The sequence below is a fragment of the Coturnix japonica genome, chromosome 2, assembly GCF_001577835.2.
Source record: "Coturnix japonica isolate 7356 chromosome 2, Coturnix japonica 2.1, whole genome shotgun sequence".
Classification (NCBI taxonomy): domain Eukaryota; kingdom Metazoa; phylum Chordata; class Aves; order Galliformes; family Phasianidae; genus Coturnix; species Coturnix japonica.
This window is the reverse complement of record NC_029517.1, coordinates 9,209,650-9,281,738: the sequence shown is the minus strand read 5'-3', so window position 1 is coordinate 9,281,738 and position 72,089 is coordinate 9,209,650. Positions and strand designations below refer to the sequence as shown.

The 72,089-nt window shown below is 40.5% G+C and overlaps 1 protein-coding gene across 6 annotated transcripts; it reads left to right on the top strand.

Moving 5' to 3' along the window:
- Positions 1–18,838: 18,838 nt before the first annotated feature.
- Positions 18,839–69,111, top strand: LARP4B (La ribonucleoprotein 4B). 6 transcript variants are annotated; one of them, XM_032442987.1, is made up of 19 exons: positions 18,839–19,039; positions 33,580–34,484; positions 36,059–36,193; positions 44,358–45,950; positions 47,878–48,025; positions 48,243–48,404; positions 49,212–49,293; positions 49,768–49,904; positions 50,458–50,561; positions 52,224–52,334; positions 52,824–52,877; positions 53,217–53,426; positions 56,513–56,619; positions 57,137–57,391; positions 57,724–57,769; positions 60,601–60,765; positions 63,637–63,761; positions 64,375–64,486; positions 65,207–69,111. In XM_032442987.1, exons 3-19 carry the CDS (start codon positions 36,113–36,115, stop codon positions 65,495–65,497), a joined length of 3,783 nt encoding a protein of 1,260 aa, XP_032298878.1. In that variant the 5' UTR covers positions 18,839–19,039; positions 33,580–34,484; positions 36,059–36,112; the 3' UTR covers positions 65,498–69,111. The 6 variants fall into 6 exon arrangements, with proteins under 6 accessions (XP_032298878.1, XP_032298877.1, XP_015708568.1 ...); XM_032442986.1 differs by lacking the exon at positions 33,580–34,484; XM_015853082.2 differs by lacking the exons at positions 33,580–34,484; positions 44,358–45,950 and having other exon boundaries at positions 18,852–19,039.
- Positions 69,112–72,089: the final 2,978 nt, after the last annotated feature.

Genomic DNA, 72,089 nt, shown 5'->3' with positions numbered 1-72,089 from the left:
TAATTGGAGTGAGGAGTCAGCTTGTGGATTAAAACATTTTAATGTACATTTCTGCATGTGAGTTCTAGTCACTGGCAGTGCAGCTAGTACACTACAGGAGCCTGGGAGCTCTTCCCCCTGGTGTACACAGAATCACAGAATGGCGAGGGTTGTGAGGAACCTAAAGAGATCACTGAGTCCAACCCCCTGCCAAAACAGGTTCCCTACAGTAGATCACACAGGTAGGCATCCAGACAAATCGTTGATATCTCTATAGAAGGAGATTCCACAGCCTCTCTGGGCAGCCCGTTCCAGTGCTCCATCACCTTTACTGTAAAGAAGTTAAAAAACTCAGGAGGACAGTGTGAAGTTGCAGCTCTTCAGCAACTAAATCTCAAGAAACTTGTGGTCAAACCATACCACATTTGGATCCGTTTTTTCTACTTTCTAGACACACAACAGTTTTTAATGCAGTTCAAATTAGCCTGTGTATTTTTAAGTGCGTAGACACTTAAATAGGTATTCAAATCTGTTGCAGAATCACTCAGGTGAAAATTATTTGATGACTGCATCTGGAAAATGCATGTTTTTAGCATCTGATAACATCTGCAGTCACCTAGCAACATATTTGTGACAGTGACCAGGAAAGCTGCAGAAGGACATTTTTAACTGTTTAGAGACAGTGCAGGGTAGTTAGTTTTTCCATTTCAACCCAACCAAATTTGACTGAAAAAAAAAAAAGGATTTTGGCATCTAAGTGCACTGAAAGTGAACACTATCACAGTAGAAAGGCCGTTGTGACTTTGGAGAAGCATTCCTGTGATTTCAAGGAAGTAATGTTAAAAAGTTTTTCCTGCCTTCCTGTTTTTTTTCTCATTCACATCATATGGATGATTACTGCGATGGTTCTGCAATCAGCTCACCGCAGAACAGCTTTCATTTGCCTTTGTGGCTTAAACTATGTCAGGCATATTGATTATCTGACTTCTGCACTATTAAGGACACAATAAATCTACTAAAGCATAGGCTTTAATTTTGCATGCATTTTCTGTATCTTAAAAAACAATATTTATTGCTCGTATTTTAGCTAAATAATATTGAAACAAGGCACATTAATACGAATGTGATATATTAATAGAGATCTCTCTATTAATATATATTAGTATGTAGCTCTTTCTGCGTGGTTCTACACTACATCACCTCAACCTTTCCATATTGCATATAAAATAAATTAAATGATGTGCTCATCCTGGAAGCAGGCCTATGAAAAATTCACAAGTTACCATAGCATCCAAGGCTTAGTTATAGCGGGTCTGTGCCTTTCAGCCTGAACACGGGGAAATGACCTTCCAGTTACACATACTACAGTGATCTCAGCAGCAGCACAAGCACTCCATTTCTCTGGCCTGGTAATAGAATAGAGAGTCAGACACAGTTTCCATTCAGCCCGTATACATCTGGCATCAGCAAACACTTGGCAGGTGGGGCAGGATTTGGGTTGCCCAAAACTAGACATCAATGTTGGTCAGCCAAGTAGCACTTTGTGATGTACTGCCTTTGGGTCTTTATAAAATGGCAAAGAACGATGAATGCTGAGTCATGCATGAATAATGAATTCATATCCCTCTCCTATTCTCTTTTAGGTTTTACATGACTTAAAAAACAAGCAAATACCCCTTCCAGGTCAATGTCTTAGGGGGATCATTGAACCACAAATCCCAAGTTGCCCACATTTCAACCCACTGCAATTTGTGCACGATCATTTGTTTCTTGTTGGAATTCACTCATGGAAAATAGTGAATGAACGTATAGAGATTGCAAGCTGAAAACGTACCCCCAAAATCTAGTTTGCTTTGTAGTGGCAGTTCATGTAAAGCAGAGGTGGATGTTCTTAAATCTCTTGAGAGAAATTTCAAAGGACCTTCCCAGAGAATCTCAGTGAGGATTTGGGTTTAAAAAAACAAATTTGGTAGTAAATGGCAGGTGATTCCATTGGCTAAAAGTCTCCCTTGACAATCTAATCGATCAAGTGCCTGCATTTTCTAGTCAGACAGAGTAGTTTTAATTTTGGTTCATTCTTGTACTGCATGTGAAGATCCATAAATTGAGATTAGTATTCTGAATCTGTGCGTCTGATCTGGAGCTCGTTAGGCATTAAGTGGACATTAGATGCAAGATCACAGCACTTATGGATAAACAAGCAGCATAAAATTTGGACATATCTCAATTAATTGCTGTAAATTCTATTTCATATGGACTAATCTAAGTATGTATTTAAGAGAGGAAAAGGTTTGTTCTGTAAGCTGTCACTACTTAATACCCCTGTTGTTTCTCTTTACAATCCAGTTGTGCTGCAAAGCCCATAAAACTACCTAACAGTGATTAGGGAGCTGGTGTCATCTGATTGATGCTCCTTATGCTAATTATAAGTGTCTCACCAATGCCTTCTGCTTCCCTCCCATTAGCTGTGCTAATCTGTCTTCTTTTCTCTCTGGAAGTTCTTTGGAGCAGGAACTAACTTCTGGGGAAACAGCTTGTCTTACACAATGGGACCTTGACCTTTGACTGGAATCTTGGACACAGCGGCTTAGTGTATAAGAATATGAACAGCCTGCACATGTCTGAACAAAGCCTTCTGGTAAGAGAGAAAGAAGAGCTCTTTCCTATGTGTGTGAAAGCACACACCTTAGGAACAGACCATAAAGGATTTATAAACACACAGGACTTGTGCTACTGCTATTCATTGATTTCTTTTTCCTGAATTTATCAAAAAGACAGGAAATCTTTAGCCAATAAAGTCAAAATTCGTCCAGAAGTAAGGTTTATTGCCATTCTCCAAGATGAAGAAGTAGATGAGGAAGATACTCCAGACAAATCCTCTTCACTTGGTGTTTCCTATCAATATATCTTGACCTTTCTAGCAGTAACTTTTTGCACTTGCTGAACCCACCCCTGTGAAGACTCCTAGAGGTCCCCCACCAAGCAGCACTAGGGCTTTCTGCATGCCCCCATCAGAAACAGGCTGATCCCACAGCCACAGCTCTCCACGAGAGTAACATTTGAGTATGATTCATAAAAGGATGCTTTGGTGTGTTGCTGTCATGTTGGAGGGGCACTGGGATGTCTCTGCAGTGGGTGGCTGTACTCAGGCCTGCCTGCATGCTATGCAGGAGGAACACAGCCTGCCTGCATGTCAGAGGGCTTGCAGTGACAGGTGTTGCCCCCAGGGTCATGACTCTACAAGGACATAGTACTAAGCAGTACCACAGCTATTAGGCACTAGTATGACCTGTAGCAATAGCAGTAGTACCTGTAATTCCAGTCATGTGCGCTATGCCACAGTGCCGCGTGGCACAGCTAGGCCCTGCTCTGAGTCGTCTTAATGGCACAGTTCCTCCCTTTTGTGCTTCTGTGTGGGGACACGCAAACTGTCTTTCCCTCCAACCTTCCTGCTTCCTTTCCAGCAGCAATCCTCTCTTATATGCTCTGGAGGAATCAGAGGGCCCAAAGATGGAACTGGGTCAGGATGACTGATGTCCTCCCATCCCTTGTGACTCCCAGTGCTATGGCTTCCTGTGATGAAGTCCCCAAGAAACAGATTATGTGACCCTGCAAGATGAAATTAGCTGATGAGTAGAGGGTTTAGTGATGAAAGAGAGCTTTCCATCTATGCTCCCAGCCCCAAAGGCATTTAGCATTATGAGCAGCCCTGTAATTAAAGATGCACAAAGATCCATCTATATGCAACAGCAGCAGCAACCATTTGGTGCTACTGATTACAACCAAAAAGCAGGATGAGCACAGACAGTGCCATGATGTTCCAGCTAGTGACGACTGCACAAAACTCACGTGTCGTAAGTTCTCTCCTGGTTCAGTACTGACAAGGATTCATACCTCAGATGATGTCTGAATCTAGATCTACAATCTAGACAATTGGCCATAATTATGGAAAAAAGAAACATTCCCGAAGTCTCAAATGCTTCTTCTTTAACATTTTGAATCTGGAGGTAAAGTTGGAGCTGCCCCTCATGGCTGGGTCCCCTCTTTGGAAAAAAAATATTGCCCCTTAGAGCAACTCTTTTTCTCTTGCATGACTTCCTTTGTGATTTCAGGACTTCAGTGATGACTAAAAGCATGGCTGTTCCTGATGTGACCTCTCCCAGTGGAGGCATCTTCTTACATACATGCTTCTTTGGGAGGCAATTATTTTCTTCCTCTTTCTGAGGTTTGCAATTTGGGAGCTACTGCTTTCTTTCAAGCTCCCACAACACTTGCAGGAACTCCCCAGGTAAAAGCAAATGCTATCCCAAAGGGTTACTGAAGCTTTTAATACATTCTGACTTCACTTTCATCATTTGTTATTTGCTGATCTGCCCGTCATTTCCCTGAAGTATTGTAAGCTGGCATTGAGCTTCACTGTCTAAACTTGGGATTTCTCAGCATTTTGCTTCTTTCCTGAGATAACTTCTCTGACTTCATCCTGGTTTCAGTGGTTTCAATCTGAAATTATTTTTCCATGTGTCAGCTTTCAATGGATCATTTCCAGTTCTCATCATTATTCCCCATTACTTCAGTTGTATCACATCTACTCCTGATGACAGCCATTGTCTTCTGGGTTGCCTTTTCTCTTTCTCCTTTCACAGTCAGGTTTACTGATGACCACATGGAAAGCCCCTAAGCCCTATACTGCAGTTACACCCCATAGTGACTAACTGCCTTTACTCACCACCTCACATCACCCAACACAGAGCTTGGTATAGAGGGGATTGACTAGGACTCTCTTCTTCAGTTTTGCTGGTAGTTTCTTGCCTTTTCCCTCCTTTCTTTATATAGTGAACCTCACACCTGTACAAAACCTGAGTATGTGAATTATTTGCCACAGAGCTGGACAATTTCTTCTCTGCTTCCCTCCAAAGGCACATCCAGGGGTCTTCCCCTCTTTCAAGCAGGGAGATCACCACGGGCTTGGGGGCTGGAAGTGGAGCCAGTGGGACCACGCACTGGTATGTCTCCAGCATCACGTCCCGGTAGAGCGCTCGTTGCACAGGGTCCAGCAGCGCCCACTCCTCCCTGCTGAAATACACGGCCACCTCCTCAAAGCTCACGGGCTCCTCAGCTGGATGTGCTGCAGCCATAACAGACTTCAAAGGACATAAATGCAGTGTTCATCGTATGCATTCTGTAGTTATAGTTGGAGAACCTAAGAAGCCTCATTTGGGATGTCAGTATTTGGTTAAGAACATCTGTTCTGTTGTACACTGACATCTGCTACAAGCTAGTGAGCAAAGTTTAGAAATCCATGTGAAAGGCTGCAGTGAAAGCTACGTGCCTAAGGTCAACACCTGCCCTTCATTCTACCTCCTTTGTATGGTTCCTCTCCAACTGCAAAGGAACAATAGAATTTATTTTGGCTTGTGTGGGGTAATAGGTTGCATAAAACAGGTGTTGTCCACCAATGTACACCTCAGCCACACTGGGAATGTGGGTAACCCTTTCCTATGCCATCCTAGTGGCCTGTGACCAAGGCTGCTCTGAAACTTCCCACACTCTGCTTCCAGGGGTGGGAAATCAGCTATGCTCTACTTCTTGGGCACGATGACTTCTCTTCAGCAGTGCTTATGGATGACTTGGTTTCTGGAAGGCATCCAAGTAACTCAGATATGGCTGCTTTCCCACATCTTTACCTGAGAAGCAAAGCAATGCAGCTGGCCTGCAGCCAGGCTCGCACCACCCCAATTGGGCAGCTCAGGGTATCTGAGTTGGCCCAGCGTGACCCAGTGGGGTGTCCCCAACCTGCTGCACTGTGGCTGGGGACACATTCCTGTGTGCTGAGAGTGGTACAAAACCCAGGGGGAGGCAGCAAAGGGAGTGGGAGATGCCAGGATGCCATTCCTTAAGCAGGCATATCCGCACTGCTGTGCAGAGGCCTTAAGGATTTCTAGCTGCTGCCCAGAAATGGGGCCCAGGGTAGTCAGACCTGCCATCTGCTCCAACTTGCTAGAATGCTAAATATGAGCATTTGGAAGCCACAACGCTCTGCTTCTTGCTGCACAGGCATCTGCTTCCTAAGCACAGATCAAAACCACCCAGGCCGCTGATTGTGCCTCCCAAGTGCAAACTGATTCTGCTCCTTCTTCACGCTTGGTTGTGCCTTCATGCGTGCAAACGCCCACATCCTCCCTCAGGACTGCACAAACATCTACCTATGCTTGGTTTGCTTTGCCTCCCCCTCCTGATAGATCTTGCCCACACTTCTTCCTCTCTAGTTCCTCGCAGAATCCCAGTCACGTGAATTTATTCCACCTATCTTGTCCTTGTTGCAAGACCAGCTGAATTCTGCCTTCTTACATACTAGCAGGGCAGCCTGGTGATGGAGGCTGTCCTCAGGATATCTCCAAATCACAGACACGAAGGGGCCCTTCTGATGCTCCCTAAGGAAAGTGCAGACCACAACATGCCACAAGCATCCACTCCAACATGCCCTGACAGCCAAACAGGGAAGGAAGCAGCGTGAGACGATCATTCTGCACCAGGGGATTGGCAGGCTTCCTGAGCACTATTTCCAGCTTTTGTAATGCTCAGATGGATTTACTGAAGACAGTGATAGTCTGATTCAAAAATCTGGCTGGATTCCCCAGGAAAACACTTGAAAACTCAGCTCTTTTTTAACTGCACTTTCACATTTCAGTAGCTGCTGTACCATTAACAGCTGGGCTTAGCACCTACCTCCTGAGCTGGATTGAATGAGAAGGGTGTTTACAGATCAGACTGCTTTCAGTCTTCATGTGCAAGCAGAATATAATGACGAATATATAATGAATATATATATATATGTGTGTGTGTGTGTGCATACACAAAATTTTGGGGGCTTTACCTTGATGGCAGAATCCATTTTTTCAAATATTTTCATGTTTTACCACCTTGGCAGAACATTTTATAACAGCATGTAGGTTAGAGCTGGTTCTCACTTCAAGTCAGGAGCAGCTTATCTACTTGTTTCAATGGAATCAAAGTTCAATGCATTCTCACTGGTGTTTCAAGTATCTTCCACCTTGCATCCAGCAATGGCAATGCTAATAATTTTACGGTGAACGTTAGGATCTATAAAAGAAGATTTACATTCTACTTACTACCAGAATATGACATTTTAAATTTTTACTAGCTGATATATGTACATATAAAATCTCAGAAGTGTGAAGCTCAGTATTTTAATGCAAAATATAAATAACAACTTGAAGGTAATATCCTCATATTTCACTCTCAAGCCAGTCACGGCCTATTTGGGGGTTCCACACATAATTTTTTAGAACCTGTATTTGGCAGAACAGCTAATCTTTGTTGAGAGCAAGTTGTGCCGTTATTCCAACACCAGGCAGCCATCATTCATTACTTCAGACTTCTTCAGTGGGCTGTCAATTTTATTTCACTGATTCTGGATATAAACAACCTTGATGATATAGCCAACAATATCCTACATTTTCAGCATGTCTACTGTTCTCCACAGAATACATGCAGTTCAGGAAGGCTGGCAGACTTACTCCAGCCTGTTTTTTCAATCACAGTCCAGCCACCCATCAGCCGCCTGCAGCGGGCACTTGTACTGCTGGCTCACCTGCATGTAGCATGGGGGCAAACTGCTAACCCCATCTGCCAACAAAGAGAGAAGAAAGAAAGCAGCCTAGGAAGGAAGTCCATGTTAGGTTGCAGTTTTCACATCTACTTATATACCTTCTGTTAGTCAGTGTTGTGCTTCCAAATACAGATTGGCATTTCATCTGAATGGGCTTGGAAAAGCAGAGGGATGGACAACACGAGCATCATTTTTTTTTGCAGTATGTTGTAACACAGACTTAGTATCTCACTGCATTTATTCATTCATCCATTCACTCATTGTAAGGGGAATTTTTAAGGCCTCTTTTCCTTCCTGTCTGCAGTGTAAACCACCACACAGTTCTGCAGCCGTCTAACGAAAGCGATGCAGATCTCACCATGGATACCCATTTAAATAGAGAAGTCACAGGACAGTTGCTATTTGTGTGCCTGAATGGAAGTCTATTGTGTTATTTTTTTTTGCTCCAGTGAAGCAGAACAAACCCTTCTTTTTCTTTGTTTATAGGAGGTGAAAAAACATACTGGTACTGACTTTCAGATAAAAACTCTTAGTGGTGTCCAGTTTCTGCTCACTTTGAGAACATCTGGGAATACAGAGACAGTCAGTCTATCTGTCTATCCTGCTCCTACTCCAGGTAGCACAACTGTGGTGTTAAATACTCTCATTTCCTTTGTTTGACCTTATGCTGTAACTCATTGTGATCACAGACACAAGGAATGTGTTATAAAAAAGATCTGGAGATGTATAATGCAATTTCAGTAACATCTGAGAATGTGTATTTTTTTGCACAGCCTTCTGCACAAGTCAGTGTACAGTGCAAAGAGTAAGGCCAGTGGGTCCCTGTGTGAGCTTATTCTATGCTGGTTATTCTGGCTGGTATCACCGTACCATGAGCAGAGTGTTCCTGGTCCTTAGCCAGCTCGGGTGTCCTTGTACAGCGTGTGTGAGCTTTATTCTGTTCACAGGGGGCACACCTGGAGCAGATCTGAAGTCTATGTTCTCATACACAATTTCAGCTTATTCTAAGACTTCTGATTTTAAAATGGAGGTTAAAACACTTCATTAGCATTAATTATTTTTAAGTGTTATCTTGAAGGACACTAAGATAAGTCTTATCTTAGAGCATACCTTAAAGGACACTAGGATTTACCTTGCAGATAGATTAAAACACCTGGTAAGTATCTGCATGTGAGCTGGACATCCCAGCTTTCATTACACTCAGGGTAATACAGAGATCTGCCCACCTCATCAAAATAGACCTCTAAGGACACAGCCCAGTTGGCTAAACTTAGACGTTTAATGCCAGCTTTGCCTGTGGTATCCAAAACGTTTATGTGGAATTGCCAACATTAAATATGACCTTTCTCCTTTTGAAGGGGCAGCCAGAAGTTATGGCGTATCATGGCTTTGCAAAATATATGTGGGCATTGCAAATGTCATTAGAGAAATATACGTGGGTAACTGAATACTAGTCAGCTGAATAGCTCTCTAGGTTTCACTAACTATAGTGGGAGCTGGGATATATCTCATGCACAGACATTGAATCTATGAGCTAAATGCCATCCTGAATGTCACATAAGAAGACTCAGGTTGTTGGCTTTTTTTTCCTTCCCAAAGTGTGGGAAATTCTGGCTCCAAGTTCCCAACCAACTTCTCCCCAGAGCATCTTCACACCCAGCTGACTTTGTGGGGCTATCTCAGCTCTTCACAAGTTTCCATAGCTGTAAGGGGTACTCAGGCTGCCTTCAGCCAATGCACCAACAGGACTTTGTATACTGTTAGAATTAATTTAACTATATCATAAGCTGTTGGAAAGGAACAGTGTTTACCCAGGACTCAGTACCTCTCAGGCTTTCTTTCTCATTATTTACATAGTGTTTATATTGCTCAGTGGTGCCAATCAGAGTAAGTATTTATTGCTGCCGGGTGTTTACTGCTCCATATCTGAATATAGCTTCTGCCCTGAAGAGTTACTATTTAATTAAAAAACAAGATGCCAGGAGTTTAAAAGAAAAGGGAAAAGTTGATGGGCAAAAGAAGTAACAGTACTAGTCACAAAGTCAGGAGAAGCAAAATACTTCTTTTTAACCCCTGTGCTTTGTTTATTTTTTTAAATAATATGCTTTTCAATTAAAGCAAAAGAAATCAACTGCACACATCTCTCCATTTTTCCTTTCCCCCTTCCTGGTTCTCAGTGTGATTTATCTTTCACAGTAGAAATATTATACCTTAAATAATATTTGTAGATTTCCATTTAATCCTGTTTAAGATTTTTTTCATGTTCATAACTCCCACCTGCTTACAGGGAGACGTTGGTGCACATCTGTCTCCCACAAGCATGGGCCTGGATTATCAGCAGGGACATACCGGGCTTTTCTCTCCCCAGTGTCTATGAAACAATGCAGGTCACATTCATCCATTTCCCCCAGTTTCCCCTGAGTTTATTTGTGTGCCTGTGATCCAGCCTCCAGGCTGGGCTGTGTCTCCTCTCAGCAAGGCCTCCTCTGGGCTTCCTGGAACCACCAGCCCTGTTGTGCCATCCTTGAGCATCACTCACCAATGTCCCACCTGCTCCACACCTCTGAATTCCAGCTCACCGCTGCCTGCCAGGCAGCCACCTTCCTTAGAGACAAGACCACTTTCACAGTTAATTTCAAAAGCTAATTTGTATTCTCTCTGTGGGATATCCCTCACATATTACTCAATTTGGTGAAGAATCAGAAACATATGGCTACAAATACTACCCATAGCAGGCATAAAAATGTGCTACTATTGTGCCAACATAGGAAAAGAGAAGCTGGAAAGCAAAAGATACCGAGTGAATCCCCATCTTATAGAAAAGGGCTCTGTAATAGGGAAAAGAGGTCACAGGGCTGTATGAACAGATCATCTTGACAACTAGCATTCAGCACATGAAGTGATTCTTCTACTGCTCTCAGCAGTGCAGCTCTCTGACTGAGGTGGAAGAGGTGTAAAGAACAATCAGACACGACTGTCCAGATAGAACATGCCAGAGAATTCAGCATATGATGCAGTGTATCTGTAAATAATGGGCATAAAATATCCAAAGACAGGACAGCAGAGTTTTCTTTAGCATAGATAAATCCTAAGCAACTCTAATGTATGGCAATTTAGAAGTATTTGAAGGCAAAGCTAGCAGTTCTGCCCCCCAAACACCAAGTGGGAAGGGTAAAGATAGCCTTATAAAATGAGCTAAGAAACAGTCTGCTATGTTGCCTCTCTCATTAGAGCAGCAGGGAACATGTTTTGGGCTTATCAGAGAGCAGGCAGGGGCTAGTGGAAATCTCTGACAATATAATTTGTAATACACATGCAACTGAAGGTGCAACTAACACAGCAATCAATTAAATCATTGCTATTCAAGCATAATCTTGAAGGCTGGATATGGCTCAGGGCAGCCTGGTCTAGAGGTTGGCAACCCAACCCTGCCCACAGCACAGGGCTTGAAACTAGAACATCTTTAAGGTTTTTTTTTTTCCTTTAAGAGGAAAAAAAAAATACACAATGAAATCTAATTCCTATTGCTAACCTTGCGGTGATGGGTAACAATCTTGACTGTTCGAAAATAAAAACATCACAAGTTGAAGTACTCTTACAACCATTCTTTGACTCTATGATCAGACGATTTTCAGGACTTGGTGTTACAGATTCCCATTGATTGCATACTCTGCTTTGATGTGACTCATATTTGTGATTCACAAGCTGCCATTATTATTTTTTTATATATAAAGCAGAGTATAGGTGATAGACAACAGAATCAGCTTTTAGACATTTCGGTATGTGAAGGATGACATGGTTTTTTTACTTGTGTAATAGTCACCTTGAGCTCTGAAGCTTCAGGAGCAGTAAGTCCGTAATTCAAAAGGGTAAGTGTAAAGAAATAAGTGAAAAATATCTTGCCATCCTGACTGATGAATACAGCTGGGGTTTCCCTGCCACCTTTGATGCTATCCTCCCTAATCACCTCATCCAGCAAAATATCACAGAGAAATATGTCACCTCATAATCATGAGGTGTAAATCTCCTAAAACAACCCCTTTACTGGAGCTGTTTTAATTATGAACGCGAGGGAAGATCAGTTCTTGAAGCTGTGAAAAGAACTGCAAGACCAGAAACTGTCAGTTTAGTGAATGCTGAAATGAAGTGTCAGGCGTTGTACATCCAGTACTTTGAAGAAGTCATTCTATGGTTCTGTGATTCGACAATACTGTGAAAAGGGAGACGTGGTCTCATTCAGACTGTGCTGTTTTTTGTATCTCAAGGACAAAGCACAGTTGCCTTGACCCAGTTTTGCAGTTGCACTGCTCCTGATGTGGCTGAAGCAGTCCCTTCCCAACCACATCAGCAGCTGGTGGTCTCAAAGGACAGTGGCAGCAGCTGGGAATCACTAGCACAGAAAGGATGCATTGGACACACTCCTTTGGAGCCTGAGCTACAATGACCCTAAGAAGCAGTAATCTCAAAGAGATACTGCAACTCACTGTGACCTTAGCATCTCTGGACAAAAAGCTCTATCCAGCATTAAAGCATCTCTCAGAGCTCACAGCGAACCCACAGGATTTTAACTGGTAAAAATAATAATTGTTTCATAGCTGCATCTGAATTTCCTGTATATTTACCGCAGACTTTATCAAGTGCTCCTTATTTTGAACCTGAAGTCATCAGATACTTTACTGATAACCTTTCCTGTATACAATATACAAGGTAAAGAAGTTTGCAAGTTTTCTTCTGTAGCGTTAGGGTAAACTTACACTCTCAGCATCCTGCTGTTGTATGTATTTGATGGGGAAGGAGAGTTTGAAGCTGCCCAGTCAAAGCAAAATCACTCAGACCATGCAGGTTACACAGGAAGTGCTGTCTCTGAAGAGCGAAGGATGGCATGTCTTCCCTTCCTTAGTTACACCTGATAATCTGAGTCCAAACTCTGTGCTAGGGTTCTTGACCACACTTTAAGATGTCATCAAGCTGCAAATAAGACCTCTTAGAAATACTCAAGTCCAGCTTTTCCAACAAAAATCCCATAAGCCACCTTCACAATCCATCCACAGCATGGTTTGATGTGAAAAAACACAACTCCTCTTGTTCTACTGTAATTCAGACACGTGTGTGTAATTCAGGCACATTAGGACTGCACACCCAGCAAAGATTTAACTACACTCTGATCATTTGAAACATCAATTTCTGTAAAAGACAAGGTGAGGACTCTAATTTCCTTGTCCTTCAATGCTGTACAGTCATTTACTCTGTTCTCTTTGCCATTCTGTATCTTTATAACCAATTAGCACTACAATTCCAAGTTCAAATGAACGTTCAAGTAAGGTGAGCTGAGAACCTGCTAACACTTCATTACTGAATTTTACCACTTTTCAGATGTGCTCCTTTATCCACTGAGGAATATATGCCTATGAATTAGAACTAGAGGATCCTCATTATGGCTATAATTGAACAGATACACTTCTGATGAATTGCTTTTTAGGAACTTCTTCTGCTCTTCTGTGCCACAGAGGGGTATTTGATGCTGAGTTAAAGCGGAATGCCACGTTCCTCAATGTAAATTGAAAGCTTTAGGAGAACTCTGTGACTTAAATTATGCTCCATGCTAATAACACACACCATAATATGTAACGATACAACCAATGAGAGATTCGGGGAAACTGTTACTTTATAACCATATTTTTTATAAATACGGTCACATCAAAAAGTGGTGCTAAATGGATTAATGGCCAAACAAACTGTTCATTTCGGTTAATGAGCACATTTTGTTTTTTGAATGGCTGGAAACAAAGGTGCCACAAATCTGCTGCTATAGGAAGTATTTGCTTATTTTTCAAGTACACAATTTAAATTATCCAACTTTCAACATTCTATCCTTGTTCAATAATAAGCTTTTTAGAGCTTGTATTACTAGAAACCTGTGACGTTCATGGCTTTGCAAAACATTCAACCAAAGGGCTGAAATTTTTCATGCAGTTTTCTCCATAGACCTCCAATATAACCCAGAAGGGGAGAAATAAAAGTGCTGCAAAAGCAAACTCAAAACCAAAACAGGAACAAACAAAAAAGTTAATTTGGCATTTACGAGATCAAGAGCTGGAAAAATGATTCATGATCCTAAAGCCTGAAAAGGAAAGTTTAAGAAATAAAAGCGTATGCGTGTGTGGTTCTCACTGAGCCTCAGCATAAGGCTAAAGAGGATGGGAATACAAAATTACAATCATTTTGTAGAACAGATAGAACTTTTGCATGGGATTAGTTACAAGATTGAGCCCAAACATCTCCACGCCTCAGTTTGCCACCTGTTGACTGGGGATAAATACGTATAAACGTGTGAGCACACACCCCACATAGTGGCTGCAGTATTGAAAGGGAGTTGTGAAATGCTCAGAAGCAATAAAATAACAAAACTAAGTACAAAGAAGAAAATGGCTAACACGCTTATTTCTATTAAAACCTGAGCTGATGTCAGAGAGTTTCAAAGAATTCTTACTCAACCACAAAATATCTATTAAATGACATGATTATAGCATTAAGGTATAATTAGCTTTTAAAAATGAGTTGAAGAGCTAAAGTACCAAATATTCTCACAGATGAACAATAACTAAATGGAAATCAGTATGATCTGCTCAAACCTGGAACGTGAGAGATCTAGTTTCAAGTCCTGGCCCTGCTGCAGACCTGCTATGTACATAGATAGAATAAGACCTGCAGATTAGTTGGTTTGGTGGTAAACTCCAGTAAACGGGGTGGTAATATTCAGACTTGCAATTACATCCAATTAACAGTAATTATTATTGTTAAGCCATCTCTTCAAAATTTGTAACCAACTGCTGTTAACAATGGTTTTAATATGTATCATTATCGTGTAGAGCTTAGACCTTTTTACAGTGTATTAATGAAAAACACTGTTTAACAGTGGCTGGTACCTACACCACAACCTTATTTTAATGTTGCCTCCATGTGTTGTTAAAAAAATATAACTAAAATGCCAAAGGGACACGGCCAGAGGGAAAATGCTGTTAAATATGGTTTGTCTTATCTAGTTGTACAACACCATTTCACAAGGTTTGTTGCCAAACATAGCAGCTGATCAAAGAAGTCAGAAAGTGCATGTGTTCATGTTGTCAATCACAAGGCAATCACACAGCTTGGTGCTGCTCTCTGCGCGTTGGAGTATCACTGCGGCCAAGTTGAATTCCTACGGTTAGAGAGATGTAAGCAATAGGGAATCGTAGATCTGTGTAAGCAGTAATGCACTTTTGTCAACATACCCAGTAGTGAATATTCATTTAGCTATAAAGGAAGCCTGAATATTCACCAAACTATAGGATTCTGTGTAGAGCCATGACTCAGATGTGGATATTTTACATCATCTCTGGGCAGGTCATTCAATCTTTCTTACCTTCTCTTTCCACTGGAAGAACTATTTCGTTTCTTCTCACCTATGTCTGCTCTGACTGTTTAGGCCACAGTCTACTTGAAACAGGGACTGCCTTTCATAGAATCATAGAATTACCCAGGTTGGAAAAGACCTCGAAGATCATCACGTCCAATCGCACCCTAACCATAGTACCCTAACTCTAACAACCCTCCACTAAATCATATCCCTGAGCACCACATCCAAATGGCTCTTAAACCTCCCTGGGGAGCCTATTCCAGTACTTATCTACCCTTTATGTAAAGAAGTGTTTCTTAACATCCAACCTAAACTTGCCCTGGTGCAACTTGAGGCCATTTCCCCTCGTCCTGTCACTTGTCACCAGTGAGAAGAGACTTGCCCCGCTCTCACTGTAAGAACATTTCAGGTACTGGAAGAGGGCGACAAGATCTCCCCTCAGCCTCCTTTTCCCCAGACTAAACAGCTGCAGCTCTCTCAGCCTCTCCTTGTAGGGCTGATTCTCCAAGCCCTTCACGAGCCTCGTTGCCCTTCTCTGGACCTGCTCCAGTACCTTTTACACAGTCAACCATTTACTTGTTACCTATGAAAGGTACTGACACAGAGATACTGTATATTTAAAATACGAAGCATAACTCAATGCCATGCAGCATTGTCTCGCTGCAATTTAGGAGTGAGGCAAAGGTTCTTTTGATATGTTATGCCCGGCGTGAGATTAAGAAGAACATTCAAATGTTGATCCGACCAGTTTATTGGAAGTAATAGACAATTGAGGGGATGGGGAAGGGGGAGCGGCGAATGCCAAAATTAGGGTGATGGGGAAGGGAAAGTAGGCGATAGAAAAAAGGTAGAAAAGGAGCAAGAATTACGTTAAAAGCGGGAGCAACGTCACCTACCTGATGGCAGCAGCGTCCGTAGCACCGTTGTTAACGTTGGTCCGGGGACAAAATAATGCCGTTAGGGAGAGCACCGATAAAGGAAAGCAGGAAAAAGCAGCAAACGAGAGTAGCAGGCCACAGATCGATGAAACGCAGAGAAGATGGTCAGCAGTAGCACGGTCTCAGGAAGTGGAGTCTCGGGCAGCGAGGTCCCTCGGAGCAGAATCTCGAGCAGCAATCCCAGAAGAGAGAGTCGGCAGCCAGCTAGACAACGGTGAGACAATCTGAGGCAGATACCTAGATGCCCACAAAGGTTCTTCAGCATGCAGGCATCTTCTTCAGCATGCAGGCACTCGCGTAAGAAGAGCGATCTGATGACAAGAAAACCTCCTTTTTCCTAGTGAGGCATCTGGTGTCAGAAAACCCCTAAATTCGGGGTTTGTTCTGTGCCCTATTTTTAATCCTTCTTTCCAGCCTTCGAGACATTTCGCGGAAGGCTTCGGGTCAGAGTCCTGTGATTTCCTCAGAGATGTCAATCACCGATCTGAGAAGCCCAACACGAGAGAAAGACCACTTAAGGGCATTCAGTCCTTCAGGATGCCAACTTTCCTTGAGATAGGCCAACACAAAGACCACTTAAGGGCCATTGATCAGTTTATCTTATCTCCCTTTCGTAGCTCCCGGACTTGTCCATCTCCTAAACAAAGGGATTTCTCGAACCTTGGTTCCTGTGGTGTCTCAGACAAACGGCAGTCCTGTAACCTTGGCCAGGACTTGCCTGAACTTATCCATTTCTAGCAAACTTTGAGACAGTAATGTAAAAAGCATGGCCTTCTTACACATGCAGCATAATTACTGGATTTAAATTTTAGTATCCTGACAGAGACAGCTCATTGTATGCAATCAATTAGTACTGTATGCTTGAAAAGATCTTTCTCCCTGCAAAGCTGCGTAGTAGAATCAGGAATTATGAAATATTATTCTTTGATTGGTAAGATCTCACCATCTCCACAGCACTTTGTGCTTTGTGGGTTTAAGTGACTGTTCCAGGTCAGCGGTTCTTAAATCACAGAATCACAGAATTGTAGGGGTTGGAAGGGACCTCTAGAGATCATCGAGTCCAACCCCCCTGCCAAAGCAGGCTCCCTACATCATGTCACACAGGTAGGCGTCCAGGTGGGTCTTGAGTATCTCCAGAGAAGGAGACTCCACCACCTCCCTGGGCAGCCTGTTCCAGTGCTTCCTATGCTGTACTTTCATCCCATTACCCCTAGTCCTATCCCCACGCACCTACTGAAAAGAGACCAGCCTCACCACTGTGGCTCCCACACCTCAGGTATTTATAACCTGGATCAGGTCCCCTCTCAGCCTTCTTTTTTGAAGGCTAAACAGACCCAGTTCCTAATGTCTCTCCTCATAGGGGGATGCTCCAGGCCCTTCACCATCTTTGTGCCCTCCGCCTGGACTCTTTCCAAGAGATTCGTGGTCTTTTTTTGTACTGGGGAGCCCAGAACTGACCACCCCAACAATATCACCGGACCGCCGATAAGAGCCAAGCGTCAGTAAAGAACACTCTCACCACGGGCAGACGACCGCGAAAAACCAGTTAGAGACAGCGTGGAGGATCGCGCGTCTGCCACCCGTACGACACCCGTCGCGATGTGTCACCGAGCACAGAAAGTGAGTACTGTAGTTTAATAACACGAACAAACCCAACAGATACGTAGCATCCGACAAGGTCATGGCCCACACCCACCACACAGCACAGTCTAATCCACACCAGAAGCAACGGCGCTACGTGACAACACGACGGCAAGCGATAGACTACCATGGGGAAAGCCTCGGCTATTCCAGCTAATCTAACGAGAAAGCTCAGAGAATAGAAAAGAACGATAGATCACTTTGCACGCACACAATCGCCCACACCGCATCATGGACAGGATCAAGTTCTAATACAGAATATAAGATCAGAATGCGCGATATGAACCTTGAAAGAGAGAGAGAAGGTGTCTAAAGTAGATCGCGTGAACACCTCGCGTCGCGCACTCTCACTCGCACCGTGAGAGGTCACAGAAAATACCACAGAACCAAAATAGACCCGGACTGAGGCGCGAAAGGATCATGTTAGTTCCAACCCCCCTGCCTGGCAGGGCCACCCAAAGCATATACACCTTTACACTGTGGTTAGCATACAAGGGCACCCGTCCAACCTGGCCTTGACAACACCTCCAAGGACGGGGGCATCCACAACCTCCCGGGTGGGCAGCCTGTTCCACGAAGGCCTAAACCCACCTCCCCTAGTGAAGAACTTCCCCCTGACATCCAACCATAAATCTTTCCCCTCTTTTAACTCTTAAAACCGATTATTCCCCGGTCCTGCTGATTGTCAGCCCTTTTCAAGAAGTTTTACTCCCCTCTTGCGGCTTGAAGTAAGTTCCCTTCAGGTATTGAAAGGCTGCAATGAGGTCACCCCGCAACCTTCTCTTCTCCAGGCTGAACAAACCCAACTCCCTCAGCCTGTCCTCATAGGAGACATAGTGTCGGCGCTGCCGGGTCGTGCCCACGCGGTGTAGTGCCGCCCTGAGGCGCCATGTCCCGCCCTGTCCCGCTCCCATCCGCCCGTTATGTCCCAACCTCCCTCAGTCACCGCGCGGCCCCGCGCTCATTCACATCGGGTGACGTCAGACGCGTCACGTGCCTCCCGCCGTCACGCCGCGCGCGGGTCGCCGTTCCGCCCGGTGCCGCCGGCCAATCCCTTCCGCCGGCGGAGGAGGGACTTCCGCCGGGAGCCGGAAGCGGGTCTCTCATGCGAGCGGGTGGTTGATCCTCGGCTCGGAGACGTTTCGGGCCCCGCAGCCGCCGCCGCCGCCTCGTGCCCCGCGCCCCGTCCCGTCCCGTCCCGTCCCGCTGTGCTGCCGCTGCCGCCGCCTGCGCCTCGGCCCGGCCCCGCCCCGCCCCCCCCCGCTCCACTCTCTTCCTCCCGGCATCCGGCGGCGGCGGCGGCGCGGCGAGAGGCCCCGGCGCCAGCGGAAAGCTCGGCGGCGGAGACAGGCCCCGGCGCCCGGCGGAACATCCACCCGCGTCCGACCCCCCCCGTCTCCTTCTCCTCCTTCTCCCCGTCGAGGCTCGGCCCGAGGGCGGCGGCGGCTGTGACAGGTGAGCGCGAGGAGCCGCGGCGGGAGGGGAATGGAGGGGAATGGCGGAGCCGGGGGCCGCGGGCTCCTCCCGGGCCGCCCCTCGCGCTCCGGGGAGGCGGCAGGAGCCGCCATCTTCAGAGCCGAGGCGGTTCCCGGGGGAGCGGGAGGAGGAGGAGGAGGAAGAGAAGGAGGAGGAGGAGGCGGCAGCCGGCTCGGGGCCTGGCTGGCGGCGGGACGGGGCGAGGCGCCGGGCACGGCCTCCTCGGCAACGGAGCGTCGCTGTGAGCACGGCGGGGGGAGCCGAGCGAGGGCAGGAGCAGGGAACCGCCACGCGGCCCAGAGCCCTTCCGAACTGCGGGCACGGGCGGTGCCGGGCCCAGGCTGGAATCTGCGGCCTGAAGACGCAAAGGGGCCGCGCCGGAGCCCGGCAGGTGACGGAAACGGAGCGTGTGTTGCCCCCGGTATCGTGTTGTTGTCGGGCCTTATGTGGTTCCTGCCGCCGAGTTGTTTTCACTCTCAGTTTCAGTTTGTGCAGATGCTCGAAATTGCTACGTAGCTTTGCCCACGGTTTAAACAGATGCGTGCCTGCCAAACAATGTTGTACGAGATTTCTCCGTGGCAGATAAGTATAATTATTTACGTTCTGCAGGTAATGGAATTGAGGTGAAGCGGTTAAGGGCTCGCCTATGGCCACAGAAAGGCTCGGTTTCCAAACCACTATTTAAACTTGAGTCACAGTTGGGGTAAAACTGTAGCAGTTTTGTTTTCCAGCATCGTGCCCGGCTCTGGCCTGGTTTTGGTGGCCACATCAACCAAGTTCTTATGGCAGCGCCTCGGGATCATTACTGCAAAGCATTAACCTTTCACGTGGTTGAATTTTTATGTAAATCTTATCTGCTTTGAAAGGACTGGATAATTTTTAAAAGGTCAAAGTGTGTTTTGTTCTTTTTCCTGACTTGTTGGGATTTCACAACTCCACGATTTTGATTCGGATCTGGAACTTTTTATCAGTTGAACTTTCACTTGTTTCTTGCTGACTTGGAAGCCGTTCTTCTAGTTAATTCTTAAGATATGGAACTAATCGGCTTATTCATTCTGGAGATTAAAATGGCTTTAATGTTTTCTATTGGATACTATGTGTTGCGGGCAGACAACAGCAGAAGAAAACTGAGTTCTGGCCTGACATAGCAAATACAGAAAAACAGGGCTTCTTTTTATATGTAATATCTAAAGGAAATCTTATTCTGCTTGGTGTGTTGCTGTTGTTATAGGTATGCATTTTATATTGGTAGCCAATGTTGTGTTTAGTTGGTCTCATATCTGGAGAAGCAGAAATATTCCTTGTTGCCACTGAAATATGAAGTTTGTATAAATGAGTTTTTAGAAGACTTTTGACCTCTGATATTCCTAGACAAGCAATTGCAGATTCTCTTGGTAGAAAATCAGGTTCTTATTTGTAAATAGTGTTCTGGAATATATTTGTTTTTTCCCCCTGTGATTCTTTTTATTCTGTGTGTGTGTTTACACACGTGTGCCTTAAAGGAACAGAGAGATCAGCACAAGTGTGTTCTGCGTTGGTTGCTTCTTATGGCTTGCCCTAATACAAACACACATGTGGAAAGGCATGTGTGATTTGTATGTAATACGTGCATTTGAGTTTGTAGCTGGAACTCCAATCTAGTTCGGTGCAGAGCAAGATGGAGGGCAGTTGTGGGGACCTTGGGATTTTGATTTCTTTTGAGATATGCTGTAAGTGACACAGGCAATCTCCAGCTTTGATGTTGAGCTTCAAGTGAAGTTAAACTACTTTGTTTATTTTATTGAAGCGCAAAATAAATGACAGCTTACCTCTGTGTAATGTGTGTGTGCTGGGGAGACCTGCTGCTGGATTGCTGAATTCTCATATCTGGCAGTGGTTTTCTTTTAGATTAGCAGTGAGCTTAATTGGCTCAACAATATGAACTTCCTTAAATATTTAGTACGCTGCCGACCAAAATGAACCTAGGTGCAGAAGAGAGATTTCTCACCTTAGTGCGTGACAGATCTGAAGTGACAGGTAGTAATAAAGGAGTTGTAAAGAACAAAGTAATGGGGTGTAGAACTTCTGGTGGTATATATATATATATATATATATGTATGTATGTATGTGTATGTATATATATAAAAGCAGGTTGCTTTCTGGCTCTTCAGTGCTTACAATGTTTAATTCAGTGATTCCTGTATATATATTTGAGTTGTAAAGGTAACAGCTGAATGATGCGAGTGAGTGCATGGAGCATTTGATTCCTGTTTTTTGTTTGTGTTGGAAGGAGGGGGTTTATTCAAGGGCCGCAGCCTGATTGATTTGAAGAGCAGCATCCTTCTGTCAAGAAAGAAGATGCAGAGGTGGCTGTAAAGGTATCTAGGAAATGTGGTGTCAAGGAGGCACAGAAAAGGGCAGAAGAGGCGTGTGAAGAAAGCAAGGAAGCACAGTTTCAGGCCTGGGCAATAGCAGACTTTGGGAAGTGCAGTTTTTGCACGTGTGTACATGTGCATATGAGGGGCTGTTTTATGATGTAAGATGCTCATTCTGTTAAGAATGTGATCTCTATAGTCTTCTGTTTCTTCAAGCATTTCTACATAGTATGATATCTTTAGACAACTAATCTGTGTAACTCTTAGAAATGATTGCATTTATTCATGCATGTAACCATTAGTATTAAACTGAAATGAGTCTTAAAACTCTCCTGTAGTTTGCATTCAGAATGGGAGCACAGGTGCGAGTGGAAAGGAAGGATGTTACAAAATTGAACGTTGTAAGGAAGAAAATTAACCCCTCCCCCTGCAGTTTTGTAAGAGGAAACAGTATGTGGAGAGCTGTGTGGAAGATGAGTAAAAGCTGCTATTGTAGTAAAAGGCTCAGGAAAGGGATTTAAGCAATTGTGCTCCCTAAGCAGAGCATATATGTACTGAGTCTAATATATTTTATGACATATATCTGTTTTATATAAACTAGAGTGGTTTAGACAAGAGCTAGCCAGCTCACAAGGTACACCCAGTCATCAAATTAGTGAGGGGAAGGTGATATAAAACTTCAGGTTTAAAATAATACTTGTTTTATCTGATGTTCTTGAGATAGAAATTGCAAGCACACACAACATGCTCCTTTGAAGAAGCCTGTTATAAGTGTAAAGGCAACTTCTCCGAAGCATTCTCCAAAGCCTTTAGATTTTCTGTGCTAAATTTGAGGCAAGCCAGTAAGTCATAACAGTAGACTGAAAATACGGAGCTTCTGAAGCTCTTTATGTGAGTATGAAACTAGCAATAGCCATATTTTAGCTGGTCGATAGAAGTAATTTGATGCTGTACAGACTGGATAATTGAAGACCCATTTCTATGATAACAATGTGTATTTCTGAGGTTTCATCTGACAATAGAAACTAGAAGAGTAATTTTTGAAGAAGTTTGTAAAAACTAAAGTTGATGATTTTTGTGGTACCACCCATCCATTTACATTTTGCTTACTTTCTAAGAGCTGTAAGAGAGAAACATTCTCACATATCTTAACAGCTCACGTATCTTAAGTTTTTGTGAAGTGATGGAGCCAAGAATTGCTCATCTGCTTGTTTTTTCATTGGTCTTTCACGTTTGTTTGCTGTCCGTGTTGCTGCTACGTGCCCTTTCCAAGGGGAGAGTGGCTTCCCCCCATTAGGAAGCAGGTGCCACGGAGTAATAGCTGCAGAGAACAGAGGTACTTAAATGAGGTGTGACTGTAATATGGCATAATTTTGTGATTAGGATATAGCCGTGACGGCATTCTGTGATGTGTGCTGCTGCAGGTATTTTGTGTCTGGCTATGTGTTTCAGGAACAGCAATTAACTCCAAAATTGGAAGTCTGACGGAGTTACCAGTATGCGGCCAGCTATTTAGCCTAGAACATTGCAGAGAATTGGGGAAATGCTGTTTTGACGCCCTGATGAATCACCAATTTCTTTGAGCCTTAATCTTTTCTAACACTCATTTGCCATGGAGGGCTGGGCCGCGCGTATTCTGGATCCTGTCAGTCCAGCTCCTTAATGGGTAGCTGAATGATGTAATACAAAAGGAATCATTCGTTCATAAGCTGAATGGATTGCTGCCGCCTCTGTGCTTCCAGCAGCTCTGTTGTCCGCATAAGGCTATTGGCATGTAAGGAGCTGGTGTCCCCGAAAGTGTATCCTACAGAGAAGGTTTCTTCAGGATTGCCTTTATTTATCATAGACATCTCAAATTCAGTATACGTACGTACAGCTGCTATATCTTGGATGGATGGATGTGGAGACAGATACACGGATGTCTGCATATATCCACTATAGCTTATGATGTTGGCCTCAGAAATGCTTTGCTTCTCAGGGACTTCATGGAAGTCCTTATCGCTTGCACTGTTAAAACTGCACAGAAACTGATAGCAATGTAAAGACTTAAGAAATCAGTCCTTCAGATTCAGTCATGTGAAACTCCTTCAGGAACATACTGTATTTTGAGCGCAGTTGTGGAATGTAACGTTTTTGTCCAGATCTTCCTTGTCAAGCTGTGATGGGCTTTTTGCAAGTCAGTTTAAATACTGAGTCCCTTTATAGTTTGCAAGTCAGTTTAAATGGTACCCTAACCCTGTATAGTTTGCTGTCAGTTTAAATACTGAATCCCTATCTATTTAATTATTTTCAGACTCTCTTACCCAAGGTATTTTCTCTTTGCTTAAACCAATTCTCCTTCAGTTTAATACTGGTTCTTTCCTGCTAGACTCTGGAAATAAGTGACAGTGGAGAAGTATTAATACTTTATTGAGGACGTTTGGGAGACAAATTCCATCTGTCCTGGTAATGATGTTCCAGACTCACGTGACAAAATTGCAGACTTCTGTTATTCCATGAAAGATATTTCTCCGCAGATCGAAGCTTCTGCATCTATTTCCAAGTATTTTATTATTGTAGGATGTCAGCGAGGAGTCTCAAGAAATGAAATGTTACCTAAATAGCAGCTGTATCAGGGAGAAAATATTTAACCATTCGATACAGCTCACTTGTCAGAAACTTAGCAAAGTGCTTGAGAAACCTGATGGTGAAGTCTGTTGCTGGCTTTATGGGTTTGTTTGCTGTCAGTGTTGGTATGCATAAGAGTAGTTTTATAGGTTGTGATGCTGTCACAGGTTGCCCCACAACAGAGGCTTGCTCTGACTGTTGTTCAAATAAGGAACTGATGAATCAACAGGACAATGTCCAAAGTGGCTTGCTTTTTCACAGCCTGACGCTGGAGGTTTATGCTAAAATGTTCTGAAGTATTCAGCTGGTTTCTGACTTGTGTTCTAGGAATTAGAAAAGCAGCAAAGCTGGGCAGTGCATCAGGGCACAGCTACTTCAATCACTGAGTATCAAAGCTTAGGAAGTTGCCACCTGTACGTCAGAATTAGCAGACTTTTCTCCGAGTTTTATTCCCATTCAGTGTTGCTGCTGCCCGATGGATAGGGACAGAGAATGATCAACATGCTGCTGTTTGAAGCAGCAAGGCAAACAATTCCAGCAAAATATCACTGCCTCTATTGGAGCGTCTCCAGGATCTTAGGTCTGTATTACTGCTCCTGTTTAAAGCTTATTGTCCAATTATTTCAGTACCTGTCTAAAAGGCTTGGGCTGGGGGAATCCTATTTTTATGAGCCTGTTGCAATTTAGTTTATTAGGCATTTTGTTACAATTATAACCGTATTAATTAATGCTGGATTTTAATTGTTTGGATTCGAGGTATCAATGGAATTTTTAGGAGGGTCTGTTCTCTGTTATTTTGACTTGCAAGGAAGGATTATTGTGCTAAAATCTGAGCTCCAGTACTGGAACAGTCTATCCTTTAACAGTGAGTCAAAACCTGAATTACCTGTAGTTTTGATTACAGTGATACTCTGAGAAGGTGGGGTGCTCCAACTTGGAACAAATGTGCACCCAGTAGGTGACAGATTTTTGTACAGTGGTCCAAAAGTAAGCAAAAGTTACTTCTGATTTCAGTTCAGCTCGTAATGGATGATGGTGACATCTTTCAAAAGAAGAAGTAATATGAAAATCACTGGACTATTTGGGTTAAACTCTAATTTTGGCAAGAAGTTAATCATTGGCAAAAACATTGACTTCCTCTTATTATTACAGTCTCAAAGTTAAGTGATGCTTCTTCTGTAAGTAGTTTAATTTTGCTTTAGCTTTGGTCATGAACATGTTTCAGAACTTAAACCAACACATTTAATGTAAATGAATACCTTTCAAGGCATCTGAAGCAAACTCCAAAGCCTGCTGGATGTTCATCCTAGTTTGTAAGTTCTGCAGAATTGTTTATTAAAACAACCTTTGCATACACAATTCTATACATTCCTTTTGGAAGAGAACTTATCACACTCTTACTTATTATATTTGCTGTAGTTGTCCATGCCTTATTTGGTTCCACATATGCCTTCCTGGACCTCAGGTATTAACAGGTCCTTTTCTGTCATGGTTTCCAAGACCTTTTTTGACCAACAGTGTATTATAACAGCGCTGAAGCAGCAGTTCTGTTGGTATCCATTAATTCTTCCCTGGAGTTCTAGATGTACATGTATTTGCATCTGAGCTCCTTGGTTTCAGATCTCGGCTTCCCTGAATTAGGCATGTTTCAAAATTATGATGATAAAGAATTTAAACGTAGCTTCAAAGCTTGTTTGTGCTTTGAATTACTCTTTAAGTGTCCTGGAAGCTCTTAATACAGTGTTTGACCTCCAGTTCCTTAAGCACAGTGCTGACTGCAAACTTGAAATGTGAAATCTAAATAATAGCAATATGGTTGTTCTAAGATAAGCCTTTTAAAGGACGTCAGACTTCTAGCCTCACCTTTGGAACTGCCTTAAGAGCTGACCTTAGAGCTTCAAGTGATGTTTTTGAACATTCATAATGACAAACTGCATCTTCTGCTACCAAATTCCAGGTTTTCTGAAGAAGATGCTGTCTGTAAGATTGTGCCAGGCAGATCTGAAAGGAGCAGATACTTCCTTTGCCTTTGAGAACTGCACTGCTTCGAGTCACTAACAGATCTGTAGCATTGCATGATATTGGCCACTTTGCTTAGCAGCAAAAAGAAGTATGCGGAAAACTGAAAGATCATATTGGTAAATAAAGAGGAGGAACATCCAGTAATTGAAACAAGGAAGTTCATTGTTCCCAGCATTGCCAAACTGACATTCTTCATGCACAACCTTTAACTTGCTTCCTCTAAGCAAGTGCAGAAGCAGTTGGTACTCTGTCATGTGTCATCTCCTGAAGACTTAATTTATTGAAGAGCTGGAACAGGCTGACCAGCACATCAATTGCTGCACCTCAGCTTTAGAAATTGGAGTCTGCTGTTAAGATACTGTAGAGCTTTCATTTGTTTTATGAATTGCATCTATTCCCTAAAACCACAGGTCTGTTTATGGCGAGGCTGCCATCCACAGTTGCCGGGGGGTTCATTAGCCAGCAAAGTTTGGTATCTTTTCCATTTCCATCCTATTCCAGGATCAGTTTCAGTACCAGAATGAAAATTGCCCATCAGAGTGAAAGCGCAACAGTTTTTGTGAACTTTATTGCTGTGTATGAACTTGTAGCATAGCTAAATGTTGCTTCCTTCAGTTGTGGAATAGGAAGATTAATCTCTCCCACTTCCCTTCAACAGATACTTTAAAAGAAGAAACAACCCTCCACTAAATGAGAGCAAACCAGCTGCGCAGGGAGTGAAGATTAGCAAGGAAACATATCATTATGCATGATAGTATCCTTGCATAGTAATTTTTCATCTGTACATGAGAGAAGATAAGATAGAAAGATACAGACTTGGTATCCGGAGTGCCAGGGTAAGCTCGCTAGGTGGGAATAATATGGCAGAACAGGGAGCTATAGGTTAGAGGAGAAATATCTGAGAAGCCTTTTGTGTGGCTTTTTCTGGTAGTTGTGTTAATCTCTTCATTGAAGTGTTGGCTATGGGAAGGAGTAACATAGGCTGAAGATATTTGGAAGTATTTGTGAAGTTTATCTTATTTAAAATAGGTTGGAGTTCAAGTCGCCATCTGGTGTTCTGAATATGCCTATTTAAAAATAGTACAAAACTGAAAATAAGTGTTTTATGAAATCCATAGGCAGATACCAACTTCTGCCCTGTCCAGTCCAGGGGAAGCTTTAGCTTTGTTTCCAGCTCATTTTACGGCTCCTAGTCAGTTGTGCTGTTCTGCTTTCCTCATGCACAGAGGTGTTGTGCAATGGTTAATTTGTGTGACCTCAGTGTGGACGGGCAATGTGGATGATGGTGACTAGTGGTTAATTAGATGTGGTTTTCTGTTTGACGGTGCTAAACTTCAGAAATGTATTTTTGTGATGCTTTCCTGACGTGGGCATTAAATGAAAAAATATATAAAATTATAAATCAGTGCACAGTATTTGGTATTTAAAATCTTAGTGTTACATTAAAAGCCTGGAATTTGTATGCATAGACATATCTAAAGTTGTTGAGAAGCTCTGTCTTTCAGAGACGAATGCAGTTAGCCTACAGAAGATTGCAGCAAAGCACCTACAGTTAATATTTGTGTAGCAGGTAAACAACTTCAGCATTGAAGTTTCTGTATTAAACATACCAGCACATTTTATTTGCATGACCTCAGGTTGGACTTGCATTTGCAGATCAGGATCCCAGCACACTGGACGCTGTACAGGATAGGCTGTTGCTTCATAGCTCAGTTGTACGTAACAGGTAAATGTGAATGGGTGGGAGCATCACAAGAAATGAATGAGTAGTGTCTTAGGGTAATATATGATGCCTGTGCTTTGATGAAAGCCTCATTAGTGGGCTTCTTTGTCTGTAGTTCCATATATATTTAAAAATACTGTGGATGGAGGGAGCTTCTGTCTTGCTCTACAGCTTCTTTTAATCCATGTCAGCTATTAATTTGGTTATTTTTATATATACTTGGACACTATTTGGGTTGGCTGTTCTTAGAGAATTATGTGAAAATTTAGCTTTCCTCCACTGTTAGGCTCGTTTAACACTTCTGATGTTATACACTTTGGAAGCAGGATCAGGTATGGGGTGCTGTGGAGAATGAGGTGTATTTCGATCTTTTCTTGCTTTTTTTCTTCTCCTGTGGGAGGGGGAAGAAAAAGAGACGAGTGTTGGGAGTTGGGGTGGAGGTCAAAAGCTGACCAGGTGTAGTGAGGGAATATTTTATTGGAAGATCATGCTTTGACTTACGTAACGTAATTTGCTTGAGTGGCAAATTTCTGATCTCTTTCCTGAGGATGAAATGCAGGCCTTTGGTAGGCCTTGGGAATGAGTGTAGTATTTGGAATTCTTTAGTTGAAAGCATTCCCTAGATAAGAAGTACCAGCTTTACGGGAGCTTTGTGATCAGAGATCCTTTCTATTAAGGTGGCATCTCACCCTTCAAAATTATTGTGGCTTGGCTGAGCTACTAACAAGTACTAACAAGTTTAACCTTGTCAGTTGAGGGATTGATGAGATAATGCACAGTAGGAAGAGTGAAGAGTTTATTTTAATTAAGTTTGGTACTTGAAATCTGATTTAAAAGAAAAGCACTTACCAGACATACTGTAGTTATATTAGAAATAAAACGTGCAACTGTATGGATAACCTGTAGGGTGTGTGCTGTAAGTCACTTAAAGCAAAGAAAACAAGCTTGTGGCTTGGTGATGGATGTGCTGCGTGGAGCAACTCCACTTAATTAATGCTCTGGATTTTATAATGTTGTGTGCTTCGGTTTGCAGTCAGGAAAGTGCTGCTTCAGATGTGAAAATTGAGAACAAGCTATAAGCAAGCTTAAAACTGCTCGTGACACAGTGTCACTTCTCTTTAGGGCACATGGTACCCTTACAGGCACAAAAACTTCTCCCCAGTGATTATTCCTGATTTAGTGGGCACTCATAGTACTCTAAAAAGACAAAGTTTCTTAGATTATGTTCTATGAAAGAAGTGATGCGTTGCATTTCTGAGGAGGACATGCTCCATAGGCTCAGTGTTCAGTTCTTTGATTCTTATTCAGGAATACATGAGACAGTAGCACCTGCATGTCAAACCTGTCTTCTTGGTGTGCAAAAGGACTGCAGATATTAGGGTCCCCTTCAATAAAGGGATTTCCTTTTAAGTGCATTTAAAATACAGAGAATAAAGACTAGATTTAAATAGCAGAGTTGTTTGTTGGTAAGGGTTATCCCATCATCTTGTGTTTGTACCATCAGTCCTTTTTCTTTATGTTTTGTATTAGACGAGTGAACAAGGCTGAACACTTCCCTCTATTCTTGCTGTTAAATGAGACATTTTCATATACATTTATATAGAGCACTTATTTACTAGTATCAGGTTTCTTTAGCATTTTATCACCTTTGTTTAGTGACTTACTGCTTTTTGTCTCTTGGGCAACTAATTACTGCTAACGATCTGAATTTCTGCACTTGCAGAGTAATCAGTTCTAGTGTGCAGTTCCTGTGTTTGTGTTCGAGTTTGGATCAGAAAGCTTAGTTCAGGATGAGATTGCAAATCACTTCTGAAGCCTAGTGCAGAAATGCTTGATGAATCTTTAAAGGAGATCTAATGTTCCCTTTGCACAGCAAACCTAGCTGTTTTTCTTGAAATCTCAACCATCCTTTGAGGAGAGACTACGTTTGAGGTGAGAATGGAATTGCAGGATAGTTTTGGAAGATATCAGCTACATAAAGAACAGAAGGTTTTCTTAAAAAACAGCATGCGAAGCAGAGGAAACAGCTCTAAACTCCTCAAAGCAGTTGCTTTGTGTTGCAGAATGTTCAAAAAATACAGCATTAAGATTTAGGTGGGCTGTCTGGAGCTCTGTCTCTCGCTAAGAATGCATTTAAAGTGGGCTATAAAATACTTTGCGTGTGCTGGGTGTACTGGAATGGGTTCACCTGCTGTGGGGCTGTACGTGTTCTTCTGCAAACCCCACATTTCTGCACTGTTCTGGGTTCTTCCTGGGGAGTGCTCGGGCATAAGCCATTTTCTTGGCAGGAAGGAAGAAATGAAGAAACTCAGCACCTTCCAGTAGTCGTGTTGGCACTTGCACTGGATGTGCGCGTGTTCTGAAGCCTTCATCCGGCAAACTTCGATAGTGTCTGGGCATGTGGTCAAACAAGGCTCCAGAGGTGAAACTTTCAACTTTCCCCCTGCTGTTTGGTTAATTAGCAGTTAAACAAATGGAGAGCCCTGTGCTGACTTTTAGAATAGTAGCGTATTCAGTATTGAACTTCTGTAGCTGCATGCTGTGACTATTTATGTCACGTCAGCTTTTTAATTGCAGTTGTGTAATACAGAGTTTACATCTTACATAGTCAGGATGATGATTGCACAAATTGCCACCAACTGATGTGCTTCTTGTTGGATTTTTCTTGTATGGATATTTTGCCTGCTTTAGTCATATAACCACTTAATAGTATATTCTCTTTTAAATAATACTGTCCCGTGGAGCATCACTTGTTGCTTCTGATGATATATGAAAAGATTTCCAGTTTTGAAAGGAAAGATGGGAATCTGAAATCCATGTGGAGTCCTGTCCCAGGGTTTTTGTGAGGACCATGAAAACGATGATGCTTTGTATGGCCACGTCATCTGCAGAGCGGTGTCTTTTGTCCCATGCAGTGGGGTGATGGTGGAACTCTGACACTAACAGTTGAAATCTTTCTTGTTTAGCCTTCTAAAATGGCCACCTGAGGAAAAATGTGCAAACTCCAATGTTTAACACGCCTCAACACTGAAGAAAACCCGCAGCCATTAAGGACTAGGATTTGCTCATTTTTCTTGGTGTTTTATCAGCACTACTACCCCGTATATGGTAGCAGCTTTACAATTTACAATGTCATTAATTATTACCACATTATGTATAACTTTGGATATTCAAAATGCTTGTGAAACTAAAAAAAAACTTGAGTTTTTTAAAATGGGAGTTAATACATTAATTTAATAACATGCTTCTAGAAGGGAGTGTTGTTTCTCATATCATCAGTAATGCTGTTTTAAGTAACCTGCTAAAGCTAAATGCTGTTTCTCAATCTCTTAGGTCATAGTAGTTTAAGGCTGTTTTATGGCATATTAGGAAGGTGAGATTAGTGTTTCCGTTCTCCATTAAATACCTGGCTTCTGCTTCCAAGCTTACAATAGAGTCCATAGTGTATGTATCTACCTTAGTTATCAGTAGATATTAACCGTTTCTTACAGCAATAAATCAGCTATGTGTTAGGTTTGGTAGGTGCTGGAACTCTTTTCAAGGCTGAAGTCAGCAGCAGTTCTTGCTTCTCACAGTCCTCACCAACGCTACAAGTGTGTGAGAGATGGTGAGAAAGTATGTGAGCCCTGGCAGCGGGGAGAGGGCTTCTGGCCTGCAACAGAGTTTATTGTGAAGCTTATACTGAGAAGTGCACCTCTGTTTTGAAAATCGCTAAGGCTTTCTCGTGTTACTGGAAGCGTGTTTCTTCATTAGCCTTGCGAGGAGTTTCTCTTAATCTCTGTTTAAGGTTTCTAAAATATTTGAGAGGAAGAGTTGTCTGCGACGCCAAACTCAAATCTATTTTTGTTTTCGCTTGCTGGGAGAGCAATGAAAAGATCTTTTATCCTAGTGAGCTTTTTTGTTTTATGGTGTTGCTGTTTGCAATGTGAATGCTGGTTGTCAGCACTTGCATTTGTAAATCGCTTTTTAAGGGCTGATTACGCTGGGCTGAAAGTTGGCAGGCAAGATCTCAGCCCTAGAGCATTATTGTGAGTTTTGCATGTTTTTAAATAACAGATCTATCTGGCTGGCTTGATGGAGAGGACACATGCTGCTACTCATGCCTTTGTAACTGTGAGCAGCAACACAGACTATGTAAAAGCATGCTTAGAATATGAGTTTAAATAAAACAATGAAAGAGGTGTGAGCAGATCGGGGTGCACTTATGGGAGTTTGGGGGATTCTAAGAGGTGCTGTAGCAATTTTCGCTGTCTCTGTAACAACTGAATAGATGCCTTCCGAGATGTTCCCAGGGTTGTGGTGTATATGTGGAGGTGCTGTGTGTGCCTATAAATATCTTCATGTAGTTGAACATTAACTCTGCTGGTGCTACAGGATACCAGAAGCTGAGCTAACATGCAGTGTAAAGGTTAGCCTGATGTTGGCATCATAATGACACACACGTGTTGCCTTTGGATGAGAACAGTCCCAGCTGCAGATAGTGAGGCATGAATGGTCCTGTGGTTCTGTGCTTGTGTAGGCACCCCATGGACCATCCTCTGATATGTATCAGGGGATTCTTATAGCAAGGTGCACTTAAAGAATCAAGTTGATGGCTTTTGAAAAGTTCTTTTTGTTTGTAAAGATGATGGTGGATGTTGGAGTGAAACCAGCTCCACAGAAGCAGGAATGTGTGCTACTAGTGTTGCTCAGTCCCCTCCCTTTTGTAGCTGCCCAGATGTAGTGCTGCTGGCCAGGTGCCCACAGGGACAGATTCAGTATGTGGACCTGTACAGCTACTGCTCCTATCATCTTTGTTCAAATGAATAATCACCTGCTTTAATATACACTTTGCCCTTCCTGTTGCAATTAGCAGTTTAGCAGACTGAGTAGCGCGATAACTTGAGGAATAATAAGGGCTTCATGGCTGAATGTTTCTTTTTCAATTAAAAAAAACCCCACAAACATGTTTTCACTTGTCTTTTTGATCTTTGGAGGTTGTGTCTTGCCAATTTGGATTCCAAACTGCTTTTATAAGCTGCAGTAAAATCCATTCAGCTTCTCTAGAGCCAGGCAGCTGGAAGCGCGTGTGCCTTAAGAGGGAACTTTGCTCTTGACATAGCATAAGCAAGGTTGTTCAGGTTGACTAATTATTCTGAGGTGATCAAATAGCAACCCAGAAATAAAAGTAATGATTTACTCTGTGTACTTACAGAATTGAAGTTACAGTATGAGATCATAACAGTGTACTTGTAGATCAGATTTTAAGTGTAGCTGCTTTGTAGTCTGTGCAACTGACCATAATTTTGTGGAAGACGTGTTTTTTGTGAATCTGCTTCCAGTACATTAAGAATATTAAAGAACCCAGAACTGTGTATCTCTGCAGGTAAAACCAAAGCTTCTGGTCGCTCAGTGCTCTGCTATAGGGATTACTGCCTGAAGGCACAAAGGGTCAGTAGGTATTTGTGCGAGAGTATAGCTTACCAGCTAGTTAGTCTATTAAAGTGGTGGACAAATTAACTGCTCGGTGGAATGAAAATGTTTATTGCTGTGTTAAAATGCCACATTTAACTTGCAATTTCGACTATTAAATTACCATCAAGAGAGGATAAACTGTCTTCTAAACTGTCAGTCCTCATGTGTAGTTGCTAGCGCTACCAAATACTGACTCTCGCTTCTGTAAATAATTTTATGTATGAAGATATTTATAGCAGTATTAATATTAATGAAAAACTTGCTAAAACATCCTGTCAGTAGCCTTTACCACTTAGTTATTTTAGGGTTTTTATTTTTCCCCATCTATATGAAGGAACACTGCTTTTTTTTTCCCACAGACGCTTTATACTCTGATATGGTAGTCATGGAAGCCTACTGTCACTCAGGTTTTATGCTAAGAGACTGGCAAATGGCGGAAACATGAATGAGACCAACTTTCCAGCACAGTGCATGGAGTCAAATTGAAGCATAGCACAGTGGATGGGATTTTACAGCAGAACTCTTGACATCTTGGGTACTTCAAGCATGGTGACACCTTAAATGCACATAAATGCTTAGAGAACTCCCCTGTTCAGGATCATTCAGTATTGTTTACCCACCTGTAGAAAGGCAATAGCTGGTCATTGTTGAAAGGATAGAACTTAAAAGGCGGGTTGAATATTTGCTTTAAACAGGTTATAATAGTATTTTACTTGTTTGAAGAAGTGTTTTGATCCTTGATGATGGAAATTCAACTTAACAGTAGTGCAAAACCCATATATTTATCAAAATATTTTTCAGCAAGGTCAGTGGTTTTAGTGTGGTGCGTATCACATCAAATACATTTCAAACAAAGACACCTGGAGCTTCATTGCAGATGTAGTCTGTGATAGGGGTCATGTGCAAGCTCATCTGAAGGACCTCTGTAGATCAGTAGAATGATGCGCTGTTCTTATCGCAACTTGAAATTTCTCACGCAAACCACCAGTAATGGGAATATTGCGGTCATCTGCCAAGTTGACTATCAACTTACCTACCTTCAGCCAAAATTAATGATTTAGCTGAATATTTTGTGCTTGATGGCTGCTCAGCCAAAGATTTACAGGGCGTATATGTGCTGGAACTTCATTCTTTTTGTTGGCATCATGTGATCTAAGTTTTTTTTCCTTCCCCAGTCTGTGGACTTAAGAAGTACTGATGCAAATGCTACATATCCAGAACACGCTGAACAACATAGAAGGGAATGGGAATATAAGATACTCAGGTGATGCAGGGGCATGTAAAGAAGTACATTGATTTGGGGATTAACATACAAAGCATAAAAAGTTATTATTGACTGAAACGTAGCAGAGTTTCTGTAGGGTTTAGCTGGTGGATGTAGACTAAGGTGTGTGCCCACAGTGTAAACTGATGTAGATTATGTGGAGCGAACACAAAATGCATAAGTCTTGTATTCTTTTTAGAAAAAAAAATCTGAAATTTTAGAGGCTAAAACCAATTTCTTTAAAGAACATTAACAGGAGCTTTTAGCAAGAAGCCTAGACACCTTCTTTAGTGTTAATGTGCGTACAGCTTCCCATGCGTGGGTTTGAACAGCTCAGAATTGTGCTATTTAATGCTTGCTTTCAAAAAATTGCTTTCATCCAGTGGGTAACTTTCAGTTATTAAATAGAATACAAGCATCCCAAATGAATTCCAGACTTCCTCCAATTTAGACCCTGTGAATGTGTGGGGCAGGGCACTTCTTGATTTCTTTTGCTTTTCTTGTGTATTTAATTTCTCCCATATGTGAATAGCTTCTCATTGAAGAGGAGTTGGTGGGATGTTCAAATAGAACAAACCAAAGTTTGGTTGTTTGAGTGATGTAGTGTGTATTTTGCTCTCACAAACATGTTTTTGATGTGTTGACTTCTGACTAAACCAGTTGCATGAGGAACTTTTGCTTTCGTCTGTTACGAAATATAATGTGGCATGGATTCACTGGAAGGTCATAAAGCCATATATTGACTGGAATGTGTTTTTATCTTTAGGAGTCCAGGTACCATAAATGGAGTTCATGCAAATAAGGAGTGTAACTGTACTGTTGTCTTCAGCGTGTTGCCAAATTTTTATTTCTAGGAGAATATTTAAATGAAAAAGTGCATTAGAACTTGTTTGTATTCCTTATAGAGGAGAAATATTTTAAAATCACCCTGATTTACCTCCTAGTGTTTACTTTCGAGACTTCATAATTTCATTAAGCTTTTACTTAATGACTAAGTGTGTCTTAAAATAACAGTATTAAGTAATAGCCTCGAATTTCAAAGCTAAGACACTCAGACATCCAACTCTATTCACTTCTCCACTTGTCAAATCAAATAACATTTTAGGACGATGAAGAACAACTTGTTGAGCTTTGCTAATATAGCAGAAGTGTTGTAACAGCTTCCTACAATTTGTGAAGATTAAGCGATTGTCAGAGTAGTTGTAGAAGACAAAGGCTGGTTTGTGACTGGAATGCTCCAATAAGTTAAATAAATGTACCAAGAGCTGTAAAGAAGGCATGGTCTGAAAACCAGTCTGAATAATTAAGGTGAGAATGAAATGAAACTTTTCCCCCTGGATTTTCCTCAGCCAGTGCAATGTAAGTGTTCTGCTTGCTGCTCATTGCATTCCAAAGGCTGCCAACTACTAGAAGCTTTACGGATGCCCTCTGCCACAAGGTTTTCCCCAAACACATTACTGACTGTCAGAGTTTTTTTGGCTGAATCACTGTGTTACTACATCGGGGTAAGGCTGTGAATTCTCAGAACTATCCGCCACCACTTATGGAATCTTTTTGTCTTCGTATTTCCACAGCTTACAAAAGTGACCAGTAAAGTTCTCTCTGAGCAGCCAAAAAGCAGACAGCTCATGACTTCTGATCAGGACACTAAAGTTGTGGCTGAACCGCAGGTGCAGCAAGTGCAAGAAGTTAAAGACGGTTCTCATCTAGTAAGTATTCTAATTATAATTCCCATCACATAAGTGTTGAATGAAGGAGCTTTTTTTGTATGTCTTAATCAGAATTGTGTCTTGGTGTTTTATAAGTCGGTTTGCAACATAAACTATTAGGGCGAAGTTGTTGAATGCAGCTATATCTCCATACCTGGTAGCTGCATTAACTTTTTATCAGTTCCATGGATGATATAAACTACATATTAGAGCAGTTTTCAGTTGTTACAGGTCCTTTTGGTTATACAGGAATTGTATTACCAGCCTTGAGTTAATTTCTGACTCATTGATTAATGGATTTCCTACATTTTACTCACATTAATCATAACTTATAGTAGTAGTTACCCTTAAGAATATGAAATTGCCTTTTATAACAGGAATTTTGCTCTGTAAGTTCTGCCAAATGGCATTTGTTGCTGTTTCAGTGTTGCTGTGCAGGATCCAGTAAGCTGTGCTTTGGGATGCTTTTGGCAGATCACACAGCAGATAGTACTGCGTTTATAAATGTTACAGTAGATGGTTTTAAGTAGATTAAATACTTGATTTGTGTGTAAGCTTTTCTCAGAAAATGGTTTGGTAGTTGTATATTGAGAGGAATGTTCCCAATTGGGATGTCTTTAAGAGTTTGGCTTCAGTGTATATTGTGCAAGTGCTTAGTCTGTGCTATGCATTAGAGGATGCCTGCTGCTTAACCTTACTTGGCAGCAAACACTAAGGAGCTGTTATGGTATTTTGGTAACTCTTCTACTCTGTTGTACCTTTCTGTTCCTCTTTTTTACAGTACAGCAATAAACTGAGCCTACCTTTGTGCCATAAAAGTTGGGTATTTTTATTATTATTATTATTATTTTATTTCTTGGAGTTAACATTCTGAGCAGCACTTAGGAGTTCTGGAGCAGTTGTTTCATCACATGCTTCAGTTTGGTTATAAGCCTGAGTAAGAAGCTGTTGCAGATGTGCTTCAGAAGCTTGCAGCAACTTCGTGCACTTTTAACAGGTGCATTAATATTAAAGATGGTTTAATCTTAACCTTGATGCCAGTCCTTATAATTTGGAGTACTAAATTATTTATAAAACTAAGTGGGAATTTGGGTCTAAATGTCAATTTCACTTATTTATTTGGAGAAAGAGGAGGAAGAAAAACCTAAACATTGGAAAGTATGTTTTGCCAGTGCTTCAGAACTTCATTATTTACAAGTTTCTGGGAGCAGTGTTATATTTGAGTGTACAGACATTAATTCTTCTCTGTCCAAGGAAGTCTCAAGTAGGAAGGAGAAAAGCTTCTGAAATAAATTCAGTTCTGTTTAGCAAGTGCATGCTTCAGGTTAACTGTTCTTTCTCGTTTATACTTTGAGATCAGAGCGCTAGGTATTTCTATAACAGACAAGATTTATCAAAGAACGTCCCATGTTTGAAGGGACACACATGGATCATTGAGAGAAAATCTTGGCTCTGCCCAGGACTGCCCAGAATTCAAACCTTATACCTGAGAGCAGTGTCAAACACTGGAACTCTGGCAGCTTGGCGCCATGACTGCTTCCCTAACCCCCACCTGCTGCTCCCCTGACAGCTCCGTGCTGTCCCCTCAGTCAATGTTGCTGTCCCTATAGAGGAGAGCTCAGCACTGTCCCTCCACTCACTGTGAGGTGGGTGGATTTATGTCTTCAGTGATCACCGCTCCACATGTGTTTGGTGTGAAGTCACGCTGCCATGGAATCTGGAGATATCTTCAGGAGTCTTTTTAAACATACTTAAATGTGCTGAATTACTTTCCCCAGCTATTTTGGCTGTGCTATTCTACAAGGATCGTGTGATGCTCGGTCCAGGTGGTTTTTCTGGCACTTTGAGAGATAAGCCACAGAATTTGTACTAAGAGTTTTCAGGCACTTGGTCTATTTTCTCTGGCAGGATCAAAACTCAGTGTGTTATTTACTGTTAGTAATGCTGAACTGATAGTAATTACTGTTCAACCTGAAGTTTTGATGTTGTGACTAATGACGTAACCCTTCAGAAATAACTTTCCAAGGTTGCTTACTTAGTGATGTAGAGGTTATTTGTTTACTAGTAGATGTCAAAGTCTTTCAGATGCCCATAAGGCAGTGTATGCTGTTTAATGCCTAATGTGGTTTGATTCTAAACCTAATGTGGTTTGTTGTAACAACAGTTTGATTTTAGTAGTATTCAATGGCAGAATTTTTGTAGCTTTGCACATAAGTTGACTGAAAGAAGTTGGCAACTTGAAGAACCTCCTAAACTGCTTTTTAATATTAGCTTTCACTTACAAATGGGAGGGTTCAACCTCTACTGCTGTACCACCGCCATCTGCCTCAGATGTCATGGGCCAACGTAATAAACATGGAGGCATTAATTTAGAAGAACTCCTTTTGCTTCCTAAGATGTTTATTTTGGAGTACATATGAAAGGATATCTTAGATTTAAGAGCTTCTAGGTTACATTCAAAAATTATTCTGCAATCCATTCAAGAAAAAGCCTGATAGAATTGAAAGGAAACTGAGGAAATGTTATTTACTAATTTGATGTAGGGCCATGTGTAAAAGCTGAGCAAAAATTCAGTATAGTGTATAATAGTGATCTCTGGTCATTTAACAATACATAGTATTACAGTATGTGCCAATTAAGAGTGAACTGCTAACAGTTTGTGTAACGTGTAGGTGATGTATTTAATAATTCAAGAGGTCACAATTTGCTTTAAACAAGAGATGGGAGGATTGTCAACATCTCGAAGCACCAGCACTGCCCAGTGTTAGGATTTTCTGTCATGTTGTAACATTCTGTTCAGCTATTTTCCTGAAACCTTCAGCCTTGACATTGGGATGTCTACTGTGATCCTGCTCTGCTCTTTTGCTGTGACTGGTGGTCGGCATAACATCACATATTAGCTTTGGAGGGCAGGGTAATGGTTGTTTAAGGGCTGATCACAATTGCATGACTTAGCATCATTTATCATCTTAGTAAAATGTTAGAAGGTTGTAGTGGCTGTAGACATGAATGTAGACTGAAGATACACGACTACTAACAAGCACTTTGATTTGTGGCTTACTGCGTAGGTGCGTGTTGGATATAGGACTAAAAATTATAAGTTGTTGAAGTTGTGATAGTGCTGCTTTGGAGCAGTTGTGTTTCCACCCTTCCTAATCCAGCTCTGAAGTGGTAGAGCAGCAATTCTTTTAGTTTCAGAAGTGCTTTTCAAATCAGGTGGAGGTGTTTAGCCTACACGGAAGGCTTTTAAGACTTATTGAGCTTTCCAAGTTGAGCAAACAACCTCAGGTGATGTAGTGCAAGAGCACTGTGGGCAATTTCTGCTTAGGTTTCTCATGCTTTTTTTTTTATTGCGATCCCACAGTAAACATTATTGAGAAATGAGACTTGATGAATATGCACTGTACATGCTTAAAAATAGAAATAGTATCTAGAACTCTTAGATAAAACCAAAGGAACAAGTACAGAACGTGCCTTTGCACATAAGGAGAAGAGTATGGAAAAACTAGACGGACCCTCTGTTTGTCTGAACTGCTGCTCACGTTTTCTCACCATTGGTTGATAGCAGAACTGCTTGCTAAGGCACAGGAACGGTGTCCTTTGCCCAGAACTAAGAGCTGAGTTCTTCTCCAAAAACCTTGTACTGTGTCAGGGAGGGGAATATTGTGTTAATTCTCCACTTGACAAAGAGTCATCTGAATAGTTATAGAATTTGCAAGTAGTAATGTGACTTAATGCTGACACTTAAAGCAGTTGAATTGTTTGCTCGTGCCATTTCTTTAAAAAAAAAAAATCCTCTTAGAAACAATCCCTCCCCCTTTCCCTGTACTTTGTTCCAGGGAATGCTTAAGAGAAGCGGCTTGGCATAGCTGTGAGTCTGAGCCAGGCTGGATACCAGCATGTTGAATAACTTTGTCCCAGGGGTGAATTAAAAAAAGTGCAGCAGATGGCAGCAATGATGCATCAGACTTCCTATCCTTGAGAACAAGCTATCTGTAGGCACTTCTGAGTCTTCACACATTAGATAACCTGGGGGCAGAGTAGTCTTCCTCTTTTGTTACTCTGTGGTTCCAAAGCAGACTTGCTGAGGAGGGAATGCATTTATTTCCTGGCCAATTCTGTAATCTTTGTAATGGCCAGAGGATTAGTGGTGAATAGGAGTTCTTGGAAGTTAACCAGTGTGGTTCTTAGTCTGCTGTATATGGCATTTAAATATACAGTAAGTGCTTTAGAATCCGAAGTGTCGTTTTCTTTGATTAATTTGTTCTGGGAGCAGAACCTCTGGAGAGCAAAAGCTACAAGGGCAGCTGTGTTATAGCTTTACATGTTTTTTTGTGTTACGCATACAAGTAAGTTAAGAAACTGAGAGGGCTGCTCTGAAAGTAGTGCTGCCTGTTTTACCATGTTGGCCCACAATGTCAGAGGCGTGTTGGTGCAATGGCAGTAGAGGTTGAACCTTCCCACCAATATCCCTGTTACATGTTGCTGCTGTGTGCCAGATAACAGCAGAGGGGCAGCCTGACAGAATGGTGTCTGTCATGGATGTGCGTATTGAAGCAAAGGTTGGGAATTGAATTCATCCACACAGGAAGAATTGCACCCATTGACATTCACTGATGTTTGCTGGATGTCTATGAAGAACACAGAGTGGATGTGAGCACAGTGAGGTGATGGGTGGTGTGTTTCAGCAGTGTTGGTGCAGGTTTTCATGAGCGTGGCATGCAGGCTCTTGTTGGTTGCTGGTGGAAAGATCCTTAGCGTAGCTAAGGATGGTGACTGGGTTGAAAAATAGGGCTTTGTAGCTGAGAATTTGCTCTGTTAAATAGTGTTATTGTGCTCTTTGTATCTGTTGCAGTTTCCATGGAAATAAATAGGAGGCATTACTTTCAGAGCATCCTTCATACTTGCAATAATGTAGTAGATTAATTCTAGTTATCTGAAAGGCAGCTGCTTTAATTAGTGTAGTACCCTTGTGTATTGCTATGAATACAATGGAGAAAAGCTACCATGCTAACTTATCTCTCTAATTCAAGTAGACCTTGATTAAGCTTGCTATAAGGTGTGTAACCAGTTGGAAAATCTCTCTTGGTTCAGCGTATTGCTGGAATAACGTTTGAGATGGGGTACTCCCAGGTCTGTCTTGTCTTGCTTTCAGCATGTTTGGAGCACTGAGGTAGGTAAGGCAGTGCTGTGGTGGTTGTGCTCTGCCATTCAGGAGACAAAGATGGGAGATAACAGCATCGTATTGGAGAGGATGTCTAAACAATGTAACCTTATCTAAAAGCAAATGTAAGAACCACTCTGTTCAGAGCAGAGTTTAGGCAATGTTAGATTATTTTTTTTAATGGCTGTTTATTTTTGATGGAGAATATATATATATATATATATATATATATATATATACTTAATTTATGAAGAGTCTTAGAGTAGCAGAAGTCCTCAAATACTTACAAATGTATAAAGGTGTTCTTTTCTGACTTCTAGAAGGAACTCGGTTTGCATGCAATGAGCAGTGCTTACACTGCTGACTGACTTCTATTCTTTGGAGGTTTCTTTATGTTAAATAATGCCCAGTTTTGGGGACAAGCTCAGTGTAATTAATCCTGCCATAGTTTCATGAGATGTGTGTGTGACTGTGAGCCCACTGCCATGGCTGGAGCTCTCAGACTAGGCTTTTTTTTTCCATGCAGATAACAATTAAAAAAAAGCCTTGGAACAAAATTAGCTTCTGATAACGTACAGTGACTGTTCAATGGAATACATGAGGTCTTATCTATCTTTAGCCTGTTTTTCCTAAAGAAGTAATCTCAGTGTAGATTCAGCTGTAAGAGAGGGAGCGAGAAGGAGGAAATGGCACGGAACTTCTTTGATGTAATAGCTGCTACTAGTTAAGCCTTTAAATCGGGTTTAAACGTGTGAAGCCAAACTGCATTGTTCCTTGTACATAAAGTGGGAGTCACGTTGGGCTGGAAGGCAAGCAGTTTTTTGGCACGCAGACGCTGTAGAAGATGCCATTTAAATATTTTAGTAATTTAGATGAAGGAAACTTCAGGAAATTAAACAATGGAAGTTCGTAAGTCTTAGTAATACCTGTAAACAGACTGTAATCTCATTAGGAAAATTATTTGGCTTGAATGTTACAGCGCATATGATGAAATATGAAAACATTGCTCAGCAACTGGGATTTGGACTTTGAGTGGCACTGACATATGAACCCCTGCATGGTTTTCAAGTACGCTATTTTTGGCAGCTGGGTGTTGGCTTGTCTCCTCAGTAGCAGTAGAAAGTTAGCTTAGTGTATAGAGGAGGGTGATTCGCAATGAGAAGGCTCCTTTGACACTAATTAAACATGGGCTGCTGCTTCAGTAAGGAGTTGAGTAACAGCACGAGTGAGGAGAAAACTGGCTTGTTACAAAAACCTGAGGAAGAGGAAGCGCCAGACTCAAGGATAAGTAAAACTTTATCTTCAATTTTAGGAGCAATAGAAAGGAAGAATCTGCGTACAGTGGGAAGGACGGTAAATGGGGAAGCTGCTGTAGGCGGCATTGAATGCGTTTGTACGAATGATTGCGCAGTGTCCAGTTCTAAATCTGGGCCCTGGGATAGAAAAGCAAAATATAAGTCATATGAAAGTATGGAGAACAGATCCTGTGAGAGCGCTAAGAGAGCATATGACAGACCTTCTGGCTTCTTTAATTCCTTTAGTCACCTTCCGAAGGTCTCGGGTACATACAGAAACTTAGAGAAAAGTGAACAAAATGAAGATGAGGTGATTAAAAAAGATGCATCTGAAAAATCTAAGAGTAGTCAGCACGTGAACAATACAGAAAATAGTAGTAACAGTAATAATGAAAATGTAGCTGCGGAAGAGCAATGCTCATTTGGTTGTGTTTCCATTTCACATATGCCAGTCATCATGGACAGTGGCTTACAGGATGAAATGTCCTTAAATAGAAATTTCCAGGATGATTATGCATGCGACCATTCAGTACAGAACAAAACAGTAGTTAATGTTGAAGGCAATAGGAGTGACAACGTACAAGAAGTTTCATGTTCAATTAGGCAGATGTCTCCAGCCTTCTCTTATCTTGATGCAGACAACAAACAACATACAAAAGAAAGGGAGTTCTACAGTATTTGTGTTGTAGATGCTGAAGATCTGAAAGGGGACGAAGAGGGGCCGGCTACCATGCATGAAAAGATTGCAGCAGACGTAGATAATTCAGCTGTTACTGATGAAGGAATGCACAGCATGGCATGGTCTCTAGACACTGGGAAGGAATTTCCAGTGCGACAATCAGCACAAGTGGAAGCTAAGCTTAATTCACATAAGGAACTAACTGTGTGTAAAAATGAGGATAGATCAAATGTGGAGAATAAGGAAACAGAGGAATATTGTAGCGTGGTCATCCAGTCGTCTTGCAATAGCTCACTGACTGACAAATGTCAGATACGTAGGTTAAACACGGACAGCGTAGTAACAAATGGCTTAGGAGGAAAAGAGTGCAATGAAGTTGTCCTTGAGAATCAACAGGAGGAAGAATATGACGTCTGCAATGGTGTCAGTTGGGATAAATCGTTTTGTAGATCTTGTGATTCTGTAAAAACTATGGGTTCTGCTGGAGAGGACCAATACAGCCCTAACTCAGAACACATGAAACGTGTTTGTGGTTGTATTTCTAATGTATCGTTAAAAACTGAAGTGTGCAATTCAGGAAAAAGTGAGGGAGATAATGATTCTGATTTTGTACTGAATCGTTTAAGCTTGCATTCCTCAGGTGTTGTAAAGGAAGAAAACAATAAGCAAGTGGTAGAGAATATGAGGGGTAACTTTAAATTATTAGAGTTGCATGAAACAGACAGTGATTCTTTTTTGATGAGTCAACGTGCAGAAAAATGTGCTGAAGAATGCTTCATCCTAAAGCCAGGAAGTGAAGAAAACCCTTCTGTGGAAGAGAGAACATTTCAAAGCGTGTGTTACAATAGCCAAAATCTTGCACCTGGCTCTAGTGAACACCGCAGTGTTTTGGAAGAATTCTTGAAAGAGAAATGCACAGGTACAGTTCTGCATAACCTTGAAACTCTGAATATGACTGAAATGCATGAAAGCTTGGAAGAGAATTCTGATTTTCAAACTCAAATTAAGGATTGTTCTGAAAACAAGGTGCCAGCTGAGGTGGTGTCCCTGCAGAGTGTAGAGGAACATGTCTGTGTGAGAAGCACCGAGCTAAAAGACAACGTGCTTGAAGAAGCTGGTAGCTTCAGCAGAACTCAGTCATGGGTAAGTGGTGGTACTTTGTCATCTCATGAACTACATAACACAAGAACAGATGAAATAGTCCTACAGAAAAACAGCGTAGAATTTCAGACTTCACAACAATCAAAAGGGAATAAAGGTAAAGTACACAGCTTTTCAAATTCAGATAAGGAAAGCAGCGTCTCTTCTGTGTCTGTGGAACATGAGGATGTGGACAAAATGGACTTGAACTGTAGACAAGATAAACAGCAGGATGTGTGTTCCTTCTATGCAGTGGAAAATCAATGGAATGCAGGGACAGACCTAGCCACAATAGCTGGGGATATAATAGAATCTGGGAAACAGACAAACTCTGAAGTTCACCCAAATGAAACAATTAACAATGAGGCAGAAAATGCAAAACAGAATTCTGATGCTAACATGGCTGATCATGACAGCAACAGCTTAAATTTCAATAAGGACTCAACTCATGATAGAAGTACTTACTGTGAGTACACTTTACCTGTAATGCTGGACAACTGTGTGTGCAGGAGTGGGAAACTGGTAAATGACTCTAAAACTCTTGAAGATACGGATAATCTTTTTCATAATGACTGCAATTTTTTACCTTCGTTGTGTCACAATTCATATTTTCATGATCATGATAAACCAGTGGCAGAGGATCAGAGCTCTAACCATGTCAGTCCAGAACCAGAATTTGGGAATACTCGAGTTTCTTTTGATCCATTTACTGAAATACAACCAGAAACTCCTGAAAAAAGTGTATGTGGCATAAATGAATGTGATCTTCAGAATGAAGTAGAACACTGTGTCAGTATCCACTCCAAGGAGAAAAATCTCACTGTTTCTAGTTTGTCATCTGGTGCTGTGGAAGCTTTTACCACTGGGAATTTAGAGCCAGAAGCTGAGACTACTGAACTAAAAGATGCCGGTTACATATTAAACGCTCCTGTGAAAGACTCGACCACAAGTTGTGACCACATGCAGTCAGATCACAAGGTTTTCTCAAACAAAGAGCCTGGAGTTTCTGTTGACCCAGAGCAGGTAGACAAATATGCTGCTACTCCTTCCTATGAAATTCACAGTACTTGTGCTGTTGCCAGAGGATCTCAGGGAGTGAAAAGTGAAGAGTGCGTATTAGATCCAATGGAAGACGTATCAAGTAACCAAGGATATTCCTATAAACTGGACAGACAAAATCCCCAAGTTGAAATGTGGTCACATCTTGTAAGTGTCCCAGGTGGCAGCGCTGATCTGACAAATGGGCTGTTTGCTGACACTATCACTACTGGTAATGGTGAATTCCTGATGGGCTTCTTATGGAATAATGCAATTCTTAACGGAACTGTAAAGAATGACAGCCAATATATAGATGGTGAAAGCTTCCAGAACGAACCCGAGGATCTAACAGGTGCTTCGTATGCAGTGGGAAGATACCCTTATCAACTGCTGGCTCTAGAGAATGTTGGTATTTGGGACTGGCAAGATAAAGATGAATGTGTAAGTATTCTACACAAGTGATTTGATGTTAAGTCTTAAGGCTGGAGCTTAAATTGAAATCAACCAAGTCAAACTATGTTTTCATTAAGTAGTTAACTTTTCATACGTTTGGTTTTATTTTATCCTGAAGCTGGCTTCTCATTTCTTCCCTTTGCAAAGCAAAGCAGAATGTAAGAGTACAAAATATGACCAAATATTGATGTTTCTTTTCATTTTTGATTGTTTTCCTTGTCTGAAACCTTGAATGCCTTGGGTGAGGTATCTTGATTGCAAGTTCTCAGTTCCTGATGAACTTGAGGTGAACACTTCACTATGTGGAAGGCAGTTAACTGTGCTCTTTACCTTCATATTGGAGAAGATGTGTGTGGATTTCCTGAAGTCTTGAAGTTCTTGCTTGCTAGCAGTTAGGAAACCTTTTGCTCTTTTCCAGAGGTCTTTTTCCAAAGTGCTGTGGAAACAAATGACTGCAGGAGAAGCATGGGGGATGAGCCAGACTGCATCTTGGCTACTTGGGTTAAGAAATAAACAAACCCAACCTGTGGCAGCTGCTGCTCTTCATCCTCTGCCTTTGGGCAGAGCTACTGTGTTTTATTGTTCTCTGTACCAACCATGTTACAGCAGCTGCTCTGACCTTGCCCAGCAGTTGAAGTGCCAGAAGCAAATCGCATTAGCACTTAAGTTTATCTGCTGGGGAAGCTGTTTGCATTTAATAAAATGGAAACTAGTAGCACTTGCTGTCGTTTTTGAATCCTTACTATGGAAGAATCAATGTGCAACATGTTTTACCAGCGCTTTCTCTGTCACTCAGTACATGCGTTGAAGTTGAGATCATTCTCCTTGGATCTCTTTTTTTTTCTTTTTTTTCCTCTTTTTTTTTCTTTTTTTTAAACATTTTGGCTATGTTTTCCACACACTGTGATAATAGCCTGGATGTGAATGTTTGGAATAATCAAAGCTTTGTGGAGATTTGAAGTGCTTGTCCTGAACGAGGTAATATTTGAAGCATCCCTTAATTCACTAAACAAATGAAAGTAAGTATAAATAGTATCTGATTTCATGAGCAATGCTCTTTCTCAACACAGTAATCATATTAACATGTGCCAGAGATGTGGGCATGGAATAACTTCATACATTTTGCTTGAGCGGTAGCGAAACAAGACAAAACTGTCTTGTGCTATTGGTGAAAATACTGTAGTTGCTGGCACTGCAGAGAGCAGTCTCTGAAGTGCAAATATAACCATATATATATATATATATATATAATGGTTATATATCAACATACATTACCATTAAATGTAACTGTTTCTAGTCCTGGTCAAAGGAGGTAGATGGAAATTGTTTAACTGAAACTGTTAACTCCTTCCTTTTTCCTATATGGGAAAAAATTATAGTAAATTTTTATTAATACTCTGCTTATTTCTGTCAATAACAATACTTATTACTTATATCTCATTGTATCCATTTTTACCTAATACTTCCTTAAAACTCTTGCACACAACTGAGTCTAAAGGGAGAGTGAGCGTGGTTTTATATTTTCTTCTTTAAATGTTCTTTTGCAGAAACAGAATGAAACCATTGTCAGTGTTAATGTATGTTAGAGACCTGCTTAAAGTCCAGTACGAGTACTAGGCTAGTACTAGTTGTGTTAGTTTGTTAGAAGCAAAAAATGAGTTCTTGTTTGCTGCTTGGCTGATCTTTTCTGGTGTTTCGTAATCTGAGCAATGAATTCTGTGCTGTACAATTAAGTTACTTTTGTACCTGAAATCAGTACTGGACTTGAGTTGGTATACCCAGATATGAAAAAAAACTGATGTTATTATATTGAGATGTGCATCTGATACTGTTCTTTGTAACTATGTACGTATAAGCACACAGATATGTGCTGTGTATCCATGAAGTGTGTAACCAAAAGAAAATTCTTTTGTAGGAGTCAGCCAAGGTTTCCGAGTTAAATCCTAATGCAAAGGTGTGGGGAAATCATATGTTACATTTGGAAGCAAGTGGTGCCACTGATGGTAGCGTGAGCAAAACGTGGGAAGAAATACCTGACCAGCCTCCAGATTCGTGTAAAGAAGGTAAAAATCATATTGTCTTCAGCTGTTGCTCAAGCAAGAGTTAAAATTCAGTGCAGAACCTTTTCAATTTCATAGTTTAAAAAATTGAATGCTACCATGCAGGTAAATCTTAGCACTTCAGATTTGATCTCAACTACTCATGTGATGTTACTGCGATCAGAAGGAAGATTTTTTGAATGTATGAAAGTGAGTGCTACCTCTCTGATCTCCATTGCAGGACTGGATGCAAAAGGAGATGGTGACAAAAAGCATCAGAATGCGGTGCTGACAGAGCTGCAGGAGTCATCGCCAGCTGTTTTGGTGTCAGACCAGACAGATATGAACTCTTTGGCTCTTGATCATTCTGAGTATGAGTCTATGCATGAAACCACCCAGACAGGTAACAGAAAGCATCTCTTTTTTGTTTTGGGCTTAGACTTGTTTGCAACCAGACTTTTCCACAAGATTGGCCTCCTGAGCTACTGTACAGAAACAATTATAACTTGTGGATGCAACTCATTCATGTCTTCTGAAATGTTATTTAGAATGCAGGTCCTTAGCGTGTTTACACTGAAATATGTACATATCTAAAGCTTCATATTTGGGTCAGGCACAGAGGTAAAATTCACTTAATACTTTCACAGATATTAATGTGGTGAAGTAAAGGTCCACCTTCTTCTTAAAACTCTAACATAAGCAACAACTCAGTCTCATTTCTTTGACTTCCCTGGTTCACTAATGTTGTTAGCAGTTGTAGTTTATACCAGATGGTATGTTCTAAGAAACTTCTGGAAATTAGTGTAAGGATTAAACTGCTTATATTTCATGGGACTGAATGTCTGCTAGATGCGTATAGGATTACTATTTGAACTGAGATGAGAGGTGAGGAAAAGCAAAATGTGCTGGGTGTTTCTGTTGATCACATCTGTAAATATTTCACAACTACATATTTGAAACTGACTTTTCTGAATTACTGTATTAGGAACTTGAAGCAAGGCTGAGACTGAGACAGGATTTGCCTTTGCTTTGCTTGCTTGCATTGCTTGCTTGCTTTTTTCTTGGGTTTAGTCAGCCAGAAACTGGTTAATTTCATAAGACTGAAAGATAGATGCGAGTTAAATGGGTTCAGTATTTAGTGGCATGTTTGAAGCTGCTCTTCTAAAGCTGTTTCAAATTTGAAGACCTGAAACTTTTTATTAAACTTTAGGTGGAAATGAACAGTTGCTGTCAGAAGGTCAGGAAGATCTACGAGAATTACTGAAAAAAACACTGGAATTTTGCTTATCTAGGTATGTATGGATGTAGCAGACTAGTGGACAACTAACAAGGTCCCATACCTATATGTTCTCAGGGCTTGTATCGTGTTTAAAAATAATACTAATAATGAATCTTGAACACCTATTTTAGTAACACAGAACAATTTCCAATCTCTGTACTCCTGCATCATCATTTATAGTCACTTGAAGCACTAAATGCTTTAGTGTTACATGCTTGTGGGGGTAAAGTGCTGCTTGAACGGGAAGATGCTGATACTGAAGAATGAAGGGGGTGGGAGGGGAAGAATACCATTTTCATGGTTTCTGTGAGGCAAAACAAATGAACATGGTAAGTGAATGTGCTGGAGAACAGGTGAAAACACTGAAAATGCAGCTTACTGCAGGAGGCTGCCTTCTACTGTGCAATACTGAGCTTTTGTCTCAGGTTCATTAAAGATCAGAAAAAAGTTATGTCTATGACATGTCCCTATTTTTTTCTTCCAACAGAGAAAATCTTGCCAGTGACATGTACCTTATATCACAGATGGACAGTGATCAGTATGTGCCAATAATGACAGTAGCAAACCTCGATCATGTCAAGAAACTCAGTACTGATATGGATTTGATTGTTGAAGTGCTGAGATGTAAGTAAAAATTGCTCAGTACTGGAAAGCATTTTGGTCATTGCTGTAGGGCTCTATTAATCAAGATTTTCAGTATCTTTTTGTTGTTTGTCATATTGCAGTCAAATGTTATCCTTTTCCTATAAAGCTTAAAATAGAGTAAGCATCTTCAAATTTAGACTATCGTGTTCACAGTGAGATCTACTTCACATACGAAATATTGAATAACGATCTATGTAAATAAGAATAACGTGAATTTAATTTCTCAGAAGGGGCAACTGAGTGTTACCACTAAGGTAGGAATAAAGAAAGAACAAGACTAGATGTGCATCTTAAAAGGAATAGCTAATGAATTGGGATTTCTTAATCTGAAAGAGCGGGAAGGGTTTAGAGAGATTAAGGAATGTCTGTTCAGTTTGAAATTATCAGCTGACTTCTATTGTTTCTTAATGTTAATGTTCAAAAATATTCATTGCTAACAACTTTGTACTGTAAAACCATGTCCCCAGCTTCATCCTATATGCCATGTTGTTACAATTGCTGACAACTAAAGTATGTTTCTTTTCTCTCTTAGCGTTGCCTTTAGTCCAAGTGGATGAGAAGGGAGAGAAAGTTAGGCCAAATCAGAATCGCTGTATTGTGATTTTACGTGAAGTTCCTGAATCTACCCCCATTGAAGTGAGTAACTGTTCGATAAGGAATAATTGTCCTCATATAAGATTTGGAAGTTAGAATTTTATTTTTTTCTCCAGCTTTCAGTAGGAATATTGTGTTTCTTAACTACTAACTGTGTTTTCAAGTCTTAGTAGAGACTGTTTGGATAGCAAGTATTTGACAGAAGCATGTCACTCATAGGAATACTGCAGTAGAATCTGTAGCGCTACAGAGGGCTGAATAACTGACATCGCTGTGTTCAGTAGAGATTAGCATTGTTTTCTCAGACTCTGGCTTCTCTGTACACACTGAGCTCTTGGCTACTTGGATAAATAGCAAACAAAACTGAGGGGAGATAAGTCTTAGAATGGAAAACATCATTGCTGCATCTTTTTGTGTTAAAGTACTTAAAAGCTTTGCAGATATTTCCATAATGCTGAAGGTAAAGGTGTAAACAGGTTGCTTAATGATCCCAGCTAGCTTATGGAACTAGTGTAAGAGTAGTGAGGTAGATTCATTGAAGGTGTAAGTAGTGCTGCTACACTGAAAACGTTCAGTAAGGTAAATGGCCTTGATATATAGAAGCATAAAACAAGATGCTAAAAGGAATCAGAGGGAAGAAGTTAAATGCATTATAAACATTGCTTAAAAATACCTGTTGCTTTTAAATTTCTAAATGAAATTTAGCCTTTCCAAGACTGCCTAGCTTTTAATATCTTGAATTGATTTTCTTGCTGTCAATGGTTTATCATGTTGGATATATTAGCATTAGGTAGTCTCTCTTAAATGCTTAAAAATAACGCTAGCAAAGTTACGAGTAGTCTTTGTTTTCGAAATAGGTGATTTTAGTGAAGTATTTTATGTACTGTGTTTGGATTTTTCCAGTCTGACAATTTTAGATTTAATCTTTCAAACTTAATGGGATATGTTTTCTGGCTTAGCATGGGCAGGTTTTATTTAAGTGGCATGTTACAACTGCAAGTCTTCCCAAGCTGAATTGCTTATTGATGCTGCTTGTCTCTGTTCAGTGACAAAAATAAATAGTATGTGAAATAATTTTATAAAGTCTTAAGATGTGTTCTTTATATAGAAATTAGCACTTATATTATCTGAAAAAATCAAGTACTGCTCTCAGATATACCCATCTGTAGCCACTTGAGTTAAGGTGCGTGTCCAAACTTCTGCCAAAAGTGCAGCAGTCTCCTGTCCTGTGCAGTATGGGCAGGTTTCCATGATTCCATGGATTTGTAGACAAGGGAAATCCCGTTCACCTGTTGGATGCTGGTGCCTCATGATAAGAGGGCCCAAGAAGTGATAGTAGCTGGTAGTGATATGGTAGCGATATGGCATGGTAGAGATAGGAAAGATAGAACAGCTTTGCAGAAGAATTTGCACTTGATGCCAAATTTGTCTCATTCACCTAAATTATTTTTCCCCCCCAATCTCAAGGAAACAAGAAACTTCTTGTCACATAGCCTAGACAGTGCTTGTTTTTATTGCTCCTAACTAATGGGGAGCTTAGAGAGTTAACATTTGAACTTCAGAACAATTGTTCTCCTCAATTCCTGTTTTATAAGATGACAAGTACTTACAAGGAATTCTAGGTTATCATACTTCAAACTGCTGTTTTTTTCCTACTTTTTCTCACACACTTTTCTCTCTTTTTGTCTAAACCTCTTTCCTTAGGAGGTTGAAGCACTTTTCAAAGGAGATAATTTGCCTAAGTTTATCAACTGTGAGTTTGCCTACAATGACAACTGGTTCATCACATTTGAATCAGAAGCCGATGCACAGCAGGTAATGCTTTTTTTAATGCATTTTAGAATATAAAAGAAAATGGGAAAAATGAAGGGAGGATTAACTGGGTCGTAAGCTGTATTACAAATGTGTAAGAACTCTTAAAAGAAAAAAAAAATCCTTTAAACATTAATGCTTCCCGTTAGCTAATACTCAGTTATCAGCATTATTAAATATAACTCTTTAAGTTTTATCTTGTTTGCATATCCTGGCTTCCTGGCCAAAGCAATAATTTTGTGTGTTAAGAGCATTGATATTTTACATGACGCATTGAAATGCTTTATTTGTAAGACTGAAAATCTTGTTTAAAACTACTGAAGCACTTCTGCGGTGATAACTTAAATCTCGCCAAATGCAGATTAAATACGAGGGTTTTCTGTAGCCTAACATTAACAGACCCTTCAAGAATTATTGTTTGCCTTACCCTGTCTAAACTTACTTGCCTTTGTTTAAATTATATCTGACAAATTTTGCAATGACTTTTTAAAGGCTTACAGATACCTTAGAGAAGAAGTGAAAACTTTCCAAGGAAAACCCATTAAGGTAAATAAAGCTTTATTTCATTTTTGTGCTTATGTTCTATTTTTTTTGTGGGGTTCCACTTAATGTTTTCTAATATGGATTAAGGTGGTCCAATCTCAGCAAACGTTTGACATGGAGATTGGTTTTGAAATGCAGTGCATGCTATTATACTTCTCCTTTTCCTCCTTTCTGGCAGCAGTATGTTCAACACAGCATCAGCAGGGAAGCATTCAGCTGTTCCTGCCTTCCTTGAAGGAGAAAGCAATGACTGACAAGTGTCAAGTGTGAGATCTGCTAGTTTGAACCTCCCTGATTAAATCTGAAAGGCTGCTGTAATAAATAATCTAATCTCCTTTGCAGGCAAGGATAAAAGCAAAGGCAATAGCTATAAACACATTTTTGCCAAAGAATGGATATAGACCTCTGGATATGAACATCTACACACAGCAGCGTTACACAACATCCTTTTACTTACCTCCAGTATACAGTCCCCAGCAGCAGTTTCCATTGTACAGTTTAATCGCTCCACAGACCTGGTCAACCACGCACAGCTACCTTGACCCTTCATTGGTAAGTCTCTTGCTTACAAAACAGTCGTATTCTACTCAGAGTTGGTATTTTTGTTGTAAAGTTTTGAGGTGTGCTCTGGGAAGCAGAATTATCCTGAAAATGAGATTAAGATGCAGATTCTTCTTGAAAAGCAGTTATTCACACTTCTCCCCCATGACTTACAGGATTAATTGAGAACAACATCTGGTGTCAAACTGGACTATGGGTTCTCTTCTTGACTTTTTAGTTTTTGAGGCAGAAGTTCTTTTGAGAGATTCACAAAGCTTTCTTTTGTTAATGGCAAAGTAAAAATTGATTTCTGTAATGGTTTAAGGAACTTATTTAACTGAAACTAGGATATGTATGTGAATGTCAGAGTTCTGCTACGTACTGAGTAAATTTAATATAATGTAAGGGGGGATAATGTAGCATCCTGATCTAAGTTGCCCCATTTGACGCATTCTTGAGTCAAAATGCTTTGTGGATGCTTTGTTTTTTGTAATAAATTATCAAAAAATTTTTGTTATTTCAAAAAAATTTGCTCTGAAAGTGATTAATTTTTTTAATTACAATTTCTTAAAAGCATGATTTTTAGAGCTAGAGTGGTGGCTGTAAGTCCTTTTATATATTCTGTTGGGGCATCCACTGCATCCTGCAGTGCTGCTTCTGCACTGTAACAGTTTTCTCTGTTTCTCATCTTCCTTTGTCATCCTGTGAAAACTAATATGAATATGATTTTCAGTTAATGACTTGAGGACTGAGGATGTCCTGTATTGGAACCCACTTGTCCCTTCCATAAGTGCCTCTTTGCTTGCAGCTAAAAGAAACTAGGGTAGCAGCGCTCAAAATTAGAAGCTTTTTTGAGGTTTTTGGCAGAGGATTAAAGTGTCCTTGAACAAACTTGAGCAAACTTCCTGTGTACTGAACAGCAAACTAATTAAAAAGTTGGTGTGCTGAACACTTCACATATAAGAAAGGCAGCCAGAGCCCTTGCAGGGGAAGGCTTTGTAAGGGGCATAAAGAATGTGGAGGAGACAAAGTAGTGCAGTGAACTCTGTTTTTTCCAAGAGACAGCCACCTTATTAAGCAGAAACTAAAATGAATGCAGTTCTTTGCCTAGAAATGCTACAATTGGCTACTATACAGTTTCACTGTGAGATACTGGAATAATCAGATGGCACTGGTGTAGAAGATGTAGATTAACTGACCACAGGTTCAAGCACAACACTGTGTGTATCTGTCTTATGTCATCCTGGAACTTTTTGTACCCCTATAAGCTTACTAGTCTTGGCTTCTGGGGGAAGACCAAAGGTTTGCTAGTACTGAAGATCTCTTATCTTTCTTAGTAAAAACAGAGAACTAACTGATAGAGCATTGTCTTGACTGCTCTTTCAGCATATTGTCATTAGTTGGATGCATTTCTTTTTGGCATTTGGCTACATTTTGCATACATAGATGTAGTGTGATCTCTCTTGAACCTTTGTGGTGATTTTACACCAATAGAAAGATCTATATTTGGGAATAAATTACTTGTGAGGAGAATAGGGACTAAGAAGAAACATGACACTTGCAATAATTTACATGAGATAGGATCACAGTTTGCATATAGACTTGTGTACATGTGTACCGTAAGTTTCCATCCACTTCTGCTTCATCATAAATGCCATGACAGTACTTCCTCAACTCTAATTTGAGGTTCAGTGCTCTGTATTTGTGGAAATAGTTTTAATTCTCAAACTAGAGTGTGGCAACATGACTTCCAAACTGGAAAATTATGTACTACTTCATAAACTACTTCATAAAGTACCTAATGGCATTTGAAGAAAAAGCTGCATTGTGCTACTTGTAAAAATAGGTGTATGTTTGAGGAACTGAGTGTTTTTTGTGTGTGTGTAAATTATCGTTTTTGGTATTGTTGGAAAATGAACATTTTTCTCTCCACAAAGAGATCATTCGTCCATCTAAAGAAGGAAAGGATGTCTACTGCTTAATGTCACTTGAGTTAAATGAGTTATTTTCCTTTTCTATGTCCTTTATCACCATTCTCTTTCAGTAGCTGTTTGCTCACTTCATGTGAATTTTACAGTGCTCAATTTGTAAATATCAAAGGAGAAACCACTTCAAACTAATGCTTTCATAAAACTTTATTCTTTCATTAATCTTCAGAGTGTCTATTTTTGCAATGTAAGGTTGTGTTTGCTGTCAGACGTACTAGGTTAGGCAAACAGTAGTTTGGGATGGAAGCTCTTGTGTTTGATTTTTGTTTTATTGATTAATGGTTTGTTCCAACTGATTCAAGACAGGTTGAAGTAGCTTCAGGACCCATTTGTAGGAAACTGAGCTCTGTTTTAGGTGTAGTCCCTGTCATCGTTTAATTATGTTTGGAAGGTACTATATTGAAGTTTATTCCAGAGCATGATGTAAAAATTAATTGAAAATGTTGTCTTACTGTTCTGCATTTTATTTATGTGGAGAGAAGACAATGGTAAGCAATTGCTGTTATTCATAGTAATGTTTGAGTATGTTTCATTTAGACATGAAACAAAAGAAGAGCGTGCTAGTGAGATTGGGGAAGTTACTATGAACGTGCTTCATACTGAGGTATCTCGTCAGTATTGGACCTTGGCACATACCCACCACCCAACAAATCTTTAGTAATGCTTTTTTCTTCAGAGAACAAGACAGTAAATCACATGTGAAGTGCTGCAAAGCAAAGATGATCAGGTGCACGTAACATATACTTGCTCTCTTGGCTTTATATAGGTGTCATGTGGAAGATGACAACAGATGGAGAAGGTTCATATTAAGGATATTTTGCATATAATTAAGAAATACAGATGCATATTAGAGAACAGATGTGTTTCACAGTGTAGTGTGAGATAGGAGCATTACTTACAGCTGAGAGTTTTAGCTCAGTGTTTTTCAATGTAGGGTCAGTATTCTCAAATGAAACATTTAGTTACGGGACGCTGGGAAAATGCTCTATTACTGTTGGAAGCATTCTATTAAATACTTGTCCGCATAAAAGGGTATAAAATAAAAGTTTAAGAGAAAATACTCAGTTTACTTTGATTATGAGCTTGCGTTTTATTTATTTATTTATTAAGGTAACACCATTTCCAAATACTGGATTTATCAATGGATTCACATCTCCGACCTTCAAGCCTGCTGCTTCTCCACTGACTACACTCAGACAGTACCCTCCCAGGAACAGGCAAGTACAGCTATCTTTTATTGCTACACATACTACTCAGTTACCTGGCATGTGAGGTTTTAATCTGCTCATTTTAGAAACACCAGCTAATTTGAAAATACTTGTAAAAGTGAACTTGATGCAAGGTTAAGTGATGCCAAAAGCCAGATGGTTTTGCTATTGTTAGTGAGGATGCTGTTTCTAGATGAAGATAGACCTTCTGAAAGCTGGGAACTTGTCTGCTCCACAATTTAACATACTCAGATAAAATAGTTCTGAACAATGGCAAGTGACCAGCGGGACTATTGATTTGGTATTTTCAGTTTGAAGTAGTTTTTAGTTACACCATAGTTGAAAGTACAATGGAAAAGCTAACATAATAGTTCACAAGGCCTGTTAAAATGAGTATTTGTTGTTCTTATAACTGAAATACACAACAGAGGGCTGAAGATTTTGCTTCTTCTGAATTCTGTGTGTGGACTTAGGCCTCAGAAGCTCTATCATAGTACGTATGTTGAAATGACTTTTGAATTTGTAGGAATCCTAGCAAGTCCCATATACGACATACAATACCCAGTGCAGAAAGGGGACCTGGGCTTCTAGACAGTCCTACAATATTCAACTTTTCTGCTGATCGTTTAATCAATGGCGTCAGGAGTCCACAGACGCGGCAGCCGGGACAAAACAGGACACGGATGCAGAACGCTACTACGAGTTACACCAAGAGGGAAGTAGGAACTGGGCGGATGGAACAGACCAGCGTTGACTCGTCTCCTGGTTTAGGTCGAGGAAGGTGAGTGTGCCCTGTAGTTGTCTTCATTGGAAGAGTCTTTTGCAGATGATCCTGTGTTAGACTTCTGTCAGCATAGAATTAAGTGGGGGGTTCTGTGCAGTTGACACTGAGATACACGTTTAACTCAGCAGTTATTTGAAACCAGTGTATTCTTCCACTGACGTCATAGAAATCTGTATGTTTATATTAATGAGCTTGCTAGAAATCTTTACCTGAAACAAAGTTGTTTTTTTTTTCCTCTAGAACAAAGGTGAAATAATAATTAGAACTAATTTCGCTTCTGTTCTACTCACATAAAGGCAATGCTCTGATAACTATTTTCTTTCCCTTAGGAAAAATTCATACGGCTACCGAAAGAAAAGGGAGGACAAATTCACAGTGAGTTTCATGATTGTATTCAACTATAACTAAAGTAACAAGGGTAACAAGGCAATGTCATGGTTATTATATGGAATAGCAGATAAGATAAGCTATTGCCCACAAACTGTGTGACTGAAGATAGCAGCTCATTAAATTCACGTGAATTTTCTGCAGTTGGATATCTGAGATGATTTTCCACACTTCTGGAATTCAGGGACAAAATTGAGATTGCTCTTTTGCCATTGCAGATAACTTCTGCTTTACTGTTATTTTGTCAGCATGACTGTGCGCATTCACAGAGGGCCAAGTGCCTGAAGTTTGAAACCCTTGAAATTTGACTATCATTCATGTAGATCATGAGAAATATTTTATAGATCAGGTCATATAACACATAGTTAGAATATTAGTTATGTTAGTGGTCAGTTCTATTTGTTAAATCTAATGCCTCTCCTTGCTTTTCCTATCCAAACTCAGAGGAGAGGAATTAAATGTAGTGCAATATGGACAAAAAGCTGTTTTTTTTCAGGACCCACATTGTCATCTTTGCTGTTTATGGAGTGTGAAAGGTTGATGTTTCCTTACATAATTGGCACAGAGATATTCAGAACCACTAATGCTTAAAATGCTACAAGTTTTGTGAACTTAAATTCAAGGTGAATATCTAAATAGTTTTGATGCCTGGAAAGGCTGGACTGGGCAGTGAGTAGAAGAAAAATAAATTTTTGTAGGACTTAAGTTCTTCTGGGCAATTCATTTTTTTTGCCACACATGGTTTTACCGACTTCATGAAGTCTGACTGGATTGTTTTATTATTAACAGATGCAAAGTAACATCACTTCATGAGCTGTTTCTCAAAGGTCTGGAACAGTTGCATTTATGTATTAGTGCCTCCTGCTGTTGTGTGGCTTAATGGGATGTGGATGAAAGGAACACTGGGGCTTTAGAAAGTATGAAAGGGGCAAGTGGCTCCTTTTGGTTCTTGGCAAACTTGTTAAAGCTAGTGAGATCAGATTACACATGGGGTTGTCAGTACTTGTTTATTCTGTGTTTTCGGAGCTACTTGATGCTTTTTCTATCAACTTTCCCCTTTTTCCGTCTTAAAGAACAAGGAAGCAGTACAGGTTAGGAATGACGTATAAATGAGTGGAAAGAGAAGGGATTACCTAGGACAGCTAGTGAACAGAGAGGCTCTTTGTAATCAACTGACTCTAAATATAAAGTTAAAACACCTTTTAAAACTGAACTCATGATTTCTTTGGAGATCCCCTGTTCCCTTTTCTCAGCAGCAGACTTTAACTGCAGCCTGTTTGGTTGTGTTCACTCTAGACTTTTGGCCAACTAATATTTAATCTGTAGTGTCTGAGGCCATAGACATTATTACTCAACTTGTATTAATTCAGCTTCAGACTTTTATGCAGATGGCAGCTTAATTTTTATTTAAGTTTTTTCCTAGTCCTTCTAATTCAAGTCATTAATATATCCTGACTACTTCTCTCTTACAATGTCTTTTCAGGACTGTCTATTTAGGAGTATCTAGAAGTAGTATCTATTGCAGGACTTCTGTCCTGTTTTTGAAAATGAAGTGCTGTGATTTGAAATGCTGTTCTGGAAAGGAAAAGCTTGTCCCTCTTAGGATTTGAGCTAGGAAAGCATAGTTTCTCCCCACAACCTTTTGACAGATTATCTGACTCCTTATTTGGGCAGTTTATAGCCTTCATTGCTGTAATGCTCAAAATCTGTGCTGTGAGGGGGATGCTCGGTCAGTAGCATCTATGAGAGTTGTTATTGTTCTTGCCTCTGTCTCTATTCTTTCCCTACTTCTCAATGTTTCACATTTTTACTGACATAAAATACAGTTTGAGACGGGACCTTGAGGGTTGTTTTGTATCTTTATTGCTCTTAATGAAATCCTTAATCTCCTTTCTTCATAGAAAGAAAGCAATGCGACACCTTTCCCATTCTATGTTCAGAAGCATTGTTCTCACATTGAGACCATATTAGCAATGTACCAGTAACTCCATCTCAACATAGGAATTATCTTAAATATCACTTTGCATTGACTGTTCTGAAACAGAGATCTTAGCACAGTCAGGACACAGTTACTTTTTGATTAAATGACATAGGCAGAATCAATGGGTAACTTCAGTTAAAGAACATAACAAAAGGAATTTTAGTTTTTCAATGTATGTAAGTTTTACAACTTCTTGCAAGTAGTCTTCATAAGTGGACTTTGCCTGTGATACTCATTTAACTCTTCTGTAAATAACCCAATAATGTATTTGCCTGTGATGTTGTTTTTTCCTCTTAGATTTAGTTAGAAAAATTGTGTTTCAAAAATAATTTAATGCTTATATTTGCATTTTTCATATTGATGAAATTGGATGAAAATTGTCTTTATCTGCACTACAGACAAAGCGTGCTATCTTGCTGTTTCTTAGTGTATCTAAACATGATTAAGATGCTCTTTAACTCTTGTCATTCTTCTAGAAAGGCACTGACTGCACATAAATGGACTTTATTTTCATTTTATCATGGTATCTAACATCTGTTTTCCTGTGCCATTATAGCATCTGTCTTGAAGGAAGCGTCAGGAAGGAGGGTTAACTGTAGTGCAAAAGCTTAAGCATTTAAAATTTGTAAGGCTCCTAGACCATCCCATTTAAAATATAATAGAATATTTTAAGAGCACCAATGGAAAATGAATTCCTGGATACTGTGTAGTTTTCCTGGGAAGTGGGGTGGGATGGGCCTCTTTTTAGGGCTTTGCATCAAATGCAAAATGTCATTGAGTCCTATGACCTTCCTGACTAATCCATTGTGGTAATCTCAGTATGTTATTTCTGTTCCAGAGAGGCCAAACACAGTCTCCACCACCCCCAAAACCTCCATCTCCTAGCTTCGAATTGGGTTTATCTAGCTTTCCTCCATTACCTGGGGCTGCTGGCAACTTAAAGACCGAAGACCTTTTTGAAAACAGACTGTCCAATGTGGTAATAGGAACGACTAAAGAAAGAGTGAGTAGCCAGTGTTCATTTTTATTGGGAAAACAAAATTAACAGAATATCGTTCCTCTTGTTTCTTCAAATTGGGTGTCCTGTATGTAGAAGAAATTTGCGGTTTCATGAGTCGTGAGAAGTGCCACTCTTACCTGAGAATATTGGGGTCTTCTTTCAGAGAAGTTGTGGAGTTTGTGTACTGACATAAGTAGATGTTAATAGCAGAGATCAGGAAATGTGCTCTTTACTGTTGCTAATGGCCTTTTTGATAGACCCACATGAAAAAATAAATGGTAAATTTTCCTCCTGTTCAGAAGTCAGACTTATGGATTGTGTATGAAATATTTTGAAGTGACAAACTTCTAACCACTGAAATATAAAGAAGCTGCCTACATAATCTTAGTGCACTAGACATCGTAGCTGGAACAAGAACTGATATCAAAACAAGCTGTATCCAAGAGTTGTCACGTTGCTCAGTAAGATAAAAATATACCAGAATGATTTGGCAACCAAACATTGCTCTGTAGAGGTAGTCGAAATGCAGCTGAAAATTAACGTTCCGTAGTTGTTCTTAGATTCCCTTCTTAGAACTGCCTCTACCATGCCCACCTGTGTGTGTCAGTATGTTCTCCATCAAGAGTGATACAACCCTGTGTGCTACAGACCAGTGCAGGCTAAGGAAGCTTATACTGTCTGTTTTGTTAGCTCTAGTGTTAACTTAGACTGAAGAAAGATGTTTTTTTTCTTGGTGTGCCTAAGGTTGTTTGGGAGGGCATTTGTTGGCAAGGGGAAGGGGAAGTAGAGGGCAGCCTCCATCCAGAGCAGATCATACAGACAATTGTTGTGTCTCTTGATGAGAAAAGAGATAGCAACATTCTAAGGTTGTGTTTAGGGGTAATATGCAAAATAATGCCATGATAAGAGCACTGTTTAACTTAGTGTCAGTCAGTAATCCAGATTGTGATCTGTTCTTGTGACTTGTATATTTGTAAATGTTTTAACAGTACTGTTTATAAAGCAGCTTTTCAGCTATTATATTTCAGGTTTTAAACATAATGCCAGCACCTGCTGTCACTAGTACAGTTTAAAGCACGTGGTTCCTCTGATTCTAGTACTTGCTTTGCACTGTTCTTAATGTGATATATTTGCACCTATCCCTTTTAGAGACAGTCTTAATATCAGTCAGACACTGTTCATACTACCACAATGCACTATCACATATCATGGTTTCTTTTTTTGCCGTGCATGAGTTAATGTCTGTACCACTGTGTGGAAGAGAGGGATTGCACTCATTCCTTGTTGGCATGAATAATGAATAAGATAACAGTAAATGGTTCCAAGGAGTTGAGCTCTATAAGTGCGGCTAATGCTGGAATCTTGCCGATTTACACAGGGAACTTTTCTTCTTAATCTCAGCGATTTTTGTGTTGTATGATGTAATGTGAATAGATGTTGAAGTAGATTTATGCAGCTCTACTCTTGTTATAGATCAGTAAGACCTGCGTACAGAAGCTGAGACAAGTTATGTGCTATGATTTCCGGCAGTAGTTACCCAGACCTGCTGTCTTTCTGATCCTTGCTTTGTAGCGCTCTTTTAGTAGCTCTGGGGAATAGGGGGTGTTAATCATCACACATTTTCTAACTGGGGATCTGTAGCTCTGTCAGATCAGAGGCTGAGTTTTTTTTTGGCCTGAAAACAGCACTTGTGTGTCTGCTTCACTTGAACCTGTTCTCACGTAACCATGTAGCTGTGTGTTTCAATGAATTCGAGCCAGAATGCTCAGAAACCTGCAGTTTTCAAGCCTTGGAACTTACTATCATAGCAAGTAAACAAACAGAACCTGTTATTTTATTTCTAAACATCTAACTTTTAATGTTCTACTTTGATTTCAGATCAAGCAAGGCTTAGATCCAGTGCAGTAATCTATGCTGCCTGATTTAAGCATCATCAAATGTAATTTTCTTTTCTAGCAGGAAAAGAGACTGATGTTTTGTGACCTTTGTGTGGTGACTGGCCTTAGGAGGAGGTGGATGGTGGTTTCGTTCCTTCTGTGCCTGTGTTCTGCCTACCACTGCTACCTCTTCTTTCTAACATCAGTTCCAGTATTAGAATCAATCAGATCAGAAGCAGTACAAAACCCAGTGTTGTGTAAACCAATTGAAATGGTTAAAATGTTAGGAATATTTCAAGCTATAAGAAGTCTTATTGCTTTTTTCTTCCTTGTGACAATTTGAAGTTGTGTGTATCTTGGGTCCCTTTGGCCTTTATCTGAAAGGATGATATCACTTGACATTAGGAAGACCTTTTCAGAGCTACAGAAAAAGCCTCTTCTGCTTGTTATCAGATTGTGATATAGTCATAAGAAAATAGTCAGAAGACTATTTTATAGTCGTAAGAATAGGGACTTCTCGGTCACATCCTAGTTTGCAAAAACTTCATTTTCTTAGGATTGTTTGGGTTTTAGCACCAGCTATTGGGATGATTGGTAACGTTAGTGCTAAAGCTTTGCAAAAGTCGATTTCTAGTGAGTAATGCCAGCAGACTTCTGTTGTAGTAAGTACACTGAGTATGTAAACAGATACAAAGCCTACTTTGTCACCATTGTGTGCATAATTCCCAGTATGAAATAAGTGATTTTTGTCATCCAGAGATGTCCCAAAAGGAAATACGCTGCAGACTCCTTGTGAAAGAGTGATAGTGTGATTTGTGTTTCTGAATAATTGTAAAGGGGGAAAAAAAATTAGATCTAGTCAATATATTGGACAATTTGGGATCTTCCTTTAATTTTTTTAATTTACATTTTTAACATGTAAACTGTCTGCGAATTGCATTAGTCTTCGGGCAAACCATATTAATTGGGTACTATAATTGCCTTTTTTCTCCTTCAGAACATTAATGTGGATGCAAGTACAAACACTATTCCATCAGGAATTCCTCGCGAGCCGCTGTTGCCAGCTGCTTCTACATTGCCCAGGACGTTTGAAAGGTCTCCTTCGCCACCCCAGTCTTCTGAGTAAGAATTTAACTGTGTATCTCTAATTATTCTACTCTCAGTCACGTTTGCATTTTCTGTCATCAAAAAGCCAAAAGTGACACTGTAAACAGTTATTGGGAAGTAAATGTTTTCTTTATTTAATTTCTGAGTAGTGTCATTATAATGATTCAGACATAAGCCAGCAGACAAAAGTTTAGTGTTGTATTTTAATCTTAACAAGTATTAAAGAAATATCTTGGAATGTCTTACTGCCTTGTATTTAGGTAGCTTTGAAGCATAGAGTAAATGCATCATCCTGGTGGGCAGTAACAATGTCCATACAATAAAGTTTTCAGTAAGACCTGATTTGAAAACTGCAAGTTGTATTCAGATGTTTGAGTAACAGGAATAAGGGAACTGAATGCCAAATGCTATCAGAATATCCCGCATTGCAGGTTGTGTCAAGTTCCATGCTAATATCTACTTGTTTATGATTTGATGTTTTTAAAAGCAATGCCAGTCACAGCTGTAATTGCTGGCACACTCTAATGTTGTAGTCATAGTCGAATACAGTTCTAGAGCCTTTCTTAGGTTGATCATTTGTCCTCAAGTTTCAGTTCACTTGACTTTGTTCCTGCTGGATGCTTTACAGGGAATCCAAGGTCGTGGATAAACAGCAGAGAGAGACACAGAGTGCAGAAAGGCTTTCTTCTTCCACACTCAGTACTGCATGTAAATCGGTACAAGTCAATGGGGCTGCCATAGTAAGTGATCTTATTATTTCACTTTTTCTTAATGATGCAGTTTCGTGTCTTTAACAAAATATTGTTTCTATTGCTATCCAGTGCTGCTAAATCATATGAACTGAGAATCCTTAAATCACAACCTGACGTGATTTATTGCGGAAGTGTTAATAAACCCTAAAGCGCTGCTAAAACAGAGCTGTGTCATAAATCAGTCTATGATAGTGGCCTGTGATGATTACTTTAGTTCTGCAATTAACAGTGCAAAAATTATTCAAGGTGACTTCCCATGAAGTTCTACCTGAACGCTCTTCTTACTTGGTAGTAACCTCTAGTTAAAAGTACTGGTATGTATTTTGGTTTTTAAACCAAAGCGTTCACATTCTTTCAATTGTTTTAGAGTTTACTTGAATTGGAATTTTTGTTCCATCACAATACCCCATTTTTCTGGAATACTTTGTCGCATTTACCTTGTCTCTTGCTCCTACTACAAATATGGTTTAGTGGTTTGTTGTAGCTATGGTAATGGGAGGACAGTTGGATTAGATGATCCTGTAGGTCCTTTCCAACCTTGTGATTCTATGATTCTATTTTCTGTACTACTTCTGTAAACTTCATATTCAAACATTGTATTCTGCATATTTAAGCACAGTGGTTGTTTATGACAAAATATTTGACTTCTCATGAGTTAAATGATTTTTCTTCTGGAGGCTTTATCTCTGTTGTCCTGTTTTGCTATTGGTTTCACAGGAACTGCGAAAACCTAGTTATGCAGAAATTTGCCAGAGAACAACTAAAGATCCTCCTACATTGCAACCCCAGAAAGAACAGAAGCCAAACACTGTAGCATGTGGGAAAGAAGAAAAAAAGCCCACAGAAACAATAGAGAAAAACAGAGAACCTCCTCCTGCGAAGTCACATCCAGGACAACCCAAAGACCAGAGAAGACAGTCAGGACGCAGATCGTCCCCTCCAGCTGTTGGCAAACGCTTAAATAAAGAACAGAGTACCCCTCCAAAATCTCCTCAGTGAAACTAGCACCGGGGAGGGATTCAAAGAGGTCTGCTTCCCACAAATTAAACCCATGTTCCCACTAAGATACCTGAGAATGAGTTGCTGGTTAGGAGCTTGCAGTGATACTTAGGCATATAACAATGCCTGCAAGTTATTTTTCTGTGAAATACTTTTTCCCCCTCTTGAACAAACATTCTATTTTTTTTTCTGGATATTTCTGGATAGTTGTTCTAAACCTTACATTTAGGTTGGTGCTTAATTGGAGGTGAAGCTTAGTGTGATTTTTTTTTTTTTTTTCAGGATGTAAAATATTTGTCTTTAAAAGAAGAATCAACTTTTTATGAAGCCTCTCTGTGGCTGTGTGAGTGCAAGCTCTGTATAGTGAGTTTTTTCTAAACTGTTAAGCAGAAACGTGCTGCTGCAATATTTTTAATAAACTGGTCTGCAAGTACATATCTGAAGTGTCCAAAAGACTGATAACGGCAGCTAGTGTGTAGGGTGCAAGAAGTAGGTATGTTCTACAGATTAGTACGTGACCTTGATTTTTTTTATTGGGCTGCTGTACTAAAGGTCAGCAAATGAACTTGCACTTCTAGGTTAAACAAGTAGTTGTTTCTAGTGTATTTTAAAACCTAATATTTTTTTCTTGATGTTTTTGCACACACAGAATGAATTCCACGGAGCACCATAGCAGTCTTTCTAAAACACTTCCCTTTATTTTTTTGGACTTACTGCAAGCAAGTAACCATCTCCTCACTCCAGAATAAAACTGATGTTATAATTTGCAAATACAAAGCACATTGTGAATAGAAAGAACCGAGTCCGTGAGCTTCTATGGTGGTGAAGCCTACTAGTGGATGTTATCAGGAGAAAGCACTGTAGCCTTCTCGTGATAACCTTAGCTTCCCTGTGCTTGTAAGGGAGTTAACTGAGTCAGCGCTGTACGTTCTGGTTACCCCTGTGCTCTGTGTAGACTTTTTTTTTAAATTCTGCCCCAAGTGCTCTTTGAAAGAGTTCATATCTCAGTCAGCTTCGTGTTGACGCCTTCCTGTAACTACAGGCATTGGCAAATGGATTGAAATTGTCCAAGATGTGAGATAATGGTGTTTGTTTTGTGTGGCGGAGGAAGAGATCCCTGATAATTACCTCTGGGATGAGGTTTCTCACACTTATTTACTTTAGAAGTGATGCGCTTTCTGAAGGACAAGGATGCACTAAATTAGCAAGTTTCTAATAAAGTTGAATATAAATTATTTTTGTTTCAAAATGCCTAAAGCTTTTCTTTAAGTGTTTAAGCTGCAGGAAGTTCAGACTAAACTCATTCCTGCTGACTATGACAGTACAGTTTATTCCACAAAAATGTTTATTTAAACAACTGATTTTTTTTAAAGAATTATTTCCATCCAATATTTAAAGACTTGAATTTTATTTAAACTTGAAAATGACTTTGCCTTAACTTTTGTACAAGACAGCTTAGAGTTAATGAGGTCTGACCCCATTGAGGGTTAGCGTGAGTGGAATACAGAAATTACTCAGTTACAGTATGTATCTATTGTCACTGGTCTTACTGGGTAAACATACTGTAGTACAGGAACTAGCAGCAGTTTTTGTAATATACCTTAAAGATCTTAAACAGTTGATCTTTTTCAGATTGTTGAAAAAAATCTGTAAATGCAAATAGTCAATACTGTATTAAATATGTGCACTTGGAAGTGTGTGCTTTGCTTGTACAGTTGTAAATAATCAGAACATATAAAAAGGTACCCTAAAGAAAAAAATCTGATAAAAATTATTGATATTATAAATGTTGCTGTTGAGCTGGATGTAGATAAACTAAATGTTGTGGTTTGAATATTACTTTAATTTGTTGGTTTTTTTGTTTTTTTTTTTCTTTTCCTTATTTTATTCTGGTGTGCTGAACTGACTCTGCCTCTTCACTGCAAAAGGGAAATGGAACGAAAGTCTTATTTGAAAGCCCTCGAGTGTTTTCTGAACCCTCTAAAAAGCGATTTAACCAATTCAGAAGTGTTCTGCAATGTAAATAGTGAATCTTAGCATCGAAGCTGTAATTTTAAGTCATTAATAAAAATCAGATTGAATTGGGAAAAAGAACTTTAGACTGCTAAGAAAAATATACACGGAAGCTTACTTGTCTGCTTTCAAGAATATCAGTGCTTTCCTCAGCGTATGATTTGTAGAACTGTAAAGTAACTCTAGAGGTAACTTCTGACCAATCTCCTGTTAGGAGCATCAGTCGGTAACTCGTTGAATCCAGCCTGTCGTATGCTGCACAATTGGTTGAAATAGGGCGCGCTGGAACCCATGGATTTTCCTTGTTTAAAAAGCACACTTTGTGAGTAACTGTGGAGGGAGATAGGACTGACAACATCACCAAAACAGCTCAACTAGTTCTGTCGTTGGATTTTGGTGCACTTATCCTTTCCCCGGTGGCAGTGAATGTGGTAGCTAGATTTGTGTATGGTTAAGGCTGGCTGTATGGTTCTGCTTTGTTTGTCTGCTGAAAGTGAAGGGCTTACCAGCTGCAAACAATCACCAGTGGTTACTTACAGACTGTGTACAGCTAGGCGTAGTGCTCAACTGGTACATAGGGTAATCTCTTGAGACCAGCAGGATGTGTTGTGCTGTTCTAATGTATTCTGCTGCCATTTGTGCTAGGTCAATACACTGTAATTACTGCTTACCCAGCAACAATCTGTTGCATTGAAAGTTTAAATCTTCCTCTGAGGTGGTTTTTATAGCTTTTTTTTAAAGAAAAAAAAAAAAAAAAGAAGAAGAAGAAGAAAGTGACATGCCAAATAGCTGTGTCATGTACAACTTATCCTACTGCATTTTACTTTGGAGATCTGTTTTCCACTCAATGACAGAATGGAGTTTTCGGAATAGAGTTGTGAAGTTGCACGCAGACTGTTGCTACGGTGTACAGAGATGTTAAGATGTGGCTTTTAAATGGAAAAGCCTCCCAAAAGCAGTAGCTGAGTTTAAAGGCCCGAGGATACAGTAATGAAAATCAGCATTTTACCTCGCAGGATTATGTGGTGGTGCATTTTGAAAGCGAGTTAAGTGGGATCTGAGACTCTTCCAGCAATTAAAAGAAAATAAAACCAACAAAAGCGGCTTTTTAAAGTTCAATCTTGTTTCAGACCAGACCCCCCTCTGCTGACATTTGTCACTGCCACGTGGCAGTGTTTTATGTTGCCGCATTATCCTTTAAAAGACTCGAGCAGTTGTCACAGAAAGGCCCTTGTTGGAGTGTGGTGCAGTGTATCACGAGCAACAGCTGACTGTAATGGTGCATACCTATCTCTGTATCTCCTTCGGCTAGAACAGTTAAGGGATTTCATGTGCTTTGTAACCTATTACACTAATAGCAGCAGACAATCGAAGATTTCCAAGGAGACCTAACAGCTGCCAATTCGTGAAATACAAGTGTAATATGGAAGCCTTCTTGAGGGTTTTTGTTTTTGTTCTTCTTCCATTAAGACTGGAATCAAGCTTACATGTAAACTATCAGTAATTTAAGTTTCCTTTTTGTGTCATAAAATGTAAAACTGTCTAATTTGAAAAAAAAAAAATGTAGGTTATGAAAAAATAAAGATTTAGGCACTGTTGAATTCCTGATTTTTTTTAATTAAACCTTTCTTCAGTAGTTCTTAATTATGGTTTTGTCTTTTGCTCCCATTTTTGGAACTCGAATATCTCTGATTTTGGGGGGGGGGGAAAATAATGCTCGTTGGCCTGTTCAGCACAGCTGTTGCAATCATCACCTAAGGCTGTGGTGCAGCAGGAACACCTGGAGTATGAGCATAGAGGCAGCAGTACCCATTTGTGTGTGCTGAATGTGATTAACCTGAGGGATTGAAACAGGAGAGGGGAAAGCAGGAGCTGAGGTAATATTCTGTTTGCTGAGGGTTATTGTCCTTGTTAGTGGTTTCTTTGGAATCTTAAATAAGGTCCTGACTTGCTCTTAAGTGAAGTTTGGGTTAGGGCTGTGGTTGCCTGAATCTGGAAGCATCCTGGTGTTGTGGCTGGGCTGGGCCTTAAGGAAGGAAGAGCTCCCTCAAAGCACACTCCTGCTTTGGAAATACTCATAATAGGTTTTCTCCTTCGGATTTGCATTTCATTCAGCTGTACCTGCCCAGGTTTAACAACGGAAGTGTGAAAGCTCTAGCAGTTACTGCGTGAGCATTTGGGGCAGTATCACAGTGTTATTTCCAGGTTGAATGTTGTATGAGCTTCCATTCAACACTGACTGCTTGCTGCTCGTGTTTTTCCCTGTCAGCCCAACAGAAATGCCAGCGTACATCAATTCCTGTTTCTCCATGTTAGAGAAGTGCAGCGTGCCAGTTGAACGTTGGGATTTGGACATCGTGTGGGTTACAAGTAGTTGGAAGACAACCAGTTTCCTATTACTTAACACATAAAAACGCGTGGGTGTTTGTCAGAAATGCTGGTGGCAGTGATGTGACCACCTGACCTCTGCTTCTGAAAGGAGCTGCAGAGCAGGGCCGGGCCCTGAGGTGACCTGGTTAAACAACTGAGCACCACAGAAACTTCAGGTAAGAACGTGCTCCTTTCTTACAGTTCAGTGATCGATGTACACTGATCATAGAGCAGTTCTGTAGACCTAATGAATGTGGGGTACTGCCAATGCACGGCAATGCTAAACGAACATAACCTGCTGCTGATGTGGAAGGGCGGCCTACCTGCCTGTGGTGGCCTTCCTTTGTCAGCTCCCTTCACTTTCCATCAGCTCACCTGAAAAACAACCAAGAAAAATCCACCTGGAATGTGCCCAGCTGTTGTCCCACAGCCATATGGTGGTTGGACTAAACTATCATGGTGGTTTTTTCAGCAATAATAGTTCTATACAGACTTGCCTGTGTTGTGTGTGCTGTTATCTCGCCTTAAGAGAACGTGGCTCTACTCTGAGGTTGTTATTGAGCCTTGTTTTCACAGTGGGGAGAAGGAAGGAGGAGAAAAAGGTCGTGTGTTTGCTTTACTGGCTGTTCTTATAGATAAGCTGTAAATACGTCAAGTCCTGAATCTGATTTATTGTGGCATTCTATTAAGAGTCCTGTGTGTAGTCACAGCAGCCTGGGGAGCAGTTCAGGTGTTCATAAAATGGAGCACGGTGTGTATGTTGGAGCAAAGAAGGGTGTGACAGCGCTGCTCCCCAATCTCTTACATTCTCATGACTTTGAAGAGCAAATTGCTCCACATGCTTGTTACACACGTACAGAGCAGGAACCATTCTGTGCTTTGGTGGCTTTACATCCCACGAGCTGCAGGCACACAGTTGTTTGCAGAGCAGTAAATCTGACACGGTTAAGGGTGCTCTGAGGAAGGGGGGGATAAATGGCTGCATTTAATGTTGTAAAATGTGCTGAAGCTGGAAAGGCCTATGAAACTCACATACAGAGGTGGAGTCACCAGTACTTTGTCTGTCTCCAGTGTCTTACAAAGCAGGAACTGTATGCACAGTGCCTGCAGTGAGGCATTCCCTGTTAGAAACAGAGCACATAAGGGTTTGTCATTATCCTTCTCATGGTATATTCTCTATCGATTCAGTTTTGTCGTTCTGGAGAGTCATATCACTTTTGGAAGGTGACAGCTGATCCCTGCCCATAAGAATTACACCTATTTTCAAAATGCCATAGGCTCAGCATCTAGAAATATTTAAGTTTTGCTCCATTTCTTTGTTTTAATCTTTCAGCATTTATGCCTATTTCTACATTGGTGTTGTTTGTTCTGTTGGAATCTGTACTCCATCTTCTAAAGAGCATATTACTAAAAGTGTATATTTAAGGCATCTGAATTGAATGATCAGATCTGAAGAATCACTCACATTTCTACTGAAAATGATAATATTGTCCAATAATAACAATTCCCCTGGAGAGTGCTGGTTTTAGTTCATTAATTCTCACTACTCTAGTCTAGTAATCATAGGCAATAAAACTGCATTAATCGTACAATCATAAAGGTTGGAAGAGGCCACCGAGACCATTCGGTCCAATTGTTAGCCCATCACCACCTTGCCCACTCATCTCCCTGTGCTAAGTCTGTGTAGCCCATGGTGATAACATAGGAGCGATCTCCCTGTCCTTATCTCAACCCTTGAGTCCTTTTCTCCCTCTGCGCTTCTGAGGAGGGGGAGTGAGAGCAGCTGTGCTGAGCTGCTGGTGTGAAACCACCACAGCTCCACAACCACCTTCAGTTGCTTGGCAGGATTGCCTGGGATATCAAAATGTATTCTGACTTCATTCCACATCTGTATGAGCTTGGAGGTGAATTAGATTGATGGTATGAGAAAGGGTGAAAGGCGTTTGTATTCAAAACAACAAAGCTTGTCAGTGGCCATTTGCACTGGAAGAAGGTGCAGATGTCCCTGCTTTGTGATGCTCCATTCTGCTGTTTGGCCATCAGCACTGCTGCTGGGGCTTCTGAGCTTATGCATCTCATAGAGAACAAGGCCTCAGCTCCTTGGCACCAAAGGGATCCTGCACTGCTGGGTAGAAATGGGAACCAGGCACTGAGGGCTGGATCTGAAGATGAGGAGGTCAGAAATGAACATGGCTGACAGTTGCAGATG

Excerpts from the sequence above, each read along its gene's own strand:
- LARP4B (XM_032442986.1), top strand. The coding sequence starts at position 36,113 with ATGACTTCTGATCAGGACACTAAAGTTGTGGCTGAACCGCAGGTGCAG. Across the intron at positions 49,905-50,457 it reads GATTGTTGAAGTGCTGAGAT|CGTTGCCTTTAGTCCAAGTG; the intron begins GTAAGTAAAAAT and ends TTTCTCTCTTAG. Across the intron at positions 64,487-65,206 it reads AAGTCAATGGGGCTGCCATA|GTTTCACAGGAACTGCGAAA; the intron begins GTAAGTGATCTT and ends GTTTTGCTATTG.